The 72,089-nt window shown below is 31.4% G+C and overlaps 1 protein-coding gene across 1 annotated transcript; it reads left to right on the top strand.

The window, feature by feature from the left end:
- Positions 1-12,839: 12,839 nt before the first annotated feature.
- On the top strand, positions 12,840-64,144 carry LOC132742853 (glutamate-rich protein 6-like). The gene is made up of 19 exons (XM_060731344.1): positions 12,840-12,966; positions 14,883-15,030; positions 15,478-15,516; positions 17,647-17,791; positions 19,312-19,439; positions 20,196-20,246; positions 21,037-21,155; positions 24,874-24,957; positions 28,747-28,933; positions 29,355-29,532; positions 30,095-30,162; positions 33,508-33,582; positions 43,092-43,352; positions 45,212-45,369; positions 57,657-57,742; positions 60,426-60,578; positions 61,796-62,024; positions 62,588-62,667; positions 63,796-64,144. Exons 2-19 carry the CDS (start codon positions 14,952-14,954, stop codon positions 63,983-63,985), a joined length of 2,310 nt encoding a protein of 769 aa, XP_060587327.1. The 5' UTR covers positions 12,840-12,966; positions 14,883-14,951; the 3' UTR covers positions 63,986-64,144.
- The last annotated feature ends 7,945 nt before the right edge of the window (positions 64,145-72,089 follow it).

The raw sequence follows: 72,089 nt of genomic DNA, 5'->3' as shown, positions 1-72,089 counted from the left end.
TGCGAAATATTTAACGGTTATAAACAGGATCGCTTAAACTAGATTTTTTTCCGTCTTCACGTACTTTTTTGTTATCTAAACACCGTGTCTATGCCAGCAATGATATAGGGAATCTAAATTCGTATTCAAACCAATATGTGCATTGATCTATTGTGAATGCCTATTCATCCATCGAATACCTGCAAACATCATTTTTTACTAACAGAGCTTCTGTAATAGAAGTATAAATATTTGGTTTACTCTGCAGTAAAGTCCATGTAAAATAAACGTTTATCGCATCACTTCCATTTAGGATTTGGAAACTGTATTGATATATAACAGTACATTTCTTATCACTTGATTCATATAGGTAAAAACTCGATTGATATATAACAGTTGAGTTTTTTTTACACCTGCTAAAACTAGGTTTTTACGGAGGTTCACGGGGGCAAAGGGTCAAAGAGTGCATGGGATAACACATTCAAAATACAGAAAAAATAATAGAAAGATATATCTCTTGTAGATTCAGAGTTATGTTCCGGACAAAGTTCACAGTGTAAAAGTGTGCAAAGGGCAATAAATTAGCCAAGGAATAGTAACGTTTCCTTTGCAAAGCACATCTATATACTCAATGAGATATATCTATCTACAAAGTCGATAGCTCTTCAGAGTATGTCCCGAACAAAGTTCAAAGTGTAAAAGTGAACAAAGGGCAATAACTCAAAGTTATAGTGTCAGGAGAATGACTGATTGATGATATTTAATCTAAGGAAAGATTTAGCAATAGATACTAGAACCAAAAATATCTACAGTGAAACTGTACGATTATTCTGACAATCGCATGGTTTCGAACGTTTGTTCTTTCTAACCCACTTTAACTCAGTACACTCTCAATGAGCATTTGAAAACTTTATGATATATATGGCAGTTTTTTCATTGATTCATATAGGAAAAAACCTCAACTGCTATATAGCAGTTGTGTTTTTCTTTGCACCTTGTATATATCTGTGTAGTTCCAATGGAACATTCCCGGAGGCAATAATAATAATAATAATAATAAAAATAATAATAATAAATAATAATCATAATTATAATAATAAATAAATAAATAAAAAAATTAATATAAACAAAGATAATTAATGAAATAAAATTTATTCTAATATAATCAAAATGTACATCCGCCAAATAAATTATTTCCACTGAAAAAAGCCCTTAAATCTTGAATCAAAATTACTCCTTACAATCTGTCTCTAACATTGGATGTCTTTAAGTTTTCAAGGGTTGTATATTTGTTTTTTTTGGTTTTTTTTGTGTTTTTTTTTTTTGCGGCAGCGAAAACAACCGCCTTATAATAAATAGCTGTGAGGTAGCTTACGTTTTATTTATTTCCCTGATTTCTGTTACAAAAAACAACAACAACGAAAAAAACAACATTATGACATTGCGATAAAACAGTTATAGTATATAAAACTCGTTTGTTACGGGGATATAACACTGGCTTGGCGGCATCTCGGGATGTTTCTGCAAAAGATTGTCTCGGCCGGACGGCCTCGCCATTTTTTTTAGCAGAAACCTCCCTTGATGTCACCCCAGTCAGTGTTATATCCTCGTAACTAATTCGTTTCATATACTTTAACTATTACATTAGGCTAGGCAAAGTTACGATTTTTTTTGCACTGCACATCTACCCAGTGAGATCTATATACCTACAAAGTTTCTTGTTATATCTGTTATAGTTAAAGAGTTTTGTTTGTTTGTTTGTTGTTTGTTTCATTTTACGCCTCTTCCTTACAGTATTTCAGTCATATAGGCGGGAGGTTTCCTAACCATCGTTCCTGGAGAGTTACATCAGTACTAGACTACCTTCCTCCGCGCTAAACTACAAAAGCATCTCCCGGGAATCGAACCCACGCCAGAGAGGTAACTGGATTAGAGGTCATCGACTCAAACTCTTCGACCACGGAGTCGGTAGTAAAAAGAGTTATGTTCAATTTGCCACTGTGATCTTTGTCCGAGTTAAAGTGTTATGACCCGGACAAAGATCACAGTGGCAAATTGAACAACGGGCAATAACTCCAAAATTCGGCAAGGCAGAGTTACGTCATTTTGTACTGCACTTCTACCAAATTAGTTCTATCTACCATACAAAGTTTCTTGTTGATACCACTCTTGTTGTTTCAAAGTTTATTGTTCTTTTTTTGCAACAGCGAAAACAACTATTAAATGACTTATCCTAGGTTCTATGCAAGCAATAGGAAAATATTAAAAAATATATCTGAAAGACAATTTTAAGATGATTTTCAGTTTGCAATGTAAATTAAACAGGTGTCTTTTAACAAACACACAAAAAACCCTTTACTTTTCAGGAATGTGAAATTGAAATTGATAGATTATGTGTAATTATGTTCATTGACTTTTATCAGTAGTTAAACAATGCGCGAGAGTTTGATACGAATTTCGTGACTTATCGCCGATTTTGGGTATTTCGTTTCTTGCGGGAAGCATGTTAACTTTGGCATTTTTACAGATACGTTCGGTAATTTCTCGAATTCAGTGTCATTGGTCAAACCCATAGGAGGGCTTTTTGACACTTACGAAATTCATTCTGATATTTATTAAATATGTCAGAACCTTTTTGATAAAACGACTGTCAGTAAAGCGTTGGCTTATTTCAATTCATCAAACTTAGGTCTTGTATTAATTAGGTACAAAACAAACAAGTGTATGCATAGTTTGACAAGACAGTTGCCAGTCGGGCATACTTCCTGATTGGGAAACAAGGGGATTTCCCTTCAAGGCTTTCCGATCAGGCTGAAAACATCACGGGATTTTTTTTGTCTTATTTACGTAGTGCAGGAAAAAAAGGCCAGTGCATAACAGTTATTTTTAACCCACTTCAATTTTAATATCACCCTTTAGTGCAGAAAAGATACAACTTGAATCTTACCGAGTCATTTTCTTTTCAAATGTCTAAAATTAAAATATCCTGAAAATGAACTTAAGCAAAGTTTTTATATTTTACTTAAAACTAGCAACTTCCCGTTTTGGAAACGTTGCTTCCTGTTCAGGCATCTAGTAGAATAATCACCATTAAAATTTCAATTTGGGATACATTGCTTCCCAATCTGGAAGTACATTATAGTTTTAGTAGTACCTTGTTTGCAAAAATTTCTGTTTTCTAAAACTTAAGCCACTTTTAATTAAAAGAATCTGTAGAAAAATAAACGGGAAATAAAAAGCAAAATAAATAAATAAAACAAGAAATGTTTAACGAGATACATGCCATCCCTTTTCTAGCCTGACTCATATTATTGATAATTTTGTTATAGAAACATGCCATAAATATGTACATGAAGGTGTTCAGTTATGGAAAAATAAAAATAATGACCAATATATGACATGAAATGGAATGAATGCTGTCATTAGTAAGTTATACAAGTTAGAGGGTAGCAGAAATAAATATATATTATCATATAAATGTAACTATGAGCATCTTCTTTGACCTAAGCCAGTTCAATTGGTTAGAGCGCGAGACTTGTATTCTCGTCATTGTGGGTTCGATTCACGGGCTGGCCAACTAAAATTACTAATCAGTCTTTTGGATGAGACTTTAAATCGAGGTCCCATGTATGAGTGCTTAAACACTTGGCAAGTAAAAGAACCAGGAGAAGCTTCTGGAATTGGGGCATCTTTTTGTATCTGTATCTTGCACTATCCTCCAAAAATCTAAAATATGGGCAACCGGTGGCGAGTATAAATAAACTCAAATAAAAAAAACAATTCTTTGACCTTTTATCATTCAAGGAAATTGTGACATTGACCTTTGACCTAGTGACCTCAAATTCGATAGGGGTCATCTACTAGCCAATTTAAATATGAAACAAAAAACAAGTAGTTTTGAAGATAATGAGTGGAAACCATTTGACATTTAAGGTTCCTTTGATCCTGACCTTGGACCTAAAGACCCAAAAATTGATAGGGGTCATCTACTAGTAATAACCAATTAATATGTTAAATGTAAAGACTGATTGTTAAAAAATCTTTAAGATAATGAACGGAAACCATTCTGACATTTAAGGCCTTAACCTTTAAACTTGTGACCCAAGAATCAATAGGGGTCTTCTACTAGTGATGATCAGTTCAAATGTGAAACACAAAAACTTGATAACAGGAAGTTTTGAAGATAATGATGGGAAACTATTTGACATTTAAAGTCCCTGAGACCTTGACCCTTGACCTAAAGACCCCAAATTCGATAGGGATCATCTACTAGTTATAACCAATCAATACGTAAAATATAAAAACTGTGATAGTTTTCAAGATAATGAACTGAAACCATTCTGACATCTTAGGCCTTAACCTTTAAACTAGTGACCCCAAATCAATAGGCGTCATCTACTACATATGACTAATCAACATATGACTTTTTGATAAATTGTTTTTAAGATAATCAGCGGAAACAATGTGGTCTTCCGACGAACAGACAGACACAAAGACATATTTAAGGTCCCTCTGACCTTGACCTTTAACTCAAAAGACCTTAAAATGGACAGAGGTCATCTACTTATTATAACCAATCAATTTGTGAAAAATAAAGACTAATTAAGTGAAAAATATTTTTCAAGATAAAGAGATGAAACCATTCTGAGAATTAAGGTCCCTGTGACCTTGACCTTTACACTAGTGACACCATACTCAATGGGGATCATCTACTACATATGACAAATCAATATGTGAAAGATAAATACTTTGTGATAAACAGTTTTCAAGATAATGAGCGGAAATCATTCTGATATTTAAGGCCCTGTGACCTTGACCTTTCACCTAGTGACCTTAAAATCATTAGGTATCATCAAATAGTTAATTAGTTATGACCAATCAGTATGTGTAATATGAAGACTTTGTGATAAACAGTTTTTGCGATAATCAGCGGAAACCATGTGGTCTACTCGGAATAGAACGCACTAAGATAAAGAAAAAAATCAAACGGGAAACATTTAATGGTGAATATATTGCTAGATGCCTGATCAGAAAGCAGTTATTCCAAAACTGGAAGCAGCTACCTCTTAATAAAATCTTAAGACTTTATTTAGACTCACTTTCAGATTATAATAATTGTGGACATTCTAAAAGAAAATGACTCGGTAGGATTTTAGATGTATTTTTTCTGCACTATAGGGTGATATGCAACTTGAAGTGGAATGTTTGTATCATTTATCTTCATTAAAAGCATTAAACTATCGCGTTTTTCAATAATGGAAAGGGATAGAACTATTGCGTACTAAGGGTAAACAAATATGCCTTAATTCAGACAATGCAATTAATCATTCTATTTAAAAGGGCCATAATACTGTTGGGGTCGTATATATTGACAAGAATGGTAGCATTGCATTTGGAACGTCAACAGGTAGAATAACCAACAAGAGGCCTGGCAGAGTCGGAGATAGCCCGTTAGTTGGTATGTTCATAATGAAAACACTGGTTGATTGAACTTAAGCATATTGCCGGATGCAACAGATAAAAAAATCACCTGATACACAATTGACTTTATTTATTGTGTTAATTTAGAACTGCGTGTATTTTTAAAACAAATTACAATTAAAGAATTTTAAGTGAAATAGATAAAAGTTAACTTTATTTGTTGTCAGATTAATTACACAACACATGCTCATACGCATTTCAAACATGATAACAAACATCAACAAGGCAGATCGGCATTCAAACGAAGTCCAAACGCTCCATTTACACAAAACCACTGTACATGTGTCCAGTATATATATAGCTAGGGCACCAAGCAAAAACAAATATAGAGCTCATAGGGCTAGACATTTCAGGGCGTATACTTCATTATTGAAGTAATTAACAAAACAACTCGTCAATTTAATATTATGAACCTAAAAGAATGGAATTAGTTGTTGTATTAGAAACTATTACAATAATGATTACTCAATTTGTCGTCTGGTTACTGGTAAATACGGAATATTATGTTGTAGTAGCTTTCTGAGGGTTTGTATTTTGCTACGAGCAGCGTTGGAAAATTGATATTTCGCGAGACCGAAGGTAGAGTGAGATATCAATTTTCCAACGTTGCAAGTAGCTAGCAAAATACAAAACTATAGAAAGCTGCTACAACATAATTTTCCTTTTATTATATACCTTATTGTTTTATGTAAAAAGGAGTGTCAATAAACTTCACTTCTGTTATCAAGAAATCAATTCATGAATGACGGATGAATACGTAATTTTTGCCTTTAATAATTTTGGTTCCCGTTTTCAAATGCTACGTTATTCGTAACCAACGTCAAAAATAGTCCGGCACTTCCATATATGGTACCGTATTTGTCACTAACACAATACGAAAAATTCTATCTGTTGAAGCGTATTCGTGTTTCAAGATTTGGTTGTATTTTAGGGTGAAAAATTAGAGGTATATGTGCTGACAAATAATGTTGCTGGTATGTCCTGCACCGGTCACGTGGTGTCAATAACGAGAGTGGCTTTGGCACATATAATCTCATTAATGAAATACAGTAATACCTTTCTTTACTTTGTTATTGTTTTTAATGCATATAGTTCAGATTATTTTACTAGTCATAAAGACTTTGACAGGTAATATGGCTCTATGTAAACGGTTGTTTATTTAAAGGGCCGCTGGGCGAGGGTAATATTGCAAACAATTGTGTAGAATAATGAAAAATGTATACAATAAGGAAGTGCATTGTTCTTGTGTGACGTCTTTTAATTATTGGATTGAAAAAAAAAATAATATTACAAATTTTCAAAAATGTCTTTTAGATATATAGTAAAATAGTTAATACAAAAGATAAGTAACAGAAGGTGGATTACATCTAAGAATTTGATATGTAAATGCTAGCTATAAAACATACATTTTGAATTATCAATACTTTTGAACAGATGGAAAGACTCTTAAAGACGCTGCAGATGAGGCTCTTGACAAAATGAGTGAGAAACTTGGCAAAACTAAGAATAATTTCTCGGCCGGTATCATCTATTAGGCATTGGAAAGGATGGTATTCCGGTATTCTCTTTTAAAACTAAACAATTGGCGTGGGCCTGGGCCAAAGATTTGAAGCTGCACAATAGTGTCAATCTTGTGACGATGATGTATATAATGATTGTTGAGATTAAGACAACTCTAACAAAGGTTACTAACTATTTATCAGTGCCAAGTTCAAGATTGTTATTTATGTATTCTTTTAAGTTTGCTGCAACTAATACAAGGTTCAAACACGAAATTCTTAACCTTACATTTCCAAAGACCTATACGGACGATGAAACCTGTATAAAGTTAAAATAGCTCGACCCCAACCCTAGGTATTTTGTGTTCGAGCCCTACTTGTTTTCATGACAATGTTTCCTCAAATGGCATGATTACTGACTAGTTCCAAGGACCGAACTCGATAGGGGTTTAATGAAGCTTGAAGTTTTCATCATGAATGACCTAAAAATAAAGCTTCTGACTAACTTGGCTGTAGTCGCTTTTCAAAATTTGATTAAATAATCCTTTCATTCGATAAATAATTAAAGATATACTATGCTCCAATTTGATCTTAAAACATATTGATGATTGCTACACAGACTCTTTATAGACACAAAGGTTAAAGTTCTTCACACTATAGGTAGTCACAATATGAATTCATAGTGTCATTAAAAATATTACAGTTTCATTTGAAGAAAAGACCAAATAACTGAACCTTCAATAGGGAAAGACAGCTTCCCAAACACAGTTTATTCACTCTTTTATTCAAATTAGACATATCCAGGACGAATTTCATAGATTTCAACAAATTTCTGTTATAAAAATATTGAACTCAAGGATGAGCATAATATATCTGGAAAACATAAAACCCAGCAATAAAGTTATTGGGACCAATTATTGAGGTGCGTCAAGAAAATGTCGATTTATTGTTTTCATTCAAATCTTATTGAACGTTTTAAGGGTTTTGTCTTTTTCTTAAATCTCTAAAAGAATTACTAAATGGTAAAATGAAAGGCATGTCACTGTTTCCTATATATATATATGCTTTAGAAAAGATTGACCGTAAACATGTGTCTGTTCACTTACTTATCTATTTATGCACGTATACGATACGAGTACTAATAAAATTATCATTTTTATAATGAAATTTGTGTTTACCCACTTAGCACGTACACTTGGTTAAATATAAGCGACATTCTTTTAAAGCATTGACCTTTTTCACGCACGTACATTTTTACAAGAACTATAAAAAAGTTCGTGTTTTTTATTTCTAATAATCTAAAGTGACTAGTTAAAAGTCAAATGTATTACTTTCTTATTATTTCAGGATGAGTGAATACCAGTAAAACATTGACGGGTGTGTACTGAAATGAACAGAAGAATACAGATATAAACAATATATTGTGCCAATTTGAAGTGTAACTAGATTTTTATTGTGTTACTTACTAAAAAATACGCAGCACCGCCATGTATTTGTAAATAGAAAATAGTAATAAGTCATAGTAATAATGTATTAGAAGTAAAAATATCATGTGTGGTACACAAATGTATTTATTGTATGTATATACGTACGTATGTAAGCACGCGACACGTGCGTACGTAAGTACGTACTGATATGTCTCAGACATTCTTTTGTATTAGATATTTTGAAATGTAAGGGAAGTAATTACGAAACAAAAGCATTTAAAGCTTGTAAGAGTAGTGTATCCTGTTTTTTGCATCTTACTTTTTTTTTACAAATATTTTGTTTACTTTATTGACAGATTTATTGTTGACTAATGCCAATATTAATTCAAAAGTGTATATACCAAAATGTGACTATGAGCTATAATGGCTTTGTCAATTGTGTATTGTGAGATTAATGAAAGAATAAAGCTTCTTCTTCTTACTATTCATTATTCTCTTTTTTCATTTTTGCACAATTCACTCCATTTTACTGCATAGTTAACTCTAGTTGAACCAGGCTTTTAACATTTATTATCAGAATTTATTCATTTTTGTTTGAAAAGCGTAAAAAAGGTGAAAATAAATACATTTACATTGTTTACATGTCAACCAATTAATTAATTCATCATTTGATTGTTGTTTTTTTTTCATGCAATATTCATATACTTTTATTTCTTCTTTCTGTGATGTGGCATGCTGTGATTTTTGTATTATTTATTATTTGAGAATGGTATGATATGATATGTGATACGATACGCTAAATACAATACAATACAATACGTTTTAAACAACACAAGAAACAACACAATTTTGTTTTGTAATATTTTTAAACTTAGATGTTATCTATGTTCAAAGCTGTGTTTCACATGGTCGTATGATGCACCTTTAGTAAATTTTGTTTTACAAATTTATTGATATAGTTTAAATATTTCATGCAATATTTTCACTAAATTCAAACGAAATATGTGAAGGATGACATTTGATTGATTACACATATTGTACTTACATTTTCTTTTTGTTTACTAGAAATGAGCCGTGTGTTGTGAATTACACGAATAGTTTTGTACAAAATTAACACCTTTAGACAGTAAGATATTTTCTGTTTTACTTTTTGGAATTTCTTTTCCTATGTGAAATAGAATTAGGTACTCAATCCAATTGTAACATTGCTGAAGAAAATAAAAAGAAATAAACAGAAACCTGACCGAGTTAATTTAACAACTATCCCTGGCCTTAACCAATTTGCTGAAAAAAAAGAAAATGTAGGTTTACTTATTCACTAAGTCCACAAGAATTGTAAACACAGTTGTATAAGTTGACAAAGTCATGATATTTTGTTCCTGTTAGAAAGACATGTAAGTAAGAATTTCATTAATTCGTTGAGACTATTTGTTAAAGTTGAATAATATTCAACTAGCTTCTACAGGTTTGAACGTTACACTGGCACTGTTCCAGCAAACCCTTTTTGGCTACAAGTACTAGTCCAGCGATAGCTTGGTGTATTCTTTAATATTCTTTAATAATTCTGTAAACATTAAGAGAAGATTAAATTTATGCCGTGTAAGTTATATATTAACATTTTATGGAACTGCAAAAGTCAATGTTCTTCTTAACGCTGCGACTCTCAAACTAATAAAGTCTTTAAGGACATAAATGTTGATACGCCACTGGTCCGAAAACCACATAGGATTATAATTATTCGTATATGCATACAGTACTGTCTAACTAAAACTCCACTGGTTGGGGACCCCAAATCCGGACAACCACCAAACCTGGACGGCCCCGAAAAATGCTTATATTTAGGTTTTTTCTTTGTTCAGTGGTTGTTGATCTGTCATTCAGTTTTTTTTATCAACAATAAATGCATGTTTCTTCTATAATTAAGTAATTAGATTTATTTCAACTTCCGTAAACGGTAATATTTAATGTCTATTTCAAGAACGCTGACGTTGAAAATTTGGGCGTCAAGACCTCATATACAGCTATAATCATTTGCAAAGTAATCAATAGAATATCCAAAACTTCAGTATTTGCTGCTGAAATATTGTATATCATGTTAAAAATAAAAAAATAAAACCACCCGAGCTTTAATCTGAATTAACATATCTATCCGGACACATGGTACTGTAGTGTAGACAATTTAGGTAATTTTGATACCCTCCTTGACGAGCCTCAGATATAAGTGTCAATATAATAAAAAATAACGACTTAATTTGTTAGTTAGGAGAAGAACCTAGCTGTACTGTGTCAAATTTTCAGGTCTCTAGGTTTGAAATTATGAAATCTGTATGGAAAAATGTTCAAACGAGTCCGGCTTATGGTCCCCGACCAGTAGGGGTTCCAAATAAAATTACTATTTGAGTCTTTCCGATGAAAATGTAAACAGAAGCCCCGTCCATGGCGGTCAATTCTTAGATGAAAAATATCTGTATATTTGTTTTGGTCAAGCAATGTATAATCTGACTACAATCCCTCTGACAACGGTAAATTAACATTTATTTTGTGCCAACCAGATTTTAGCGTTGAAATAAAAATCAGATCACTCAAAGCTTTGGAAAGCTTTGTATATTTTCGTAAATTTACGAATTTACATACAAATTAATTGTAAAAATACACATAATAGATCTATAACCACCAAACATAGTGCTGAATACCTAGTACGTTTCAAGTCTCAAGTCTCTTGAAACCCCGGATGAAAATGCAGGATTCAGACTGTATGTTCACAACAGCTTAGTCTTATTTCACATGAGTTCGCTATGCGGCTAGAATACGGAAGGTCTTTGGGTGTCCTTGTTGATAGTTTGTACGAGAAATGGTGCACAGGGTCTGAGGGTCTGGGTTCTGTCCGACCAGTGCAACTTGTCAATTGTCTATGAAAATGTGATACTGGCGTAATAAAACGGCAATTATTAAGGCTTTGAACGAAACGTTACAGCTTTTAAAATCCTGACAAAAATTTATTTTACTAAAATTGACTCGCCTGGCTTATCATTTTTCAAAGCAAATCAAGCTCTACTTTAACCAACTACAAGTCCTCTTGAGAAATATCAAAATGGTGTAAAAATGTTATAAAATGATAAAAATTAGAGCTGACCCTTCACTGGCTAGCTGATGCTATTAATTTAAGAGCTCAAAATGACTTTCAAATGTTCATCTTTACATTTTTATTTGATAAATATTGACTATATAAAATGGTATCTATTTTTTCTAACAATCCTTTAAATTCGCCAACATGAAAAATGAAAATGTGTCTGCCAATGAAAACAACAGCTTTTTCTTAAAATACCATTTGATTGGCGGCAAGGCCAAGTAGTTGACGCCTCGAGCAAGCAATCAAAGGGTTTATGTGTCAACGCCTGTTAAGGGTAATTCGTTGTTTCCGTGAGCAAGAAACTTACTACTGGTTGTTTCCAGGAACATATTCGAAAATCTTTCAGTTACGCTCCCTTCGCAGCTCATTGAATACACGTTACTTCAAACATAAGGAAGTGAGCGATAGTGAAATATTCGACTGATGTGCAGGAGAGAGTATCTTTCAGTAAGCTTTACCTTCTAAAAACAATCAAACTAAAATAAATTCGTATTTATAAACTAAAAAAAACGATGTAAATATAAGGTACATGTATATAAAAAAATAACTTGCATATTTCAGAGGAGGGTCTGAAAGCAGTACTTAGTAAACGGCAAATATTTAACGGTTATGAACAGTGCAGCTTAAACTAGAAATTTCTTTCCGTCTATATGTACGTTTCGTTATCTAAACACTGTGTTGGGGTCCGGCCTATGTCAGCATAGATCTAGGAAATCTAAATTTTCATTCTAACCAATATATGCAAATAAGTCCATTGTGTAGGCCTATTCATGCATCGAATAAATGCGAACGTCGTCTGTCTGTATACTAACAGAGCTTCTGTAATGCATGTATAAGTCTCTGATTTTAATACTCTTACAGTATAGCCCATGTAATAGATTTATAGACGTTTTTCACACACCACTTTTGTCGCTTTTGCGACTTCTTATAAATAGGACATATATTTTGACGTGACATCATTTGCGTTATACAAACATAGCGTAAATGTTAGAGTTATACTATACAGAAGGCGCGTTAATGAAAAATGGTTCTTTTTCACTTCAAACGGTCTTTATTTTGGTTTGTGATAAATATAATATTGAATTCGTGTACGATCATTACTGAATTATTTAACTCTTTGAATAATTAAACTAATATTATGATCGCCAGAAGCTCGCATAATATGTTTTTTATATTTATATTTTGTTCAACTCGTTAAATAAATTCATTATTAAATATCCTCTACTGTATTCATCTTGATTTTCCCCATTCATTTCGCTTTTCATTTCCTTAAAATTCGTTAAACAGTGACACTTTCGTTAATTATTTTGTTATCCAATCATATTCTACATATAATGATATCACGTGACTATCACCAATGTAAACTATCATGGCGGATTAAGGTGGAATGTAACCATGAAAAAGATGTGAAATTTAAACGACTTTGCGGTTAATTTAACTACTTTACACGGTAGGAAGTCTTTCTCTCATTGTTTAAAAAGTATTTATCGCGTTACTTTGTCTTTTTCTTGTTCTACAAAGCATGCATTAACAACAAAATGAGTTGATAAAATTTAAAAAGCAGTTAGCAGTCTTGTCAACAACAGAGGACAACACTAAGTCTTTTTTGTTTTAAATATATTCTTCGAATTATTTTATTTTCGAAGCAAAAGTAAATTAACATGCTGATTTATAAAACACACAAATTTGAAAAAATGTTGTATGAAAAGTGAATGCTCCTAGTCCTATTTCAAATCATTATCACAACAATCAGATTCACTACTGTATTGTCTTTTCATTTTTGGAAATTATATCATAATGTTGGTATCAGCTGTGTAACTGTTTATCAGCTATTTAACACAAGTTTGGAGTTTTGCTGCCTAGGAATTGACCATAAAGGCCATTGGCCTGAGGGGTTAATTTTATTGCATCCAAACAACAAAACCGGAGTTATTCTTGCGCTTCTATGGATGAGTTCCAACTTGCATACTTATGCAGCTTATGAATTGGTGCATATTTTTCTAATACAGGGAAGTCAAAGGCCGGGTCTTTGAAGCGGGCCTGGGCTTCGCCTTGCCTGGCTATAGACTACAAGTGTATATTTAAAAGGAAATCAAATAAAAACAATTAAGAATTATATAGAATTCTATACCTTATTAGATTTTCAGTGTCAGTTCTAATTGGGCGCCAACATTTTCAATGTACAGTAACTCAATGATAATAGGCGATGTATTCCAATTACGGACAATCGCAACTTTTCAGATTAATAATCATTTCAAGTGTTCCGAGTGAAAACAGAAGCAGTGCATAAAATACCGAATTACACCTTGAACCAGACTTCCCGAAATACGTCGGTCCGACGGACATGTCCGATAAATTTTGATCAGGTCCAACGAGTTTTTATTCCGGATCGGTCCGACTGTCCGGCTTTTATCCAAGCCGCATGTTTACAAAATGGCGTCGCTAAAAGTGCCAAACCTTGGGAAAATAAAAAATCTACGTCAGAGGAACAGGCAGAACAGCAGTAAAAGGATAAAAAGAATAGACCTTAGACAAAATTTAATGAAAATTAGAAGCAAGACAGTGAATCGTTGGTGTATGATAGGGAGGAGATGAAAATGTGCTGTAAGGAATGTGCCGATTTTTACGGCGAAAAAAAATAAAAACAAAAAGTGTCTTAGAAATACAAACACAAGTTATTCTTTGATTTTGATCAATTTTATTTGGTCCGACAGATTTCGTTTCGGTCCGACAGATTTTCATGGTTTGTCAGACCGAATGTCTGACATTTTTTTTCAACTTTCAGGAAGTCTGCCTTGAACACGGAAATTTTTTTTTTTTTAAATTAACTTCCCCGTAGATAGGTTTTGCCTAATTTTATATTATAAATTAGAACAGGAAAAATATCAATAGAAATTCATTATTATTGTTTCCTTACAGGTTTTATTTAACACGTGGCTGCTTCCCCTCATTTTTTGGGAAATAATAATTAAATATGTTATTTTTATAAAAGGGGAAGAAAAAACTTTATGTCAATTTAATGTTTGGGGAAAAACTGCATTATTAAATAATAATTTTAAAGATTTTTTTTTTAGGAATGCCCAGATATTACAAGTAATACTTACATAAGGAATTTCTTTTGTATGCAAGTGTTTTTCACATTAATTACATAAAAATTATGGCATGTTTTGAACAAAATTAAAAGTTTTGATAACCCTATTCACATAAATGTTTTTAAGCTTAAAAACCAGTAGTATTGATAACGATTTGGACCAAAAATGACATTTAAATGTGTGTGCAAATGTGCAAATGCTTTTAGAAATAACACCATTCCCAGTTTTAGTTTGATCAATTCCATTTAAGTATGTCTGAATTATTTTATTTCAGAATTAAGAAGAATGGATTTATAAGATTATGATAAAAGAGGTAAAACTGTTTTGAAAAAAAAGATAAACAATGGAAGATAATATTGACAAATCAAAAGCAACAGCCAGATCAGCAGAATTTTCTGCTAGTAAACCTCTTCCACCCATTGGTAAGTCACATTTTAATAAGTTGTCACCTTAGTGCAGCAACAGGTTAACTCATAATATAATTTCATAAAAGTTAACCCGTTACTTCACTAAGGTGATAAAATTCTAAATTAAAAAATTTCTATGACAACGTCACAAGCAAGATGGAAATATCAGCTCAAAGAAAAAAGTGTTTGTTTCAATTTTGATGATTTTCAGAAAAAAAAAATGATTAAGATAAATGCTTATACTTACTGTTACATGTAAAAATAAGAAAGTTTCATATTTCATATTTTATTTTGCTGTTTGTTTGTCAAAAGCTATTCATAGCTTTTGTTAAATAGTTTAACTTTATATTTATATTCACACAATTAAGTTTGAATCAATAAATAATCATTGACATGACCCATTTTATTTCATCATCTCACCAATATAAAGCATAATATTAAAAAAAACTCCAAATTTTTCAGGTTCAAATAATGACCAAGACGATGATGCTAAATCAAATGGTATGTACTTAATATCTTTTAATTACAAATTTAACTTACAGGCCTCTCTATATACTTTTTTGTGTAAAAAGTCTCTTTAACAAGATACTTTGGCATCCATGTAAAAACTGATTATCTCCCATCGTTTAGTTTTCTGTAAATGTTTACCTCCCCTGAATTTATATATTTGTTAATGAGAGTACAGTGTTACCTCCCTTTGTATTATTATTTTTTTGGTTTGGTGGCTGTGGTGAATATAAGTTTTTGTTTTCGGGGGTATATGTATGATATAGTTATAAATTTTCTGAAAAAATGGTTTGAAATTCAATGCTAAAGCAGTTTTTTAATATTCTCTATGATTTATCATATATTAATTTAACTTTTATCAGGTGAGGATGAAAATTTTGAATATTTAAAGAAGATTTGTAAAAAATAAATGATAACCTTATTTTGACTTTACCATTATGTATCTAATTACATAATATGAATTGTGATGGCATAACATCATTTTGGACATCACAACGTCATTTATGACGTCACAACGTCATTTATGACATCAGAACGTCATTCATGACGTCATAATACCTCTCCTTTGCAACAACAATGTCATGTTTGTAATTGTTTTCTTCTAAGGAGAACACCGTTTAATAGCAGTGTAAAGTTATTAATTAAGATATGATTTAGACAATTAGGCATTATGGAGAAAATGGGTACTGAAAACAAGGACACAACAGAAATAGGGTTTCCTCCCTGGATGTACATATGTAGGTCTAATAATTATTTCTTATTCATTAGTTCTGTAAATTGTAAGTGCAATAGGAATAAAGAATAAAGAAAAATTAATTATTTAATTTTAAACATGAAATATGATGCTGTTTCAGTCAAATTTATTCCAACGGATATATTTGTTAAAAACAAATATGAACTTGTCTTATTGTATAAAAGTTGGCAGAGGCAAAACTCGTATAAATTTTTAAGGACTTCTTTCGCGGATGCTTTTCTCTGACATTAAGCAGCTTCAATTGTTTATATTTCATTATCTCCAATTATCATAATAATTCTGGTATTATGTTTTCTTATGACAATTAAATATGGTGTTCATAACAATAGAACTGCATTGTGCCCCTATATGTATTATCTTTTATATTTATTTTTTTGTATATAATCAATATATTACTGTGCACTGTACATTTGCAACTGTTACGTCAACAATTTTTAATTGTTTTTTCTCGATGGTAAAATGTGATATAAAAGTTATTTTTCTATGTAAAAAAGTAGAATATATTTTCACTGAACAATGATAAAATTTCATATATTTCACAAGTCTGGTTTGTGAAAATATATGGACTTTAATCATGTTTCCTGAAAATATATTTTATATTTCACTCAAATAAAAAAAATCCTCTGAATAATATTGATTTAAACTTTTTTAAGCTGTAATGTAATATTAAGATTTCATTGGGAAAAAAAATGTTTTGTACATTTTTTGTATAAATATCTTAAAGGAACTGCTATAAGGCTTGTATAACATACATACCTTGTATTATTCAAGGTTTTCGTTCCGAGACTCTGTCAGATATCATTTTTAAATATTTATAAGAGAAGTCTTTAATTGGTTGAATGTTAGTAACATGATAAAAATCATACCAAAGTATTTTATTTTGAAAGAATAATGGTTTTAATGCTATTTTGAGTGCTCACCTTGTCTGTCAGTTTTGTTTCCTTTTAAAGTTAGAAATGCATTTATTTTTGCTTAAAAAATGTTGTAACAAAATAAAAGTAAATTTTTGACGCATGCTCGGCGCCCCCCTCCGTCCTCTGGTAAAAAAGTTTTCCAATGTTGGCGATATGCAGGTTTTAAAAAAATTGTTAGAGAATCATAAACTGAGGTGGTCGCTCTCGGGAACCCCCGGGTTTTTGAATTAATGTTTCCCCCCCCTAAGTGAAAAAAATTTAACCTGGAGTTAGGCCCCGGGGGTAAAAGAACAAGGGGGCTCTTCAATAAGATCAAGGGACTTGTTTCCGGATTCCCATGTATCTAATAGCTGTCTCTGAAGTGACTAGTCTGTCTATAGTCATGTCTACATCCCCGCGACGGGTTTGACATTAATGGAAGATATATAGACTAATATGTTTGTATGTTATTTTCAGCGTCTTCAGCAGCCTTTGATCATCCAGGTGAAGGTAGCGCAAGGCCTCGCATTGTACGAGGTTTTCGACCTGAGGTTCTGTCAGATGATGCAATGGAGAAGGAACAACAACAACAAATTGGAAGAACTGTCTCATTCTCTAATGGGTAATGATTTTGTTTCTGATTTTGATATTGAAATTTGTTGGTTTTTTTTTAAATAGATAGAGGACATTAATTTACAAATGGACAAGTTGAATTGAACTACATGTATGTTACTGTATGTGAGCCTATAATATTCTGTTTATCAGTTATAAATATTTTCTCATTGTCAAATTCATTTTAATTTACATTTTCATCAAACATTTTAAAGTGCCATGTTTATAAAATTAATAATGTACAAAAAATAAATAAGAAACATAATTTGTCAGACTTAATTTTTGTGACTTTAATAATTGCTGCTGGAATATCAATGAATTGATTGTATTATATTGCACTGACTGACATTTTAAGGTATTAGCACCCTAATGCATTACCTCCGCTTTGAAGAGTATTCAAATAGGCTAGAACTACTGTTAACTACATTGGAAATGAGGGCTATGGGCTCAATCCCCAGAAGGGTCAACTTTTTTTTTTCTTTCTTTTTTTCTTTTAACATTATTTATGTATCTCTCATGCCCCATATGGAAAGAAAAAAGTGTTTAATTTTGAATTTTTAATTTATATAGGTATTTATTGGCTAAATAATGCTAAATCTAGTAATAAATATGGTACCTGATATTTTCAAAGTGTAATATAATCAAAACTAGATGGTAAAAGTATTTCATATTTTACAAGATCAACCAATATATTTTTTTAAAAAATTAGGGAAACTTTGAAAAAAGGCACTCATTTGGGTAAATTTTAAGAACTTTTTGAATAAGGCTCCCTAAGTAGAAAAATGGTCAGACATGTGGTAAAAATGGGTGGGGTAGGGTAACATTTTTATACAGATTTCATAAATTTTAAGTAGAAACCATAATTTTGCTTATGTGGATTGTTAGCTGAATGGTACTATTTGTTTCTTACCAAAAATTCATGGGAAAACATTTTTCATTAGAATGTTATTGCAGATCATTTTAAGGTTCCTCATTTCTAAAAAGGGGCCCTCATAACATCCTAGCTTGAGTTAAGAAAAGTGGCCATAACTTGTTTTCCGTACGGTAAACTTTGTTTAAATTTTGCATACAAGTGTACTTAATGGTATACATCTGACCTATGATGTCAATTCTTTAGTTCCTGATAGTGCCCATTAGGGTCCTAATACCTTAATTAGAAAATTGATGTAATATTTCTAGTATGGAATTTATGAATATATAAAATAAATTGAAACTTTCATATGAGCCGCGTCATGACAAAACCAACATAATGGGTTTGCGACCAGCATGGATCCAGGCCAGCCTGCGCATCTGCCCAGTCTGATCAGGATCCATGCTGTTTGCTGAAAACCTTATAACAAGTAGAGAAACTGATAGCGAACAGCATGGGTCCTGATCAGACTGCGCAGATGTGCAGGCTGGTCTGGATCCATGCTGGTCGCAAACCCATTATGTTGGTTTTGTCATGACACATCTCATATAGATTTTAATACTTTTTTTGTTGACGGAGAACTAGTGACATTGTTTTATTTACATTTTATTTGTTAACAGCCGTGAAGTTACATCAAAACGTCGTACATATGATGGTAGAGAAATCACGTTTGTCACGTTAAATACCCAGACTGACTGGGACTGGGTGGAGGAAGTAGAGGCGACTGGTACCGCTAGAACCATCGGAGGTAAACATTCAATGTAGACATTATTGTCCTATTACCAGGGGCTAAAGAAGTTTCCATTCCCAATCCAAAATATTCTTTTTTGTCTGTTTCCAAAAAAACCCAAACATGACAGCTGTCAATGTTTAAACTTTTTCAACTTCTGAGGAAAAATGTGCATTATTTGCTTGATACTTAAGAAAGGCGTTACTCATTATGACCATTCAGTGGAATGAATAAATTTCAAAGTCATACATGTACATACAGTTATGAGTAGGTTTCAACTTTTAAAAATATCTAAAAAAAAAAAATTCAAAATGTTATTTTTTTCCCCAAAATTAAGCTAGGTGCCCTTTCACAAAATAGCAGGGACAAGACCCTGTTAAGGACTCTACATTTGTAAAAATAAGATATAAATCAAATACACTTTAAATATTTGTTTTTTTTTTCAACTTGATTGAGTAGAACTCTTGACCTTCCATGACTAGCTGGTTAGCTTTTGCATATATGATTGTAAAAGGAATCCAAAGTTCCCTAAATGGTTAAAGACCCGCATCAGTGTCTAGTGAGGGATAGTGTTGTTAAGTTACCATTCTTAACTACTCGTGTATGGTAGCCCTATTTTATTTTAAAGATATTCAAATATATTAATTGTAAGCTCTTTTATTGTATGAAGTATTCAGTAAGATATTTTATATAAAAATTAGACCATTTTTGTTTATGCATTTTGTTCTGTAATAATGTATGAGTCATAATGTATGAGAAATGTTATATTTTCAGAAACAGGAAGTATCGGCGGTAAAGAGAAAGGGGAAATATCACCAAGGTCAGGTAAGTGTCATGTGATATTCTAGATTTTCTATCTACTGTAATATATATTTGAAACATCATTTTGCATGGCATGGACAAGATGTTAATAGAATTCGTAAATATGGTTGCAGCAAATTTATAAATAAAGATAGTCTTACTGCGATGCTACTGCGCCAAATATTTTCTAACATCAGCCAATATCATAATAAATCGTTCATTTCAAGAACATTATTTTTCACAGTCTTTGGTATTCAATAATTTTTAAACATATACCCAGATTTTAGTTCAAACCGATAAGGAAAGAGTGATTGATTTTGAAAAAATAATGTTCAGGAAAAAACCAATTTGCTGTGATAATTGGCTCATGTTAGATTTTTTTTGGCTTGAAAGCATTTCAGGAAGAGTACTTTAATTCATATTTTAACTGGGTAACTGATTTTAGCCATGGGACCAGACCAAAATCAGCAAGGACTTCTGTGCTGTCTGACCATGGCTTACACTAATTGCTATTCAGTCTGTGAACATTTTGAAAAATTCCCTAAAAATGATGGCCGTTTTTTGTCCAGATTGAAAGATTGGTCTGATATGTGATATTTTGTGTGGTAAGTGATAAAGTTGAAAAGTTGCTATATTTGACCTTGAGGCTTGACTACCACCCAGTTCTTCCCTCATCCGACATCTACCCCCGCCCCCCACTCAACACTTGACCCACCAAGGGAAAATATAAGAAGATAAACAAAATATTATAGCTGAAGATAAACAAAATATTATAGCTGACAGACAAATCTAATTATCACATGTTTGTTTCAAGCCTCCAGTAAACCAGAGCCGTCAGAAGATAAACCGACCCCGGATGTGTCACAGTTCCAAATGCCATATAGTGACGAGTACGGGATTCCAATCCTAGATCTCAGTAGCGACACGGATGACGTAAGTCTTGAAATTTAACATTTTTCTGTTTTTAGATATCTTCAATCATTTTAGATTGTGCCATCTTGATTTAATTAAATTTTAATTTAAGCTTGAATACAGAAATCAACTCCGGATTCGGTATTGATTTAGTAAGATATAATTAACATGCTATTACTTGCAATATTTACCGTCACCTTAGTGCAATAACTGGTTAAATTAACTCTGTTTAAATTTAGAAGGACTTAACCTGTTACTTCACTAAGGTGACAATATATATTCTTTATTTTTATGAACATATGAGTTTTAATATCCATAGAACTTTAAATGATATAAAAAAATGTTACTCATGTTAATTTTACTCATTCCTTAATTGATATTAGATTCAATAAATACACAAACTGTAATAGGATTAAAACTAAGTGTTAAGTCAAAGAGAAAAATAATGTATATTTGTATAAGCTCATTTAATACATGTAGGTATTCATATTATTTGTTTATTAAATTCATTTCAACAGGTTTAAAATGAAATTAGATTGAAATAACTGTACGTTTTTCTTTTCATGAATTGCAAACATATAAAATTTATGTGAAATTAAATAAAATGAAAATCCACCAGTCTGTATTTCAGGTTATTAAATTTGAGTTTTAAGTATTTAAACAAAAAATAATCTCATTATTAATGTATTTTTTTCGTTGTCAGTTTTAACATAGTATTGGTTGAAGCTTAGTGAATGAATTTCATATGATATCCAGTGATATTTTTACAATATTTAAAAACAACCTGTGGCTTTCTGAAGGGGAAAATAAAGCATGATGAATCAGAAATGGGGTGGGGGAACCTGAAATCAAATTACTACAACTGAGAATGAAATTTACTCATACATTTATAAAATTGTCAGTTTCATTTCAATATAACATGCATGGTGTTCAATATAACATGCATGGTGTTCAATATAACATGCATGATGTTCAATATAACATGCATGATGTTCAATATAACAAGCATGGTACATAGCAGAGGCTATAAATAGGGACATCTTTCTGTCCTTCAGTCATTTAGAATTTAACAACCAGCTGATATATATTAGTCAGCTGTAAGTTCATGGTTCTGGTGAAGAATGTGCACACAGCATGACCGGTGAAAATACATAATTTCTAGGGGAAAATATACCTATTTTGGGCTAGGGATAACTGCCTTTACTCAGCTTTAAAATGTAGGCAAAATGTCACTGATTTAATGACAACTTCTGTATCATAGAAAAAGAGAAAAGCAATGACAGTAAGAAAGAAAAAGGAGAGTCCTAAAGCAAAACAAAATGTGCAAAAAAAGTTAAAATCTAGAAAACAAAAAATTGCACCAAAAAGTGCAAGAAAAGAAAAAAAATTGCAAAAACTTGTTGAACAGGTAAATCAACTGTTGATTGTTGAACAAAGTTATAGTTTACATTTATGTTGAGTTTTCAAACATTTGTTGTTTTTTATGTTTCTTTTCCCTAGTTTTAAGAGCTTTTATTAACAACAGCTAATTTGTTCTAACTGGAAATAAAAAGTAAATTCTGTACAGATTTCAAATGTTTTCAAATATTTATAGTGGTAGCCATATATGATTTGAATCAGTAAAATGATGAAATGGATCTTTCATTAAGTGACTGTCATGAAATATCTAACTTGATAATAAGACCACCCTGCAATTAAGACCATTTTAACTAAGAACAGGTTGTGGTCTTAATACAGAGGTTTTACCGTATTTGTTCAAATGAGCCGCGACACGACAAAACCAACATAATGGGTTTGCCACCAGCATGGATCCAGACCAGCCTGCGCATCCGCGCAGTCTGATCAGGATCCATGCTGTTCGCTTACAAACTCTATAACAAGTAGAGAAACTGATAGCGAACAGCATGGATCCTGATCAGACTGCGCGGATGCGCAGGCTGGTCTGGATCAATGCTGGTCGCAAACCCATTATGTTGGTTTTGTCATGACGCGGCTCAAATGCTAGCTGTCTCAAAGATCATATTCATATTTGACATATTGACTTGATATAATGATTTCTTTTTTATCTTTATTAAATACTTATAAATATTGAGAAATAATGACGAAATAAAATGTGTATTTTCATTTTCCGTACTTTGGATGTAAAAATCATTTCTTTTATTTCATGCTTTCCAGTGTTTTACTGTAATACATCAGGTGATTATATTCTGATAAACCACCAGTGAAATTTATTATCAGATATAATTTTCACTGTAGCCGAACTTATTATTTTATTATTATTATATTAGAGTGCGAATGAAAAGAATATCATAACTACCGTATAAGTGGTTTTTTCTGCGGTGACTTTATTTCTGCGTTTTCTGAGGTCAGTTTCAGCACCGCAGAAATAAAAACCGCAGAATATTTCTCCACGTTTTGTTTTTTTAAAAGAAATGAGTCCTACATTATGACCTGTTTCCTTTAAAGGAATAAAGACTAACGGATTATAACGGTTAGCGGGTCATCGAGTTATATAAAATTGATTTCGGCTAAATATGCAATATGTGCATGTAAAGATGTAATTGTTGTTAATTATGCCAATTTATGAACAAAGAAATTCAAACATCATAGTGTTTGCCTGTACGCTAAAGGGTTTGTTTACCACTAAATCATTAAAACCATTTAAACCCTTATACTGCTAAATAATCGTCGTATACATTAATTGTTGTCTGATTTACGATAAACTTCTATCAATTTTATAAAATTAAAGATACTACCGTGGTATATTTTTCACACGTCATTTCACTGATTTAAAGATGCAAACTGTCTATTGATGCACATTATATTTATTTGCAAGCAAACAATATAATTGTTTGTAATTACTATATAATATAGTTCTGCGGTGACGACGGTAAACAAAATTTTAATGCAAATGTGTACATGCAAATAAAATAGGTAAAGTAATGTGACTTAGACTTTGATAAGATGAGCCGCAGTATTTAAATCACATTTTGTCCAAAGAATGTGCCGCAGAAATTAAGTCAGCAGAAATAAAAACATGCCAAAATTTTGAAAAACCGCAGAATTTGGAGCCCGCAGAAAAAAATACTTATACGGTAAATGGAATAACAGGCAAAAATAAATGCTGTCAAGCGTAAATTTTGCTTCTTCAAAAAATGAAAGTCGATGTCACCATAAATCATGTTGAAAATGTAACAAAATAAGAGAAATTTAACGGAAATATATTTTAAAATTGATGATGTGACGTCATGACATGATGACGTCATAAAGGAGAATGTGCGACGTTATGCGGCAAAATCAGTACTCGTGAAAATATTACATCTGGTGTTCACTCAGTGAAATATATTTCAATCTTACATGCAAAACAAACCAATATCCTCTATTTAGATTCGACCAATACACAAAACTTAAGGGGAAGTCTATCAAATTTTAATGTCACAAAAGAGAAAATATATATTATATAATAAACAGAAAGTACAGGATTTATTTTCATCTTGTGGTATGAAAATTATCACCACATGAAATTTTTATTTTCATACCACTCAATGAAAATAATTCCTGTACTCATGTGTTTATAGAAAAAACTTAAATATCCTCTATGCATTATATTTCTACCAGTTAGAAACAAAGACTGTTGTTTATAGCTCTTAAAGTTACGTTTATCTTAAGGATTAATTTACATTTGATTTTGTAAAAAAAAGTTACCTATGATTAAATTATTTTTATGACTTGCAACCAGAGCTCCGATGATGAGGTATCACATAGGAAAGTTAAAGATGACCGAACATTTATGCCGAGCGTCGGTCCACCGAATATTTTACAGGTATTTCACATGCATGTTGTCACTGTGTAACCCTGCTGCTGCCTGGATACTAACATTTTACTGCTTTTCTTTTTCTCTAGATGACTAATTGCTTAACTATAAACCTATAGCTAGAGTAGAATTAAACCAATCTGGGTGGAATAGTATAAAACCAGATTTTATAGGGTGGAATAGAATAAGACCAGATTTGAAGAGCTGTTATATAGAATAAGACCAGATTTGATCAGGTAGAATAGAACAAAACCAGATTTTATTAGATGAAATAGAATAAACCAAAATTTAAACAAATGGCATATCATCACCTTAATGCAATAACAGGTGAACTCATTTACAGTTTTAGTAGAAGTTAACCAAAAGTGACAATGCAATAAAAACATATCTTATTGATTAAAATAAAACCTGATTTGACTTCATGGAGTAGAACTAAATCTGATTTTAAATGGTAATTTCAATGCATTTGGTTAAAGTGCATTGTAGAATATGATATTTAACATAAGAATTATTTATGTTTCTTAGGTAATATGAAATGTCTGTTTTTAAAAAGGGGATGATAAATTTATGTAGAAATATAATTTTCATGTTTAATAGTTCGAACTTTTCATCAAAATCTACATGTATAAAGGAAACTTTGGCATATTTTTAATTTTTCAGATGTTTTTCAAATGTTAAGTTTTCATCATCTTTAGTAAAGCTAGCTTTTTATCTTTCTGCTGTTGTGTTTTTTTTATTGATTTCTTAGTAGCCTAAAAATTATGTTTTGAAAATGATTTTATGTTGAGTCACAACTTAATTTATTTCTGTCCATTTGGGTTTTGGCAGCTTAATTTAGAAAGATTTGATTTGTGAAGCTAATTCAATTTGGAAATTTACTGCAGTGTTACTCTAGCATAATTTTGGAAAGTACAGAATTTGTAGCAATGGAGAAAATTTTAAAATGTCTAATTTAGGAAAAAAAGGAGACAAATAAGACAAATAACTATTATAGTAGTAATTTGCTTGGTAAACAAACTGTTTGCAGTTATTTCAACTAACCATACTATATATTTTATTTGTTTTAACTTATCTTCATACTATCTAGGTTATATTCCTGAGTTAAATGTGTGAAAAATTATTAGCAGTGTGATTCACTTTATACTTGTATGTTGCTGACTAAGGTAGCCTACTTGTGTTTTTTTCTTCCTGTTTTGATGTTGGTTTGTTTGGAACAGTACATAATCAGGATTTTCATTATCAGATCTGTATTTTCTCTCTATCTCTAACTAGTTGTTAGTTGGTGGTAGTGTGAAAGCTAGTTTGAAAAAATCTTAGATACATGTAGGTAGGTACATGTCGTCGTCATCATCATCATCATCATCATCATCATCATCACCCTCATTGTCATCACCATCATCATCATCATCATCACCCTCATTTTCATCATCATCATTGTCATGTCCACCATCATCATCATCATCATTACCTTCATCATTGTCATTGCCATCACCATCATCATCATTATCAATCATCACCATTATCAGTCATCAAAATCTTCAACACGATTCTTCTTAATGTTTAAACTTTTTGTGAGATCCTATGCATGATATTTATACATCAACAAAGAGCTACTGTATTAAGTGTTCAACTTTGTCTCTTTAATTTAATCTGTGTTTTCTTGTCATCATCATCACCATCATCATCATCATCATCACTACTATCATCATCATCACCACCATCATCATCATTATCATCATCAGCAACATCATCATCATTAATGTATGAAAAGAAAGCTTATTCTTATGTTTTTCATCATCAAATAACATATGAACGGTCTTATGTCTCCATTATTTACTGTTTACTTGATCATGTTTTTTAAATTAAATGTAATGTTTTGATTTATTAATAGGAAGTTATATACAAAACAAAATGATAGGTATATATGTAAAAATTGTTGTGAAAATGTTTGATCACCTGTTTGCATGTCTAACAGTCACAACTGTAATTTGATGCCAGTTTTTAGCTCGACTTTTCTATGAAAAGGGGAGCTATCCTACTCGCCCCGGCGTCGGCGTCGGCGTTGGCGTCGGCGTCGGCGTTGGCGTCACACCTTGGTTAAGTTTTTCGTACCACCCCACTTTATTTCAGAAGTATTACAAGTATGGCTTTGAAACTTACCATACTTGTTCACCATCATAACCTCCATCTACAGACAAGAGTACATAACTCTGTCAAGGTTTTTGACAGAATTATGGCCCTTTTTTGACTTAGAAAGTGTATTGAGCTTGGTTAAGTTTTTTGTACCACCTCACTTTATTTCAAAACCATTGGAGGTATTGCTTTGAAACTGACCATACTTGTTTACCATCACGACCTTCATCAACAGACAAGAGGACATAACTCTGTCAAGGTTTTTTGACAGAATTATGCCCCTTTTTGACTTAGAAAATACATTGAATATGGGTAAAATCCACTTATTGCCTTAACCCTTTGAGATATTGCTTTGAAACTTTTAATGCTATTTCACATCATTACCCCCATCTGTACGCAAGAGAAGGTAACTCTGTCAAGGATTTGTTTTAAAAATTAAGGCCTTTTATCGACTTAGAATCTTGGTTAAGTTTTTAGTACCAGTCCACTTTTTGACTGAACTGTTTGAGATATTAATTTGAAAGTTGGAATACTTGTTTTACAATCATGATTCCCAAACATGTCCAGGAGAAGGTAATTCTGTCAAAGATTTTATTTGAATTATGGCCCTTAACTGTCAATGTTTTGTATTATAGGCAAGCACTAAAAAACTTAAAAAATCTAAAAAAATTCATTCCTATCCACTTGTTCACTTTACCATAAATTATGTCATATAAACATTGCTGTAATATTCAAGGGTATCAAACAACTAGTTCACTTTAAAAATACAGAGATTCTTGTATTGCCTTTTACTGCAAAAACTTTTTTTATTGGCAAGCAATAAAAAAGTCGAGCGCGCTGTCTTACGGACAGCTCTTGTTCTTACATATTGTGCCAACATTCTTCCAATTGTCTTTGGTCATGGTGAAGTTTTGGCAATTGTGGTATATGTGTTTATAAATAGAAAAGTTATAAATTTAGAAATGCCATACATTAAAATGATATATGTAATATAGTATTTTGATGATATATGTAATATAGTATTTTGATGGTACTGTTTTATTGATGGAGTTGATTACAGTAAGTTATTGAACCACATTCACTGTTTTAGTGTCATATTTGTATATTCTCTTGTTTTATATTCACTAACAGTTGTTAAATTGATACAAATTATATCTATATATATTAACCATCATAATTTCAGTATAATAATAGACTATTTTTAGACTTGTCAAATAATTTCTATGTAATTTATTTACATCATTCTGTTTGATTTAATGGGTTTTTTTAAACATCAAAGAAGATTTGTCTGGATATAAATTTAAATATATAAACTATCATTTATTTAACAACTTAACATTGGGAACATATTTTTTGTGTACTGTTTTTTGGGTTTCCAAAACCTTTAAAGACCATTTTGTCTTAATTTAATGATTATATTTTTGTGTGGTCCCGTCATGTGTCCACAAACTTTTTAATGTCTTTTTAATAAAGTTTGTTAGATTTAACTTATTTCATAGATTTCGTTTGAAATTACTTGTAAAACTGAAAAATAGATAAATTTTAAATATTTCTTGTGACATAATTGGCATAATATCCTATCAATTTTACATTTTAATGTTTGTTAAGTAATTTAATATAATGATATTATTTTCATTTATTTTTATATATATTTTGTTTATTTAGTATCAAAGGGAATCAGAAAAGCATGATATTCCAGTAGAAGATCCAGAAGCCCGCGCTGAAGGCCCTGATTATGATAAAGATGAGTCGGGTGTTACCCATGGGATGTTTTCCGGAAATTGTGAATTCTGTCATACACCCATTAAACCTTTCCCTACTGTTGAAACAGCAGACGAAGGTAAAAATAAACTTAATACATGTATAATCCCTTTCATTGGCATGGTTGCATAGTTACATTCCAGTAAGTCTCTTTTATTGGCATGCTTGCATATATATGCAAGTGAATCCCCTTTCATTGGCATGGTTGCATAGTTATATTCCAGTAAGTCCCTTGGATTGGCATGGTTGCTAATTATATTCAAGTGAATTCCTTTCATTGGCATGGTTGCATATATTTAAGTAAATTCCTTTTTATTGGCATGGTTGCATTTTTTATAGCAAGTTCTTTTTTTTCTTTTAAACTTGGTTTAATTCAAGGGACACAATTCCTAATAAAGAAATGTTATAAAGAGTTCATTGAAAGTTCTCTATTACTTTACACATGTTCTTTTAATTCAAGGGACACAACTCTTTTAGGGAAGTTATTAAGAGTTACATTTCTTTGCAGTTTGCTCCTGAGGTGCTATATTGCTGCAATGAATACAGGGAGTTTGTTGAGTTTGTTCTCAGCACGTCCACTGAGATGGAAGAAGAGCAGACGAAGAAGAATAAACTGATTGATATTAAACCTCATGAGCATGTTGGCTCGAAACAGGAACGTAACGCGGCTAAAGAGAAAGCTGTGCAAAGGTTTGAGCTATTTTCATTACACGAGCCTAAACATTATTGAAACATCAGTTATACATGTACAAATTGAGTTTAACTTAGTGCGATCGTGATATGTAATAAAGCTAAGGTAAGACTAAAAATGTGTCAGACTTTAGAACAATAGTGGGACAGATAAAGGCAAGTCTTTATCACCCTGCCCCCCTCATTCATATGTCATAAAACTAAAAAAAGTCTTGTAAAACAGAAAAAAAAACCAGCAACCAAAACAAACTACTAACAAAACAATAAAAACTGATCTTTACTATTAGGGGTAGTGGTTGCTACTTAAATAATTGTTGTCACTGCTTCCAAACTATTTTCATAACATGATCATGGTAATAAATTTAAAAATCTATTAAATTACTAAAAGAGGACAAATTTGTAAAAAGTGATTTTTTTTCTATCATGGGAATGGGTTGTTAGTTTGATGTAAGCCTCTGAGGAAATACATGTAATGGTTTGAATCTCAGTGGGAGCCACAACTATGTTTAATGAGTACTAAGTAGATAAAAGTACTGATTGAGTTTTAAATAAATGATTACAGAATGAGGGAACGTGAGCTGCAAAGAAGACAACAAGAGGCCAGTGGACTACAACAAAACTTCTTTGCATGTAAGTACCTACCATCCTTTGAGTATTATCTCATTTTCAATAGTCTCTTTCATTTCAGGCTTTTAAAGAACACAAAAAAAACTGTGCACACTATTTCTTTTTTTGTGGTTACTGTAAATCTTAATAACATTGTCATTTGTGATGGAGTCCCCCAAGTTTGTTTTGTTTTTCTATATATTTCCCACCTATTTTTTTTAAATGGACTTGCCCATTTTTCAATTTGGAAGTGTCCAATGTTAATTTTCAGGGATTTCAGGAATAAAACACAAAAAATGAGCAGACGTCAGTTTGGTCATAACGCAGGGAAGGTGAAGGTCGGGCCTGGCTCTATACTGCTACCATAGGTTAGTCCAGTGTGCTGTTACCGCTCAAAGAGTAAAGCCACTATATACACCCCCCAAAAAATAAAAAAATAAAAATAAAAAAAAAAATGACAAAAATATAGATTTACAGAAACAAAACTTGCATTTAGTTGCTGAACTCGAAAAAATACGACGCCTCTTTAATTTGCCATCTTTTCTCTGTCTTTTATTTTTGATGCAGCTTACTTTTGGTGTGGATTTTTGGATTTTTCTTTTTTTTTAAGTTTTTCTCTTACTTGTTAATTGTTTATTTCCATTAATTATTATAGTAAATAATTTGACATTGTTATCTAACAGTATGGTGAAGGTATATTATAATGTAACTGATATTGAAATTTACCTTACCATATATTCCCTACAACTGTAAAATCATTATTATTTAGGGGGAACTAATTTTTTGTGGTTTTCGTGAAAAATAAACAGTCCACGAATTTAAGAACCCACAAAAATGTTCTTTGTGACAAAACTATGAAATTTTATGCACATGAAATTTAGTGAATTCACAGAAACTATTTTTTTTTCGGTGAGGGAGGTGGGGGTGGGGTGCTGGCAAAACCGACCAGTCCTGGTATTTTTAATTAGTAAATTAAAAGAATAAGCTTTGAGTTTACATAAGATGTTTTCTTTTTTTTTCGGAAATATTTTTTTTACAAATTGATAATACTGATATGGGAATATATGGTATAATATTAATGACCAATAAATAGATATTAAAGGTGTATTAATATAAATAGTGGTTGCTATTATTGACAAAAGCAAGTATATTTGTTGACACCTGGCAATGAACTATTTATATTTTAATGTCACATGATCGTTTCTCATGTGTATTGACCAGGTACTTTATCCTTGAATATATATTTTCAACAATGTTACTAAATTTGACACAAAGAAATGAAAGTCTTCTTTTTCTTGTAAAACATATATAGCTTTGCTGCTTGAGTGAAAAATTTTAACAGAATTAACTAGTAAATAAAAATTGTGGATTAATTCTTAACTATTTTCATTAAAAGATTTCTGTCTACCATCTTACTACTACAATACACTTTTAATTGATGTCTGAAATTTCCTTTGCTAACAGAAGAGTTTTATAATTATCTTGTTTGTTTGAAGTACATGTACTTAACATTGTGACCTTATTAATACTCTGACTTGGTTATAAGTTTTGTTTTGCCAGGGCTTTTTCTGGTTCCATCTAATTGGTAATTAATTAATTATGCAAATGTTAAATCTACAACTTATGCTTCACTAAGTTAAAAGGCAAGTGTGAGTAAAAGTAGATTAATTCTCTATATATTGTAATATGTGAAGGGTCTAAATAGGCCATGCTAAGTTACTGTTAATGAGTGTATCAATAGCACAAGTTGTAGATTTAACATTTGCATAATTATTAATTACCAAGTTCTACAAACTATTCAATACAATTATAATCAACATTAAACTTTTAAGAATGAAATGTCTATAGAACAATACATGTTTAATAATTTATCATTAAACTTTAAAATAAGTTTAAATCTAAGTTAAAGTTTACGGCCTCAATATTTCTTCAAAAATATATATGAAGATTATATATGCTTTACTTCTTGGGTAATGTTATGCAATGTTATGTAATAATTATATAACCTGTTGTAAATGGAATCCAACTTTACAACATATTTATTAGCAAAACTATTATAATAATTTTATATGAAAAATATCTACCGGTTTCCCACCTTTAAAGGGATCTTTAATAAAAATGTTAAAATTACTCTTTTTTATGAAGAGGAAAATTAAATCAGAGTTACTGCACACTTCTGTATCAGTCATGTGATTCACGTCTTATGTTGCTTTCAAATTAATTTGGTCACTTTGGGCTCAATTTCAAAACTTGTATTGAAAATTAACCAGAAAAAGCCCTGCTAGATCTATTGATATTTTTCTCATGACAGCTTAATCTATATCTTTCTGGCTTGTAAACTATTATGAATAAAAGTTCAAATACTTGTTCATATTAGAAATAAGGCTATTGGGGTACTTGTAAATAATAACCAAGAGGTGCTTATTTGTCTAAAACCAAGTGTTTTTCTTTTTAAAAATATTTTATTTTTGAATTTTTTTTTTAAAGCAAACATGCCAAATGAGCCAAAATATTTCGAGAAAAGAAAATGATTTTCAAAAAAGTAAAAATTTTCAAGATTTAATTCATAATTTACATGTTATGCGCGATTAATGACTGATTTTGCGGTATTTATTACCACATTTTTAGTTCATGACTAATGCAGTAATTGTTGAAGGGCTATATTTTGCACATTTTTACCTCTGTTTGGTAATTTATGTGGATTGTGTAGCAGTGTGTAAATTTAACTTTAATATCATTTTCAAAGTTTTCATGAAAATTTTGCATAAAATTGCATGAATCTGAAGGCATGCTGCTTAAAAGGAAAAAAATTAACAAACAGAAAGAAAATCAAAACCCAAACAATTATAGAAAATGGAAAAGAATTTCCAAAACAAAGCAAAGAGAAATATCATGAAGAAAGTTTAGTATTTGTGACAGAAAGAAATAGATTTAACCACATAATGACTAATAGTTTGTGAACCATCTGTACAGTATGGTACTTGCAGAACACTGTCATACAAAAAGCCCCCCCCCCCCCCCAAAAAAAAAAAAAAAAAAACAAAAAAACAATAACAAAACAAATATTACAAAGAAAACAAGAACAGCATAAAACCACAAACCAAACTAGCATATAATACTTAATATGAAAAAAGATACCATTTATATTTATTTGACCTTCTTTGACAAAGATCTTTGTATTTTGTTCTCTTTACCAGCAGATGTATGACAGTTTTCTGCTGAATTCATAGTGTACTTTATAACACTGTTATTATAATTATGGTAATTTTGACACTAATTTTGAGTTTTATCTATGTTTCTTTCTTCTTTTCTCTCTCTGTTTCTTTGTCTTTTTTCACTTTTCTCTCATTTCTGTCTCACACACTGCAGCTGCTCCCGGTGGTAAACAAAGTTTAATGAAAATTCCCGCAGGCCTTGGTAACCTTACTATGAAGGACATGTACGGTATGTATGACAACAAACAAAAACAATAAAAAATAATGCACCCTTTGCTTTAATTGCATGTCCATAGCAACCGTTGCCTAGCAACTGTGACCTTAGTTATCATTGTAAAATAAGGAATGTAAAAACTTGCACCCTTGCTTTCATTGCATGATTTTGCATGTCAATAGCAACTGTTGCCAAGCAACTTGACCTTAGCAAAAAAGAAATTATACATCTTGCACCCTTGCTTTCCTGCATGCCCATAGCAACTGTTACCTAGCAACATTGAAATATATATATGTGTAAACTATAAGTACATTTTTTAATATTCATAAGTGTAGCAATGATTATTATGTAAAAAATTAGAAACCACACCATTATATCCATGTTACTCAATATTTTTTCCTTGAATCATAAAATATATATTATTTATTGAAACTTATTTTTAGCTCACCTGTCACAAAGTGACAGGGTGAGCTTTTGTGATCACTTTTCATCCGGCGTCCATCTGTCGTCCATCCGTCGTCCTTCCGTAAACTTTTACTTTAAATTACATCTCCTCATAAACCACTAAGCCAATTTCATCCAAACTTCACAGGAATGCTCCTTTGGTGGTCACCTTTAAAAATTGTTCAAAGAATTTAATTCCATGCAGAACTCTGGTTGCCATGGCAACCGAAAGAAAAAACTTTAAATATCTTCCTTTAAAAAACCCAAAGAGCTAGAGCTTAGATGTTTAGCATGAAACATCTTCTTATGGGTGTCTGCCAAGTTTGTTCAAATAAAAGCCCTTGGGTTAAATTTGGCCCTGCCAGCGGGGGGGGGGGGGGGGGGGGGGAAGGAGAGATCAATGTTTTTCATTATATGTCTGTAGACTAAAAACTTAACATCATGAAACCTATATACAGGTGAGCGACCTCAGGGCCATAATGGCCCTCTTGTTTGTTTCACCCATTAGCCATTACATAAATGTATATTCCCCTTGTTTTTGTGTTTATGTGCTACTTAGCGACCTTGTCCTTAGCAACCATTGTGGATGAGCATTAAAACCATTGCTGTGTTGCAGAGATTCCAAACTGATGTGTGACTTTAAAGACATTTTATGTTTCCATAGCAACTGACCACATTTTATGCATTTTTCCAGGCTTATTATTTGTTGTTTATAATTTATATTCTATATATTATGATGTTATAGAGGTATGAAAGATAAATTTTACAACTAAATATGCAAATAAGTTAGCTATTGTTTGTAGTGATGAGCATTTTTGTAGGAATATATAGTGGGAAAGTACATCAAATTTTGAGGGGAAAAAAACCAAACTAAATAAGATATAAATCAACATACATCTGTATAAATTTGCATCATGATCAGGGTTTTTATTATTAACAGATTGGCAGTCCCTATCATTGGTTGAAATGCTGTTAAAATTGGTTGTATTTCCAGCTTGTAGATTAAAATCATTATTAATAGATTGGCGGTCCATATCATTGGTTGAAATGATGTTAAAATTAGTTGTATTTTCAGCCTGTAGATTTATAAAATATTCCCCTTTGACCAAAGTGGTTGTTTTCATTGGCACATATAAATTTTCTGTTGCCTCAGATCAAAATTAAAACCTTGCAGGATATTCCATGCTTGTGATATAGAACATGTTTGACTATTAAAGCATGTATTTGTACACAGTAATCCAGTGTTATGTATCATTTATTTACAAGACTAGACTAGTATACAGCACTGACGAGTTCTTTCAAGCCAAGGAGTTTGAAATTATAAAATAACAAAGTTATACATTAAAAAAATGACACTTATATATTTAAAAGACTCCACCAAACTCCTGTTTAAAAATTGTGACTTTCTTTTTTTCTTAAACCTGACTTTTCTAAGAAGCTTTAGTTGAATATTAATTTCTAAAGCAAATAATGTTAATTGACTTACAGCAATGAAAAAAAAACACCTCTGTATTCAGACTCTTTGGTTGATGAAACAACTGAAAGAAGTTGGTGCTAGAAAAATTATTGCATGATGAAACAGTATCCCAGAGCTCAAACATAGAAAATTGATGACATATTTAATAGAGTCTTACAATATTTGATCATTCTTTGTATATTTGAAGTTTTCTTTCTTTATTTATTGGTATAATTTACTCTGAAACTATAAAAAGTAAAATAATTAGAACATCACAGTTCTTCATCGTAACTAAAAGTACATACATGGGTCACACTAATATATAAAGTACCATACATACAAGGGTCTTTGTGACTCAAGCATTTTGAGCATAAAATATTAAATATAGTGTAGTAGAAAAGAACCATAATATTATAGTAACATTTTATGTTTTAGAAATTGAAATATTGGTTAATATAAAGAATGCAACCTATAACCTGTAACCTATGACTGAGATATAAATGGATAACTTTCACCTGAAAATTAAAACATAGAAATTTTCACTATAGTTTGAGCTCTGGATGTTAGTAACTTATGTATGTAATGACTAAGGAAATTGTAATAATCTAATTGCATGATAATTATCTGGAACTATTTTTTGTTTGTTTTAATCCTGGTAGCTGCTGCAAGGAATTGAAGGTACAGAATATATAGTGTCTGTCTGTCTGTCTGTGTGTGTGTGTGCCTGTCTGAATGGCTAGATAACATTGTGGCCATGATTTTATATTGTGATTTTATATTGTGGAATGCTGATTTTGATTAATATTTATTGCATGAATGTATAATAATCTTTTTTTCCGGCATATATTTAATATATACATATGTATATAAATATTTTTATCATAGATTTATATGCTTTGTATATTGTCTGCTTTAAGGTTCATATTTTAAAGGGGCAAAAACAAAACATAAAGAAAATATATAATTGATCAATTAAATTTATTTTGCTTTAGAAGTTTTTTATGCTTTTAGAAAATGTTATTTTAATATAAAGGGAGGTAATTTATTTAAATGAATAGACTGAGGATTTTTTTGAGTTATTTCCCATATAGCAATGTTAATAATAGACAAATTTAATACAATTTTTATGACAATTTATTTCTTAAATGCACAATTGATTCATAAATACATATTGTGTTTATTTTTTAATGTTAAAAATATTATTTTGGCTAACTCTAAGCACATACATGTATCCATTAAGAAAATGACAACATTTTATTAATAGAAATTTCAAATCTGAATATTTTACAGTCAGAATATTTGAATTGTCTGAATTATAATACAGTCATCAGAAACATAGTCTGGATTTTGTATGATTACTTACATATGTCAAACATTTGTCAAACATTTCTTAAATTAAAAAAAAAATCTTTGCAAAACATGTTTGTAAAGTGTTATGGCAAACAATTTTTGCTCGCTGAAGTTGTAATACTAGTACTGTATGAACTGTTTGGTTTTCATATTGTTTTGTTGTTTTTGAAAAATTGCAGTATATTAACAGCATATTTTATATAAAAAAGTCAAAGGAATAATATAGTTAAGGTTTAAATACAGCTAGAAAACTGCCATTTGCTGCTTCATGTATAATAAATAAAGAGCCGTCTGTGGCTGATCGGTTAAAGTTTGTTGACTTTAAACCACTTGTCCATCACCGCTGTGGGTTCAAATCCCTACAGGGACTCTGCATTCTTTCACATGAGTAAGCTTAGTCTATAATCCAGCTTAAGCTTATGGAATGTCGGTGGTTCTACTGCCTGGTGTGCTCATTTATGCCTGAAAGGATGCATGGAAGGGCACCTGAGGAACATCTTCATCCACCATTAAAAGCTGGATTGTCACCAATTATGACCTATACTGTTACTGTGTGACATAAAACACAATTAAACAAACAAACAAATTATCCATAAGGCTGTATTTCATGCCTCAGTAGACTTTCACCACTGTTGACTCAAATCCTGTCAGGAAGCTCACCAGAGAGGTAGCTTAGTACGGAAGGTGGATGGTTCTACTGGATTGCCTGCTGACATACTTGAAGTAATGTATACATGAGCCTTCGGCTTCACCTCAGTAAAGCTGGAAACGTAAGAAAATACTGGGTGTTAAAGATAGTCTGCTAAAAGATTTTAAGCCTGTAAACAAAATGTATTATTCCTTTGCCTGATTGATCTTTTGATTGAAATCTTTTATTTGACAAACTTATACTTTGATTTTGTATAATAATACAGTTGATTAATTTGTAGGAAACCCTCCAGCAGTTGCAAGTGCTAGAGCACCTGTGGCTCACAGTGGTAACATTGGCACATGTCAGTGCTCAAACCTGTACATTCTGCATGGTTCTTGATAGCAATTAAGAAACAATAGCATGGATGGTCCAGTACCCTTTAAATTTAGCGACCTCCAGATTTTATTTTCTGATGGAAAAACAATTCTGTGTTGTTTCAAACTTAAAGTAAATTTTCAGTAATATTATCTTGGAAAAGTACAGCATCAGCCTTCTTCAAAACAGCATATAGATATTTGAGGATCTGAAGCAAATATGACCACCCATGCTATTGATAAGAAAAGAATGAACTTTAATGTGTAGTTTATGTTTAGAACTGTTTTTTTTTTTCATGTGCTATGTAAGGGGCTATAACTCTGGAATGAGCTTTAATAGCAAGGTGCAATTTATTTGACCCATAGAAACATAATGTATGTAGAACATTTTAATATGTTATTCCTAAACCTGCTGAATTTGTGTAAATGGATTTGCCCTGCTTTGAATTTGGAACAGTCCATTTAAACTTTAAGGGATTTAATTAGTATCAAAATACAAAAGTTGAGCTACCATCAGCTAGTATAGAGTTTCTGGTCAGACAGTATCATTTAATGCAGACTCACTGACAGTGGCCTGGCTCTATACTGGTGGCAAAGACTAATATTTTTAAATTCCAACAGGTTAAGGAAAATACTGTGTTTTAAAGTGACATTTTGCTTATTTTTTCTACTGTTAAGTTGGGCTGCATTGACTACATAATTATTTCAAGAGATTGGCCGTTATAATGGTGTTTGTCTTGCTGTGGATATTTGAAAATTTTTAGGATTATAATAATTCTATAATATCTGCGTAAAATATAAAAAGACTGCCTCACTCTTTTTATAAATTGAACACTACCAAAAGATTCGAAATGATATTTATAGAAATGTCCATGGGTCACATGGATTATTGATTATTTTTGCATTGTAACAAAATATAAAATTAAACACAATGAATTATGGCAAAATGTAAAGTTATTTTAACTTTGACCACAGAGCACTCACCATTTAAACTTGGATAGGCATAATGTCACTTTAATAGTGACATAAGTGTCACATTAAAACACAGTTTCATATTGAAGAATACTCGTATTAGATGTTACAAGATAAATTAATACTGCATCTTTTATAGAATATTCAATGAATGTGTAGATAATATTGTAATTATGTTGTTTTTGTTCTCATATGTGTAGCATTAGTGATAATTGATAAAACATTGTGTAACTTACTCGGTGATTTTATCATGTATTTTACTATGTTTATAATAAATTATGCATTAATGTGTAGAGAATATTATGTGTTGAAATAGTGATCAATATTTTTGATATAAACATATTATATATTATGTGTACTTTCATTTCTAAAACTAGACTTTCTTGTCATAAAACACACATGGGCGTGCAAACTTTATTTTCATTTCGTTTTTAGACGTCTAACATTTGTAACATAAGTATTTGGGTTACTATTCATTATCAGTACTAAACCAACTATAAAAGTTAAGTATTTTCTGAAGTATAAGATATACCATGTGTGTTATTATATTATTGATGTATGGTTAAAGGTGCATGCCTCCAGATGAGCCAAAATATTTCAAGAAAATTAAACTTGAGAATTATGTATACTAAGATTTTAAGAAAAATAAAAAGATTTAAGAAATAGTTTACATGTTATATGTGATTAAGGTCAGTTTTTGCAGTATTTATAACCATATTTCCGCTACATTACTAATGCAGTAAGGGCTGTTTAGGTCTTATTTTGACCTCTGTTTGGTAATTCATGTGGATGCAAGTGCTGTGTGCAATGTGTAAATTATTTTCTTTGTTCAATTGTCAATATTTAACTTTCAAAAACTTTTTAAAAATTTATTTTGAAAATAAGCATGAATCTGGAGGCATGCTGCTTTAAAGCTGTAAAATATAGCCTATAATAGTTAATGTCAATGTGTAGCATTTATTGTTATATTTTTAGTATTTATTTATATGTTGTTTGTATTTTGAAGCGGGTGGTTCTCCCCGGAGATTTCTAGAAAGTGGTGGAGCATGTAATTGTCTTATATTGACCTTAGATATGTTATCCCTTGTTGACCCCCTCCCCAACTTCCCAGCATGCATTTGAAATATTGGAATGGTATTTGCTTAGAAATTATTTAAATTAAAAAAAAAAATCTAACTAAAAACTTAAGGTATTATAAAATAGATTATTTAATAATCTGACACCAATAACATTTTGATAAGCAATTTAAGGCCCTGCTTTTAAGTGTCACCCTTGGCTACAAAACTATTTTTTATCAGTAGAACTATTTATAATTGAAATATAATTAGCTATAATGTCTGAAAAGCATTATATGTATTGTCCTATATTAAATGCGTGCTGGGCTAACTTTATGACTATGATTAGTGAATAAGATCAGCTGTTGAGAAGTCACTTACTTGAGCAGAATTAATTAAGCCATAAACCGGCTTCAAAGCAAGTATTTGTATATTGAACTGTCAATATAAAAATATCGGAAAATCGAGAAGTACAATATATAATATAAAAGTACAAGATATTATCTTTGCAAGAGAATATATGAGTAAACATATTTAATTTTACCTCAATATTGCTTGAACCTAGTTCTTAAGGTACAATAGTTCAATATCCTAGTAACTTGCTGGCCGGATTGTTGTTTTTGAAAATCTAGTGCTCACATCACTTCCACTGTTGTTGAATGAACTTCACTTTTACAAAAATTAATGTACAGTTACAGTTTTCAGCATGAACCCCATCTACCCATCTCTTCTATAAATGGATATACTCCAGAACTCTGCAAATATGGGGTTTTACCATCAAGCCCAGGGACTGAGGGTACAAACATACTTTAACTGGTAAATGTATTGATAAGCAATAATGCATTAATTACAGTCTTTTGTGATCAGGAGTGCACAGTGATAAAAAAAGAAAAACATACAACTGTCTTTTGATATCAGGCGAGGCTGATAAGGTCTGGAATGGGCAAGGCTTGCCGTGACTTCATAAATTTGGTAATTTTCTATTTGCCATCTAATTTGTGCGAAATTGCAAACAAAATAGAAATAACAGATATTACATTTTGATTCAAGACTTGCAATTAAGGATGTGAGGTGAAAATGTAGAAATCTGTGAAAACCTGATGGGTTAAAATGAGAATATAAGCTATTGAAAACAGTCTGTTGAAATAGGCAGGGCTTATTTTTATCAGGTTACTAACCTGATATCAAAAATATCAAGCAAGTGTATTCGGGCAGTTGCCAATGGGCAGATGCCTGATTAAAACCTTTGTTTGTACCTGGGGATTAGAATAAAATATTCCACATTTGCAGAGTTCCAGGTAACATCTATAAAGTAGGGTTATTATAAGATTATCTTGATTTGGAACATTTAATTAATGTGGTAAAAAGAGAATTTATATTGGGTCATATTTGAGCCGCGTCACGACAAAACCAAGATAATGGGTTTGCGACCAGCATTGATCCAGATCAGCCTGTGCATCTGCACAGTCTGATCAAGATCCATGCTGTTCGCTTACCAACCCTATTACAAGTAGAGAAACTGATAAGGAACAGCATGGATCCTGATCAGACTGCGCGGATGCGCAGGCTGGTCTGGATCCATGCTGGTCGCAAACCCATTATGTTGGTTTTGTCATGACGTGGCTCATTTATGCATGTCATACATGCAGTAAATTTACCCAAATATGTGCAGGTATTTAGTAAACTGCATGATAACATGTGATTTTAACACCTTTGAAGTTTTGTTCACCTAACGTTTTCAATATGTGATGAGCAACCAGTTTTTTTTTTACAGTGCATGTCCAATCATTTGAAATTTGGAGTTTGTGTTGATTTCATGTAAAACTTGAAATGTTAAGATAGTTTGCTGCCAGTATAGCATGTATAGGCATCTGCTTTGTATTTTTTGATTGAATGACAAATTTTTGTTAGTTTTAAAACCATTATGTATTGTATCTGATACTACCATATGTTTAAGTCGATTCTTAGAGATGAAGATCTTAAATGTTTAAAAGAGTTCCACTGATGTGGACGTTGAGTATTATGGTGTCAGTCTTTCTAATTATTCAGCAAGTAACAGTTGCTTTAATGTAAGGAATTATTAAATACATTTAAGTGTTAATTTAAAACATTATGATTCCTCATAATTCACATTTAGTTAACATGGCTACATTGGCAGAGTGGTCATGGTCAAGGGTGCTGACATGCTGAATTAAATTGACCTTTACAAATGTAGATTTAAATCCTGCTAATTATGGCAGTTAATTGAATGCTCAATGCTTTTATGGAAACTTTTAAGCTTTATTTAAAAAGATTGGTGTTCCTACCCTAGATGACACAAATTAGTGTCTGAAGTCATACTTGATGATAAAGCATAAGGCTGTTTCTGTAAGAGAGTACATAATTTGAATTAAAACCCAAATAATAATTATGACAACGAAAATGTGTTAAATAATTATGAAAAAAATCTCACCACTTGCCTGTCCTTGTGTACATGATTTGTATGTATATAATTATATTCAATGTGATATGTAAAGTACAGCAGTGCTGTATAAAAGGTTGAAGGAAACCTAATACAAGAAATATAAGCATTACCATACTAAAAATGATTACACATCTTATCCTAGTTGAATATTTAGTGCTGTCCAAAAAATTTTCATAAAGTATTTTATAAGTTGCATGTTTGTATTAAAAAACCTTCCGTCAAACATACTGTTTCCTATAGCAACTGATAATATCTTGCCTATTTTGATATGTTGACTGGAAACTTCCATTATAGGGTTCTACTCATGGAATAGGTATGACGTCCTTTGGGTCAAGGTTACACCTATGCTACAATGCCTATGTTTAATACTTTTAATTATTTGTATTTATTTTGGTCAAAGCTTTCTCATGGAGCATACATTAAGCCTGAACATGCTGAATATTTTAAATGGACTTGTCCCACTTCCATTTTTGGGACTGTCCATTATCAATTTTAGGGATATCAATTTGAATATTTAAAATTAGTTAGCCAACAGTATAGAGCCTGGTCAGACTGCACGGATGTGCAGGCTGGCCTGGCTCTATACTGGTGGCAAAGACTTAATGCTTTTGGGTCCAGCACTTAAAGGGTTAAGCAGTTATTCTTGTTTTCAATGTTATTTTGATGACTTTTCCCTTGTAAGTAAATCAATATGACATCCTACGTGATTTTGTCTGGCAAAAATTTATGTTGCATTAATAATTTTAGAGACTATAATACGTATTTTTTTCTTATTTAGAGGCAAATTTAGAGCCTTCAAATATAATCCTCGACTGTTTGGACACGTGTCCATCGAGGTCTAAGTGCAGGCATTCGCCTGCTGTAGCAGCAGAAGAAAAAAAGGGGCTTACAAATCTGCAGGAAGGGGGTGAAATTAAAGGTGGGGAGGTGGTTGTTAGGAAGAGATTGATAAGTAAAGGTCACACAGTTGCCTGCGAGGCTTATCAGGTCTGCCAGATAGCAAGTGAATATCTACAGGCATTAAGGATGAACAGCGACGGTATGGGGGAGCATTTAGTTTTCATTGTTTTGTATTCATATCATTTTTTTATTATTATATTTTTTTTTGTTTAAATTTATTGTTTGTTTCACTTTGAGTTCACATCGATTAATGAGTTTGAAATGATGGTAAATATTGTAGGCTGATTTGTATTGAAGTTAAAAATTAAGATATAAAATGTATTTAATGACACATAATTAATGTGATATGACACACAGAGTAAAATGTCACATAATTCATGCATGAATACATTACATGTATAAAAGCTGATACAAGCTGAATTTTCATTTAATTTATGTAACCATCGTATAAACTTTTATTTCAGCAGTCAGTAAAACGTCAACATTTGTATCGATCATGGAATTATATAAAAATTCTTTTTTTTTCACAGCATAGAAAATTGAACATTGTATAAATTGATAAAGAGTCAAATCTACAAATTTGTCACATCATTGCAAGGCTGTTTATAAAAAATGCATTTTTATTCATTGTAACTTCTCATCCACTTAACATTTTATGATATCTGCTAAATTTTATGATATCCACTAAAACGATTTTTATTATCTTAATTTTGTTATTTACCTTAATGCAGTAACAGGTTAACTGCTTATATAATTTAATAGGAGTTGACCCATTACTGCACTAAGGTGACAATATAAGGTATTCTTTGGGTTTGTTCAAGTTAATTATAAAGTCTTGCACTTTTGTGACAAAATGTTTATCAACATTTCAGTATTGTTTTTTTTCCCTCAATTTTTTAAATATTTTTTTTTATATTCAGATGTGTTTAAAATTGATGTTTGCTGATTTGATGCAACATGTTTCATTTACTGGACATTAATTTTTAATATACCTGCTTTTATATAATACATATATAAATTACTGATCAAAAGTCAATATTTTTACAGGCAATAAACCCTTTTGGAACTACGTGTCCATTAATCAATTTTTATGATTTCAAGATGAGTTAGCCAATATTACTGGTCCTTAAGAGAGAGGAGTCTTTACAAAAGTTTAGACTAGCCTAGGTCAATACTGAAGTGGCTAAGGTTAACCATGATCAAGGCTAGCCTTAATAATGTCTAAACTATTGGCCAAGGCTAGCCTAGGTCTAAACTATTGGCTAGACATATTTCAAGCTCCAGCCGGCTAAGGGTTAATGTTTAGAACATGTATGTTATAAGACTAATTGACTTAGTGTAAGTCATTAATATAACCAAAGCTTTAATAATTCAGCTAACATATAGACGAGGTTATAATTATGAATTCTGCTTATTATATATTTTATTCTAGTAATATAAATTTCCCACATCATACAATATATATTACATGTATTTAATTATACTTTTTAATTTTTTGTTCTAGCAATATTGTTTTCATATAATCTAAAGAACAAATTCATTTAAAATGTAAGAAATAAGTGATTTTAATGTTTAGATATGTATATTAATACCAATTTTTGTGTGTGATTAAAACTGCTATAACCATGTTATTAATAACTTCTTTTACAGACCTGAACAAGATGTTTAATCCAATTTTTATTGTCATACTATTGCACACATACTATTAAAGTCTGATGTTAAACATGTAAATTATCATCATATTAAATTTCATCACCATATCAAATTATCATCATATTCATTTATCACCATATTTTGCATGACTTGGTACTTTCTTAACCACAGGAACTAAAATGATACAATTACTTTATAAATAATTACTTAAAATGTATGATTTTCTTATAAATAGCACATTCCTATTCTTTATAAAGGGGTATTTGGTAAAAAGTCAGACAGGCTATTATCAAATAAGATTTCACGTTCTTGTTGTTTAAACTATGACGTTTGAATGATTTACAGTTGCCCGTCAGATGAAGACTATAAACTACCAGCTGTCGTCACAGAAATGTCTCGAGGAAGGTTGGACGTTGCGGGCCCCGTCACCTCTCATGGAGGATGCAGGAGACGACGTGTTTACACCTGAACCACTACATCCGGAAATGTTAGCAGACGGCAAGGTATGGCGTATTGTTAATAATGTTATATATTATGGTTTTTATTACAGTTCTGTTTCAACACTGCCATTGAGTAATGACAATTTAGCGTTAAACCTACAAAAAGGAAATAAATGTGTTTTTATCACAATTCTACATTAGAGTCACTTCAAACCACTTTCCCCTCACCGCTGTGGGTTGCAATCCCGACAGGGATTTTGGATTCTTTCATGATAGGAAGCTATCCAGCTAGCTTACGGAACGCCGGTGGTTCTACTCGGGTGCCCGTTCGTGCCTGAAATAATGCACGGAAGGGCACCTGAGGTCTTCCTCCACCAGTAAAGCTGGAATGTCGCCAAATGACCTATACTGTGTCGATGGGACTAAAAACCCAATCAAACAAACATTAGAGTCAGTCATTGAGTGATGACAATTTAGTGTTAAAAATCTTAAAAATGGGAAAATATTGATAATTGTTTTTATTATGTTTCTGTAAACTTCAATTTAAGGCGGTTTTTCGAGAGTTTTCATATAGATATATAGGCAATATCAAAACTGTGCAATAGAATTTCTTTTAACTTGGGCATGTTGTTAGAATATGATGAAATTATTTTGATCGGAATTAAAATTGGGTGTCAGTGATCTCACTTTTGAGTTTTCTGCCTATATGTCCATATGAAAACTCACAAAATTGTCTTTATTAGTATCTTATGTCCATGCTGTAGTATTTTATATGATGAGGATATTGAAGTAATACCAAAATATAATAAGAATGCTCGGCCAGCTGCTGGTCTTTTTTTATTGGTCATTATTATTGCAAAGCCATAGTGGCATTATATTTATATAGGTGTGTAGATCACATAGATTAATAATTACATAATTGAGAAAAAAAAAATCAAATAGAATTAAATGTAATACTGGTGTTCATTCTGTTGAAATAATGCTCTGATATTATAAAATAAGGAATAAATATTTAAGAGTTTCTAGAAACAATTTTGATTTTGTATTGTGAAACTTTTGGACATCTAGTCATTTAATGTAGTTTAATAAAATTTGAATTATGTCTTAAATTGTATCGTAAGGGGATTACCAATGTAAAATGTACCAATTTCCATTTTATTTGAAAACCTGCATTCTTTACCTGTGCCTTTATCTATTTCTTTGCCATTACTAACATATTTTTCAAAATATTTTGTGAATTTTTTTGTTATTTCTTCTAAAGACGGAGTCAAGTCTTTCAAGAAGTTCAGAGGTCATTTCTGACAGTATATATGTAAGGACTGTATATGATTTGTATAGATATACTGTAATATATAAATAATGTGTGGATATAACATGTTTAAAAAAAATCTATGTTTAGAATATTGTAACATTAATTTACACTGCATGCTGAAATTTGTTTTTCATCATAATTTTCTGACAATGTGGTAGTATGTGTTTGATTGTTAACAGAGGATCATTATACAGAGGAATAAGATGCTCTAAGAATAGAACATTTTCCTATCTAGACCCACAATCCTTTGCGCAAGATTCGTTTGCCCTTGAAGTTGGTCATTTTCTGCCATCTTGTTTTATGTAGTCAAATAATGTGTTTACATTTTCATCTATTACCGTTGATAATTTACATCTTTCTATCTTTATGCTTTTTAATAATTTTCAACTTCTTTTTCTGTACTTCTTTTAATCCGGTAACATATGTCAAACATATCAGAAAAATTACAAAAGATACAGTGGGACAAGGTCTTGGAAAATCTCATAAAAAATATGAACTTGCTAGATAATAAATAGCAGATACAGATTATAAGTGTATGACAACATAGCCTCCTGTCCATTTAAAAACAGGACTGAATTAATAAGGCTATAGTGATAACAGTATATTTTATTATGGAATATGTTGGTATGAAACTGATGTGATCATAATTGTGATATTTTTTGAATGAGAATATACAAGACAATGATGGGATTCAATCAGGCTGCTAAATTAATGATTCAACACAGTTATAACTTGCTCTTGTTCTTTGGTTTACTCATCAGTGGTTCTTTCAAAGCATTGAACATAGTTACACATTTTCACCATCTTAAATTGGCTTTAAAGATATAAGTTTGTATAAAATAATCAGTGTCTTGTCTTCTTGTAGAGTAAGTTCTGGTTTTTCAGCAAGTTAAGGGTGTGGCAGTATTGGATTGGTATATTTGGCATTCAATGATAAGATGTACAGACTAAAGGACTCTCTAGTGAGAAAGAGGTCTTGGAATAGAAAGATATAACATTTGCTGATTTGCTGTCATAAACCAGTGAATGTTTATTTACCATGCTCAATCTTATAGCATTACACCAATAACAAACCCACCATGTCAACTGACAACAACATTATAAACAACACTACCACCCCCACCTCCACCAACAACAAAAAAACCATCACTACCACCAACACCACCACCAACAACAACAATAACAAAAATGACACTACAACCAACAACAACAAAATGACACTGCCACCACCACCACCAACAAAAACAACGAAAATGACACTACCACCACCACAAACAACAACAACGAAAATGACACTACCACCAACACCACCAACAACAACAAAAATAACACTACCGCCACCACCAACAACAACAACAAAAATGTCACTACCACCACCACCACCACCAACAACAACAACAAAAATGTCACTACCACAACCACCACCACCAACAACAAAAATGACACCACCACCAACAACAACAACAAAACAACACCACCACCACCACCACCACCAACAACAAGTTTTTTTCCCAGGATTTTGTTATCATAGTACATTGAAGTGTTTATATTTTTCTATGTAAGAGATTGATATTAGAATACAGATATTTATGTTGTATAATTATTTTGAGTTATGTTTGGTAGCCAAATAAACAAGTGCGAGCTCATCTATGGCAGTCACCTCATATTGATGTAAGATATCTTATATTCACTACTACCTGTAAACTTGTTTAAAAACCTCATAATGATATAAGATATTTTATATATTCACTACTACCTTTAAACTTATTTAAAAAATTATCAGTAAACAATCAGAATTATCATTAAGAAACATATTTTTTATTAAAAAAAATACATTCAGTATTATCATTGGATTATGATAATCAAAAGCTTAAATTTCAAGTAATGTCCTTTTTGATACAAAAACTTTCAATCAATTATTGATTTACTGATTCAGAGAATTTTTTCTTCTGCAGTTATTTAATGGTTTAAACATTGTTTTATAGCAAGCAGATCATCACTTCACATTTAGACCAGTCACAAGTGAAAGAAGTGTAAGGGTCCTATAAATGTTTGTCCTTTATTGTTTGTCTGTCTGTCTGTCTGTCTGTGAGGGGAAGTGGAATTGGAGAACATTTCTTTTGATTGACTTGTAACTTTTGTTTTCTTGTTGGTTTATTTGCCATTAGGGCAAAGAATAATTGATACTTTTATTGTTATTTGATTGTGAACAGAGTGGTAGTAAATTGATATTAGAGACTGTTGATTATACATGTAATTTGTTTGTATGTGTGTGATCAGAGGGGAATTGATATTGTGATATGTCATTGTTTACAGAGTGATGGGAATTTCATTGATTTACATGTACAAAGTCATGTGATTGTGAATTGGACAATGATGTTTAAACCTTAACTGTGATTGTAATGAGGGTGATTAGAATCTAATGATAGAAATTGTTTTTGATATCAATGTGTACATGTATGTATATGACCAAAGTGATTGACGTTTAAATCTGTGCAATCTCTCATAGGACTTGACTTTTGTTAACCTAGGGGCCTAAGGAATATTTCTTCTATAAAACTTCTATGTACATGTTGTATAATGGAAAGATTAAACGAGACTTACCTTCGTAGAGGGGAAGTTGAAGTTTGATCAATATTTTATCAACCACAAGCCTCTTTTGGGATCACACAGAGATCGCATAGCTTGACCAGCGAGCTTACTCATCAGTCTTTAGAGTGTATTTAGATCATAATGGTTATATGATCTAAATATGGTAAAATGGCAAAGAAGCAAGATATATAATATAATCAAGGGTTGGGCTGGGTGGGTGTGTGATCCCAAAAGAGGCTTGTGGTTGATAAAATATTGATCAAACTTCAACTTCCCCTCTACGAAGGTAAGTCTCGTTTAATCTTTCCATTTTATCAACCACATAGCCCTTTTGTGGACCCCACAGAGATTTTAGAGTTGCTTCTTTACCATATATGTATAATTGAAAAATAACAATATAAACTTTGAATTGCTTGTACTAATATAGAACTTGAAATTAACAAACTGTTGTTAAACTGATACAATATTTACATGAATTAATAATAATTCTAAGGATAAAAAACAGACAACTTTAACATCTTTTATGAATTTTGTTGTCTGTTAAGTAAAGCTGTCTGCACTGTTGCATTTGACAAGTCATTGTCTTTATCATAAACTTTGCAAATGTGGCTGAATTTTTCCTGTCAGCAGTTTTCACTATTGTTTGTAAAAAAACACTGCCAAGTTTTGCTGCTGATGTTGTTGCAGGTCTGGTGCTATGCACACCATATTTTGTATTAATGCCTGATTTTATCATAACATTCTTTACCCATCTAGACACAGTTTGTTGAGATACAGATTTATGAGGTTTCTGTGTGCTTATAAGCAATTTCTTTTCAGTTCCTCGCAAGAATTTTGTTCTTTGAATATATTCCTTAAACGTTCTAACTATACACAGATTTGGATTTTGATGATATGTTTTTAATGTTATTTTCTCTAGGTGATGACCAGGTTTAGTTTGTTTTAAAATATGATTAGGATAGATAATGCAGAACTCTGGTTGTAATTCTATGTCATTAATTTCTATTAAATGAAGTGTCTGACATCTTTGAGCAGTCAAAAGTAAAAACAACATACACAGTTTACAGGAAAGTTGAATTAATGTAGTATCTTCCATTTTTCCTAAATGGGAGAGAACAATGTTAGTATCCCAAATTTCATTATATTTTGGTAAATTTGGTCTTAAAGTGAAAATGCCCGAAAGGAACCTTTTCATCAACTGATTATCACTAAAGTTATTTCCTCCACATAACGCAGTAAGATTGTTTATAGCTGCTCTAGCAGTCTGGAAAACACTAAATTTTCTACCTTTTCTATAAAGGACCACAAAAAATGCCAAAATCTGATTTACAGAGGGCTTAAAAGGATTGTACTTTTTCCCACAGAAAGATATCCAACTTTTGATATAGGATGCATATTGTTTTTTGGTAGATTTTCGCCATGATTGCATGATGATATCAATTGCTGTCGTTGGTACACCCTGCCTTTGGAGAGATTTCCTGATAATCTCAAGACAGCAAGTCTCATCTTTTTTAACGGATGCCTTCTTTCTGGTTTGTGCGGTAAGTATAATGCTGTCTGTGGGTTCTGGATCAAAAAACATGGGCCGCTGATGAGGGGAAGGATTGATGCCCACCAAGTTTGTGTCGTCCAAAGCGGACATATCAACACAGCTTCTGTCTCGTCTTCTTCTATTTTTTGTAGAATTTTGGCCATTAAGCTGAAAGGAGCAAAGATATAATACAGTTCATGATTCCAGTGCAATGTAAATGCATCAACAGCAAAGGCCATGGGGTCTGGAAGATATGTTACATATTTAGATAGTTTTGAATTTATTCGAGATGCAAATAGATCCATTGACATATCTGGAAATATTTTTAATATCTTTTCGAAAATTTGTTGTCTCAATGCCCATTCAGTATCTTCATTAAATTTCCTAGATAGCTTATCAGCTTCATCATTTTTAACACCAGGGATATGGGCTGCAGATAAATGAATTTTTCTTTCTAAGCACCATTGCCATATTTCTCTGGCTAAACTGTTTAGTTCTGATTTTTTTGCCTCCAAATTTGTTAACATATGAACAGCTGGTGGTGTTATCCATATATATACGAACATGACAGTTGGATACATTTTTACATAAAGACATTAATGCTAGCTGACAAGCTTTAAGTTCTAAAATATTTATATGATTTTGTTGTTCTGATGAAGACCACTGACCATTTGTTCTATTATTGTTTGTTTTGTCTACTGCCCCCCATCCTTTCTTTGAAGCATCTGAAAATATTATCAATTTTGGTTGTCCTTGAGAAATTAATTTTTTGCTGTCTGAGATGTTGTCAATCCACCATTTAATATGATGTTTTATGTTTGCATGAATGTACATGAATTTGTTGAAATCCCCTCTCGATTTTCGTAAATACTTTTCTTTAGTTTGTTCAAGAGGTTTATAAAAAAGTGGTGCATACTGTACTCCTGATTCTGCTGCCACCATCTTGCCGATGAGTCTTGCAAATTGCCTAATAGTTACTCTTGATTTCTTTATAATTTCTTGACACAATTTTTTAAGTTCCTGTATTCTTTCCGGGGTTAGTCTCACTGACATAGTTTCAGAACATAATAAAAAACCTAAGAATTGAACTTGTTTGCTTGGAGTTAAAGCTGATTTTGAAGGATGTATTGTTAGTCCTAGACTATCCATAAGCCTTACAGTTTCTAAAACATTCTGTTTGCAGTCATTAAATGTTGCCCCTTGTAAGCAAGAATCATCAATGTATGCAGTGCTTATGAAACCTTTGGCACGAAGTGATGCGAATACTGGTTTCATTAATTTAGTGAATACTCTTGGGGATGTAGTAAGTCCCATTACTAGTGCAGTAAATTGATATTTAGTTCCGTTAAACAAAAATCTAAAATATTTTCTATCATCCTTTCTTATTGGAATAGAGTAGAATGCTTCTGATAAGTCTACAGAAGCGAAATAACAGTCTTTGCGCATTGCTTCTGTTGCAGATTTCAGTGTTTCCATTTTGAAATGTATGTTTTCCATACATTCTAAATTAAATTTTTTCAGATTTAATATAATTCTTACTCTGCCATCCTTCTTGGGTCTAGTAAATATGTTAGAAATATATTCATTTTCTTCCTTCATACTATCATCCACTATTTCAATAATATTTGTGTTCAAAAATCTTTGTATTTCACAACTGATTAAAACTTCTTCTTCATCACTATATCTCAGAGGTGTTGGTATTGTAGTTTGTTTCGGAGTTGTCTGCAATTCTACTTCATAACCAGATATAGTTTTCAAAATCCATTGATCACTTGTTATTTTTGTCCAGTTATGAAAATGATATTTGGTTTTTCCCGCAATGAAGTTATCAGTGGTATTCCTCAGAACAATTTTATGATTTTTACTTACATTTATTTTCGTTGGATCTGTTGATCTTTCTTTTGAAAGTGTTGACTTTTGTGAGGAAGTTGTGGTCGGCTGTGTTTGTAAAATGGTTTCTGCTGACTGTATCCACTGTTGTATGGTTTCCGATAATGCTGTTTGGTCTTGCTGGAGTGCCCCCCTCCTCTTTTCCCTAAAAAAGGATTTTTTGGACCCTGTGTCATCTGTGGTGCTCTTTCCGAAAAAGCTTTTGCCTCTTCTTTCAGGTTGTCGCCAAATAATTGTGTGGCAGATGGCACAGACTTTTGACATATGCTTTTATATGTAGGATGGACCTCTTGAATTATTTTATCCCTTCGAGCTTTATTTGTGGATGTGATGCTGTGGACCATCATATTGAATGTGTCACTTAACAGGTCTTTCATCAATTCTCTGTCAACTGTCTTCGATACTCGGACATGGTCCAAAGCTTTAATAACTGGGACCAGACAGTCTGACAGTTGATGTACAGACTTCTGTAGCTTTGCGTCGATCAATTTTGTTGTCAGTTTTAATTCCCTCCACAAGAACGTCTCAACTTGAGGAGTTTGAAGGTTTGGTAGATTTTCTGGTCTTTTATGCTTTTCTCTAAGTTGTTTCATTACTTGTTCCTGTGGATCAGCCCGCAGACCCCTGTTTGTAAAGCCAGCAATTTTTTCTGACACCTTGTCTCCCGTTTCCAGTCTTTCTTTGAATTGGTTATCCAGTTCTTGGAGGAAATCATCATTTTCTTCTTCTCCATCATTGTCAGACTGTCTATCAGAAAATATATCAGCTACGTCTGCTGCATTATTTGTGTCATTTATATTTTCGTCATCATCGTCGTCCGAAGATGTGTCACTGTCAGACGTTTTTCGTTTTTTCGACGTACTCTCTTTGTTTGATTCATGTTTTCTCTTCATTGCTTTTAGATCAGCCTGAAGCTTTTCTACCGTTTCAGCAACTGCCGATAACTTTTTGCCATGATGGGACATCTCTTGCAACGTATTCGTCGTGTTAACGAAAATTTTTTCTCCTTTGCTAACGAATTCGCTAATTTTATCCCGTGAGGTGCCTCCCTCCTCGCGCGCAGCTTCAGTCTCACTTCCGCCCACGAGTGTTTCCATTTTTACACTGTAAACAGAAATCGGGATTCCCTCAAAATTACAATTTATTTGAACCCTATTTTTTAAAACATCATGCATAGATAAATTCTTAATTTCAAGGTGTTCAAATTTGAACAATTATTTATAATTTTTTACAGCAGTAGATGATAAATTAATTAATGTTTTATCGTTCGACACGATGCATAAATCACTGTTATGAATATGACCCGCGTAAGGGTCAGTTTATGGTTGCCGCTATTTTTAATGATAAAGCGGAAAATTGTTTGTACGTATAGCATGATATAGCTTATTGTAAATAAATTTATGGATTTCCAAATAAGAATATATTTGTATCTATATTTGTGCCTCCGTAAGAGGTTCGGGCTCATTTTTCCATGTTATGTAAGATCTCCGTAAGAGAATAATATTTTTTACCTCCGTAAGAGGCTAGGGTAATAATATCTCCGTAAGAGAATAATATTTTTTACCTCCGTAAGAGGCTAGGGTAATAATATCTCCGTAAGAGAATAATATTTTTTACCTCCGTAAGAGGCTAGGGTAATATTTTTTACCTCCGTAAGAGGCTAGGGTAATAATATCTCCGTAAGAGAATAATATTTTTACCTCCGTAAGAGGTTATGGTAATAATATCTCCGTAAGAGAATAATATTTTTTACCTCCGTAAGAGGTTATGCTATCACATGTCTGTACGACACTGTTTCAATAGCAAATTTTTTGTCAGTTTGCTACGTTTCCTTTACGGAAATGAGTAGACATCTTGTCTAAACGACAGAACAAAGGATTCTTATAATTATCGGTTATGTACTGAATTCTGAAAAAAGATATGAAATCACAACTTACCAGTTGGAGAATTTGTTCCAAAGTAAATTATTTCCCAAATAAAAATCTTAATTATCGTTGTAAAAAACACAAATTATCAATAAAGTTTAAACCGTAAAAATTCTTTGACTGACTTTGGCTGCTGATAAGCCTTGCACTGATGAGTAAGCTCGCTGGTCAAGCTATGCGATCTCTGTGGGGTCCACAAAAGGGGCTATGTGGTTGATAAAAGATAAATTGCCTTAAATTATGGAGTGGCAGCCACATTACAAAAGTGGTGTGTAGTGTGGTTTTTAATGTCTAAAATTGTATCATATGAATTAAGTTTGAAAAACTTGTTTCCAGATCAAGCTATATGTTTAGAGTTAGGGTAAAAAGTGTTTACTTTCACTTTAATAGATATTTATATATGTTTTATTATATAATTACACAGTATGATTTAGCCCAGGCCTACAGACCTGACTCTGAGGGGTACCGGCGTCATGTAAGATTACTGTAGTAAACGGACTCCAAGTGGTTTTTTTATATATTTTACACAAAGATGCTTCATTACACATATATACACAATATGATTTTTTTTCATGTTTTTAGCTTGGAAGAACAGAGTAGAAAGCTTTTAAATGCATGTATTTTTGCCTTTGTTTATTGTCCTGGATAAAGATTAGGATCCAATGTATAACATCCCATTTTGCCAATTGCAAAGTTTCATAAAATAAACAAAATTATATATTTCCCTGGCTTTTAATGTTTTTACATGTATAATTGTTTTAATTAAAAGCATGTTAAAACCCAGATGTAAACCCTAGATTTACCTTGCAAAGAAACCCAGGTTGAGAAAAGTTGTCTGCCAGAAAGTGTTTGCATTATTTAAATGAAAATTGGAAGACTAAGTCTTACTGTCTTCTTTGTGAAAACAAAGTATTGTTTTTTAATCAGATTTTTTTTTTTAGTACATGTTTTAAAATGCTTATATTAACACTGAAGAAAAACTTCTTTAACAAAATACAAGTAGTTTAGCTTTATTAATTGACAAACATATTTTGGCTTTCTTACATGACTCAGGCATTGGCACGTGCATAATGCACTTGGTTCAGCTTTTTCAGCCATGTAGCTTATTTACACCAATCAAGGAATTGAATTGAACATAACATAGGTATAAATAATAATAATAATAATTGGTCTTGACCAAGACGAGCCTTAACTCTTGCATGGATTTTAACTTTTGATTATTCTCCTTGGTAATTGACAGAGAAATTCCTGTTTTAAGCTTCATGTGAATTCTCTCTCTACAAGCACTATAAGTATTCATTGAAATGTTGACATATGCCTTCATTGGTTAAAGACCATGCCCCCTAACTTAGGCATGGATTTTGACTGAAATATTGCCCTTTGTGACCTAAAAATGTTCTGGTGTTTTCAAAGTTTTATGTTGCTGTTGAGAGCATAGATTTGTCAAAAGCCATTGTGACTTTCCTACTGATACAAAAACAGAATTAACAAAAACAGAATTAACTTCACTTGATGACAAAAGTATACAGCAGTGCATCTTGCACATTCTTATTTGAGGTGACTTTATTTGACAATGTCAAAAATATACAATTGTAAATCTTGTACATTCTTATCCAAAATGACTTTTTTTACATCAATACTTTGAAATTTAGATTGTTCACCATAGATGTATAACAATTATGGCATTATCAGGGATTTACGTTGTATTGAATGATTCAGATGTTGTTAATAGTGATTATAATACAAACAAATGTTTTTCATGCAGATATCCTACCCCCTTATTCTTGCAAGCCTGGAGGTAAAATATCATAAACAAAAATGTTACTTTTGTTTCCAGTTTTTTATACAGTTTTGTTAGTATTTGTTCTTGTTCCATAGAATATTACCTCAGTACAGGACACAGTTTATAATTATGTACCACTCCATCATAGGCTTAATAAGTTGTCAAAAGATTATATGTTACAGATTGATGTTGTTTTTTTATTTTCTTTAAAAATAGATCTTCTTATATTAGAATGGTTTCATATTTAAAGATGCTATTTGAAATGTGAAGTACATTTAAAGTATCTTATTATCTATAAGTTTAGAGTTCTAATTATGCCAAATTGAAAGTTAGATCTAATTATGCCAAATTGAAAGTTAGTTCTAATTAGGCCAACCGGAAAGTTAGTTCTAATTAGACCAAATTGAAAGTTAGTTCTAATTATGCCACATTGAAAGTTAGTTCTAATTATATGCCAAATTGAAAGTTAGGTCTAATTATGCCACATTGAAAGTTTTATTGGAATATAAGTATTAAGATTCTTAACATGTTTTATGAAAATAGAAATTTACTATTTAGAAACAGAAAGAAGCTTCTAATAATTAGATACACTAGTTAATTGGTTATGCTTATTAATACATTGATTTAAGTTTAGATGTTGAAAGTTTTATTTATTTTGTTTATGCATGGAAATATATTTTGATTGAATTTTCTTAATTATAGCATTATACTGTTTATTAATAATGTATTTTGCTATTTCCATTGTTATATCAATATGAAAACATTTCTTCAAATATGTACTTTTTTTGTAAAATAAAACAAAACAAAACAAAGAAAAAAAATGTTTAAAAAACTTTTATATTTTGAAAAAAGCAAGAAGTCAGTATTTATTGAATAATGTCAATTTACATTTTCACCAAATAAGTTATTTCATTTTCAAATTATTTTGTTTTATATCTTTGGCATTGTAAATTAAAAAAACAACCTTATTAGGCAGATTCATGTATGGATTTTGACTGTTACATGTATAAACAAAATCTGCTCTGATAAAAGCATTGAAAACATAATGATTTTACCCAATAAATATAGAGTATTTTTTTAATTCTTTTTGCAAATCTGTTTTGGAAACATTGTTATAAATTGGTTTACAAAATACTTTACTGTTTCAAACACTGTCATGTTTTATAAAAATGACAGATATTTGATGGCAACTTAGAATTTCTTTGGTTCAAGATTGTAATTTAACCGCAGTAAATATTAACTTTTGTATTAGTTACAGCTTTTGTGGTAACATATGAATGACATGTTTGTTTTAATGATTTTTTTTTTCAATTATAGTTGCGAGATCGACCTTTGATCGAGAAGTTTTACGAGAATGGAAAGAAATTTTTAACCATGTTCCCGGACGGAACTGGCAACGTGTTGTATCCTTTTTATTTCCTATAAAAGATTAAAAAAAATACAATTAATTGTATAATATGAAGCCTTGTTTTATAAAAAAGAAATTATAAGCTGCTAATTAAGTGTTATACTCTTTCATCTGCTGAATTTGTGTATTTGATTAACCCCTCTTAGTTCCAGCAAGTTAAGGGTCAAGATTTACCCTACTTTAAAGTGGCAATAAGCTTTTTTTCAAAGGTTAAATATGTTATTTTTAGATTATAAATTGTTTCATACAATGGTCAAATGAAAAGGATTAAGGTGGAAAATGAAATTTGCCATTGTTAAAAAACAAAAAATAAGGAAACATCTTGAAACCTAGATAATCTACTGCTCTCTATGTGTAAAGAAGTAATGTGGACAATTTGTTTCCCAATCTTCTATTTCTAGAAACGAACATTGCTGTCGCGTAATAAATAGCTCTTGGGCTGCTGTGTTGAAAAAGGCCGAACAGTGATAATTGATGCACTTTTCCGATTTAAAGTTTCTGAAATACTTAGTTTGAAACAACACAGAATTGTTTATCCAACAAAAAATTGAAAACTAAAGGCCACTTTAAATTAAGGACAGACCATTTGAAAAGTAAGTGATTTCAATAACAGAATACAACAAATGGAGCTACAAATAGTATAGATGTGCATGTTTATTTTGGCTTTATACTGATCACTGCGATGATCACGTGACCAAAATCGTACAATGGGCTCATAAAATGGCGGCTTAAACGCTCGGTAAAAGCATTGAAATTGAGGTAAGTTTTCAGTTAACTTTACATTTACATGTAAAACTAGGCTGCACAGAACCTCTGTATAAAAACCACGTACACACGTACACACGTGTACATCAGCTTAAAAGTATTTACAATACAAAAATGAAATACAAACGTACATTATATAGAATTTATTTCACCAGCAAAATATTTGTTTCATTTACATACATAAAATGTCATACCATTTTGACAATTATTTTGGAAATAAAGTCAGTTGTTGTTTTTTTTTTGTATTTCAGACGCAGAAAAAAGTGTTCCTTTAAATGAAAAGCATGTTTACGTATATCTATGGAATATATACATGTATAGTATATTTTAAATTTTGATATTGTGCTTATATTATCGTTAAATACTTAATACATCACACCACATTTAGTAATTCAATATCTTTACATGAATCGGAAATTCTGATGTGTTTGTTTGCCGCATTATTGCAAATCGTATAGAACACGATCAGCTTCATGTCGTCACGAGCAGGTACACAAGGGGAAGGTACCCCATAAATGTTGTGGGACATGGTTCCTGTGTTTCGGCAAATGCAAAGATATAGGTTTTTATTTCATGCTTTCCAGTGTTTTATTGTAATATATCAGATGATTATATTCTGATAAACCACTAGTGAAATTTATAACAAAAACAAAAAAACCCTGACTATTTCCAAAATAATTGACAATTTAATGTATGTAATTGAAACATATATTTTGTTGGTGAAATAAATTCTATATAATGTACAATTTTTTGTTTGTATTTTATTTTTGCATTGTAAATACTTTTAAGCTGATGTACACGTGTGTTATCAAAGCATAATACTATTTAGATGAGAATGTATAGCAAGCAAACTGAATTCATTTAATTTAATACTTCGATCTTCCTACTTTTCACTTTCAAATATCATATTTGTTTGATTTCAAAGACAGGAAGCGAGAAACAAGCATAAGTCGATAAAAAAAAAATAGACGAAATAGGACAGGCAATAAAATCATTCGGCCATTGTACTCCGACCATTGTATTTGTTTTTCGTTAAGCAAGTTTACAAACGGTGGAAATTGTTCTTGACGGGCAAACTTGCAATTGTGCACAAGATGTCATTGCTGATTTTGCTCAAAATGCTTTTCTTTTACAGAAAACAATGCATTTTAGTACCTGTTCGGCCATTGTACTCATCACCCAAAACAACTTTTTCGACTTTCTAGCCTAAACAGGGAGAGCTACAAAGTAATCAACAGAACAGTACGTGGTTTTTATACAGGGGTTTCATGCGACCTAGTTCTACAGATAAATGTAACTTTAAATGTATGCTTACCTCAATTTCACTGCTTTTACCGAGCGTTTAAGTGGCCATTTTATGAGCCCATTGCACGATTTTGGTCTCATGACCATCCGCAGTGACTGATGGCAAAGGCTCAGTTAGTTTTACTGTATGTTCCAGCAAGTTAAGAGCCTCGATGTTTTTAAACTAGCTCACTTGAAATTTAACAATGCCAGAAAAAAATAATTTTTATACTGTAAAAATAATTGTATATCATCATAATCAGAAAGAGACAAGTTGCTGCTGGAAAAAATATCTTTTTTTATACATACAGTGTAAAAGAACTTGCACAGAAATGTCTCCCTAACAGGCTTCTAATGGCTGAGGGGTTGCCTTTAAGGGTAAATGCATCAGAATTGCAGCCACTGTTTATCCATGCTTGATCAAAAAATGCCAATAAATGAGTTAAAATTACTGGAGTCTATGCATATCTGAGGTGGTTTTCACCCCTGGTGTTGCTTTAAGTTTATAACACATGAGGTTTGCCGAAAATCATCTTTCTTGTTTCGGCACCATGTGAACTTAATTGTGTTGGTGCACCATAAAACCTAACGAAACAAACAAAACAAAGTATCCTTAACAGAGTAATTAGTTATCCATCTGGAAATCTTGCCATCCTGCTGTCATCTGTAAAGCTAGGTCAGTATAACTACACGATACATCCAGATTCACAGAGGTCAGGTGTGGCCGCAGCATTTGAACCAAACGGTCTTGGATACTGCTACTTTCCTAATGGCGATATCAGGTAGGGAAAGTCTAAATTCTTTAAAGGATTTACCTGACATCCCTATTTAAATTAATCAAATAACTATAATAATTGGCAATTATGGCAATTAAATTTTATCAGTAGGATAACTTATCAGTTTTCTATCATGGTCAGACTAAATAAATTTCTATGGTAAGCTAATGTTGAAAATTATGAAAATTAGAATTAAATATCAAAATGATTATTAATTTATGTTGTATTTCATTAAAAGCCTTTGATCTTGAGATTTCTAAGGTAATTATGCTTTTCTGTGAAATTAGGCCATTAGGCTGAAAAAATGGCTTCTTTCAATATACTAGTGGCAAGGATCATAGCCAAAATTGAAATTTCATTTCTTTGTTTTGACCTTAATTAAAATTCATTTATCTTATTTTGATTTATTGAAGCTAAGACTGTTTTGAATGCAATGTAACATTTCTGATTGATGCACGGTCATAATGGACCTGTTGTTGTAATTAAATGTTGTTCAGGTTAAAATCTATGTTGTTTAACTATACAAGTCCTAGGTTCTGCTCTCATAATTATCATTAATGAGTTGATAAAATTGCTGATTGTTAGATCAGTAATAAACAAGCTGATAAAACATGACATAGCAAAAAAAATTTTCCTGACCCACTTTTAAGACAATTTTTGGTTAAAGATTTTATAAAACTTAAATGTGGCGCTACATTTGTACTATTGAATAAAAAAAGATATGTTTTTAAATGGATTAATGCTTTGTTTGCTTCATGGCATTTACATCTTTGAAAAATTATTTAAACTTGACAACTTTTTTTTGAGTTTAGCTTTGAAATTGAGTTATGTCCCTTGCACTGCTTAACAATTTGCCTCACTACAAAAATATAAAACTTCCTGTTAAGTTATCATAAAGATTAAAAATTTTGAGCATCCTGTGTTACGGTCAATTTAAACTATACAGGTGTATAATTGTTATGTACTGATGATTTAGTGGTGTCATTGCCAATATTAATGTTGGCCACCAACAGTTGCACTATTGAAATAATATTCAGTATTTTGAGAGATGTGCTTTGTTAATTAAAGTGTCCTGAAGTGATTTGAAATTCTAAACACATCTAGCTTTATATTCTATAGTTACTTACTTTGTATTTATTTATATGAAGGTCAAATAAATTATTTTCTTTTCTTTTGAAAAGTTGAACCTGCATATAATTTTAATAACTTGCTTCTATTGTAAGGTTATATATAGATCAGTATGGGGGAATAGAGCTTGATAACTTTGGTGCCAGACGTCGTAAATGGAGCTGGAAAGATCAGGTCACCCACGTACATGCCCCTCCCTTCCAGCCTATATGTATAGGTATAAATAGACATATGGGAATACGTGTTATGAGCCAGGATAATATATCCCTGACATTCAGCGCTAGTAAGAGAAGTTGTAGATTTAACATGGGATCTAGACTTAAGGTATGTAATGTGTATCATGATTCATATAGTACTTGATAAGCAATGAATGAGTGTGTTATTATTGTTGAAACTTGTATTTACATAATTGTAGTGATCAGTGTATGAAATTATCTTAATTTTTAAGGAAAAACTTTGATTTTTGGTAAGTTGTTTTACTGCCTGAAAGGGTGTATTTGCCTAAGTTGCTAGCTGAATAAAATAAGATAATGCACCACTACACTTGCAAACTCTGGTGCATTTACATAGTCTGGCACAATTACAACAAAAAATCAAATTCTAGTACAATACAAATGGCACAATTTCCAATTCAAATTCTTGAACAATTCTAGGTCTGGTACATTTACAAATTAAACTTCTTGTACTACTGTATACAAAATCTGGCGCAATTCTTGTTCAAAACAAATTCTTGCACAATTAAAAAATTGAAGTACAGCTCTTTTGAAGATTTTGCTTGATAATAATTTAATTTACTACTACCAAACATTGTAAAAATTGTCTAAACATGTTTATTCAATATTGATATAAAGATAATTTAATATTATTCAAATGATTGTTTATTGTAGTTGGTGGCTCCAGAGAATGCTCCACTTAAAGAGGTGGAGGAGGAATATATTTTCCTAGAGGAGAAGAAAAATCATGTGGAGTAAGTGATAACACTTATTATTGTGGAACTTTTAAAATTATTTTTATTCCTCATATTGGCCCCTTTTAGTTCTTATCATTTTACTTATTGGGTGTTCCTTCCCTCCTTTCGCTGCCCTTGTGTTTTCACCCAGTTTTGATTGGTGTCTCCTGGGTGCCCTGCTGTGGTGGTTGGATCTTGTCTGGGGCTGCATCCTGTGAACTGAGATGATTGCCTTTGCCTTGTTGGTCTTTTTGTATACATTATTGATAACATATTTGTCTATCTTACATGTGATGATGGTTCAATTTATTTGGTTAGTTTGAACCAGTTTGAAATGATAACCATCTAAGTACATAAATGAAGCTTGTTATCTTGTGAAAGTTTATTTGGTATAATTTTATTTATGATGGTTATAAACTGTATCAGTCCCCTATTGATGAATTACTGCAGCTATGAAGTTTTGGATTCAGTTATGTTATCTCTTTAAAATATCCTACCAGATATCTGGTATAATATTTATTTGTTTTTGTGTGAAATCAGTTGATAAAAAAGACCAACTAAAATTATCTTTGATACTTAAAAAGGTACATACCTACCAAATAATTCGATATTGAAATGCTCAAACTAAGGTATAAACTGTGACCACTGTTCTATTTCACTTATATAAAGGTCTTATAAAAACAGATTTTATTTTTTTTGAAATTGCTGATATATTTAATGGGTTTATATATGTTGTTAAAAATGAAGGCCATGTGTAGCCTTAATCAATCATTAATTATGTACATTTACATTTATAAAATTGTTCCTGGTTAATATGTTTCTTTGCTTATTTTTACTGGATTGAGACATCATTGAGTAACGGTTAGACAATAATAAGAAAGAATTAGGGGAGAAGCGTATTCTTATTATTGTCTAAAACCGTGACATTTAACTCTCACTAGTAAAGTCATAGTCTTACACATATCTCTCTAAATGTAAATATGCAAAATCCGCAAAAACGGTATAGAATTGAAAATAATTTATTAGTTAATATATGGGAAATGAACAGTCAGAAAGTTTCAAATTTAGGCTTCCTCATTGGACAGAAAAGGTCAAAAATGAAATTGTCATGATATTTTTTATAAAGTTGTTTTTTGTTATTTCCAGTGCTTTATTGAATAAGGTGGCTAACTTGCTAAAATTCCCGAACAACCCAAAACTGGAGAAGATGTTGCCACCTCTGCATATAACGTCCAAACAGACGAAGACTGAGAAGATGAAGAAAGATCGTCAACTGTACCTGGCGCAACAATCTGCTCGGGAAAAGAAACAGCCGTCCATTACTGTAACTTCATAAGGAATTTGTTACATAGGAATATTTACATTTTATATTTACATATACATATATTTTGACATATATTTTGACACAAATGCTTGTTCGATTGTAAATAATTCAATTCTTGTTAATTTGTTGGGACCTGTTCATTGTTATGGAACAATAAAATCATTGATTTTGTTTTTAGTTTATTTATTATTTTTGAGTTTTCCATTTTATTTTGTATTAAGACAATGCAGCAATAAAATATCTGCCAACGAGTTTTAGATAGAAAATATGTGTTTTATATTTTTTTGTTAAAAATTATTATGGTTTCTTTAGCATATATCCAGGTTTGTGTTTTTTTTTAAAAACTTGTCAAATTAGTGAAAATTGTTGTCAAGTGTAAAAATTAAATGGTATAATAGAACATACATTTTTCAAGATTTAATCTTATTAACTATAGACTGAAACTTAATTTTAGAATTGATTTTGTTTTTCTAAAAATGTGCTCAAAATGAGAGGACCTGCAAAGTATTGTTGCATGAATATTCCTTAATTCTTTTTTAGGCCAAGTTTTTATTTAGGTATACAATGTATCTTGTATATGTAAAATTGTCCTGTAATCTTGTAGTACATGTAGTAAATGCACCTTTTGTTAGATATAAACCAGTATTATTAGAGTTATTTGAGATTTCATATTGTTTATAAGTATGTGTAGGCTGTATTTGCAAACTTTGAATTTTCTTCTCATTTTTCATGCCATGTTACTTTATTTCCATGGATTGCATGGAAATTTTGGAAAAGGATTGTTCAAGTAATAAGTGATTTGCTTCAAGACTTTAACTTTGAAGTTCATTGACAGTTTTCATTAACTTTGACATAATAGATTTGCTAAATTATTATTATAATTATTATTATTATTATTGTTATTATTATTATTATTATTATTGAATGCTGGAAAATTTTATAAAACATTTAGAATATTGTTGTTGCTATGACCAGGCCAATCGCTGTCTGTTGCCATATATATTTTCAAAATAAATGTGAAATGGACACTTTAACTTTAAGCCTTTCCTAAAGCTAACTAAATTTGTTTTAACATTTTAATTGTGTGTAACTTTTCGTCGGTATTATAAAACAGGGTTTTCTTTGCTTAAATTTTTGTTGCATAATTTATAGAGAAAATATCGGTATTTTCTGTGGAGAAAACATCGGTATTTTCTGTGGAGAAAATACATTTTTTTTCTTTGTAAAATTGTGTACAAATATGTACACCCCCTATCTTAATCTTTGTTATTCTTATTATTATTACATTCGTTTTTTTTATCTTTGTTGAAACTGCCGTTATAATATACTAATGATCATCACTCATAATAGCAAATTAATTAGCGCAGACAGACAGATTTCGTTTTGTTCTAAGATGTAACATCCAGAAAAATTTAAGCAAAATTTTGCAAATGAACGCTGATAGAAAGAGTATTTTCTCCCAAGATGTAACAGTCAAAAAAAGTTTTTTTAAAAGTAATTTGCAATTGATTTATGTTTATGAAAAAGGTCATTCAGTAGTGACTTCTAGTTAATTCTAACCAACTCTCAAAATCCTTAATTCATGTATAAGATTTGCTCTGCCGTGATTTAAGAACATTCCATCAGACTTTTGTACCAAATTAAGTAAGCATCTAGCTGTATATAGCATTGTTGGTCTATTTTGAACATGTTGACTTCCCTGGCTCTTTACTGTTGACATAAGTGAGACATCATTACTGACCGAAATTTTAGATTTTTTTTACATGCAGGAATCAACAGTTGACACATATGTACAAATCTTAAGTAAAGATTACCTTTACTGCAACTTGCTATATTTGAAAATAGAGAAAATGTTTTGTTTTATTTGAAAGATGATCATTTATATATTATGTAATGTAAAGATATATGTTTGCTTCTTCCTATTATTAAATATTTAAATTTTATATACTTGACTGTGATATTTGATTCATTGCAATTCAATGTAGTTTTTGTTTGTAATTGTTTATCTGGGTATATGTTTTGCATTTATTCTATACAGTAATTGTGCTACTGGGGTTTGTAGTTTATTTTGATAACTGTTTTCTTGTAACGAATGGCATCAGATATTTATATCACAGGGCTATATTTCATCACCTTAGTGCAACAACTGGTTAACTCCTATTAAATTTAAAAGGACTTAATCCGTTACTGCACTAAGGTGACGATATTTTCATTGGTAATCATAAAAGAATGAGGAGAAGTTGTTAAATAAGAAAGTTGGTGCACTTTAATTAGAGTATTATTGTTGTGGTAGCTTTATTTATTATTACTGTATGAACCGGATGTACATGTCGCATGTATGCTCTTTTTTTTACTTTGCAAAATACATACCAAGCAACATTGAGTTTTAAATCAGAAATACAAGTGTAGGCATATATTGTTCCAAACTCGATATCACTTTGATGTTTTTCATTCTATCAATAAGGACACAGCTATTCAACTGGTGTATAGATCCTCATGTTAAGAGAAGAAGTTAAAATATTTTGTTGAAGTGAAAATTTGAATTCATCCACTGTATCACAGTTTAAACGTTGTCACAATATGTACACAGTCATTTCTTTTTGCTCCCCTTATACTCTAGCTGACAATTGTCACTAAATTTGATTAAAACATTAAAATTTAAATAATATTACTTAAAAGTTAATTTCTTTTTCTTGCCAAAATAAATTAAAAACAAAACAACAACTTCACCTGTTTATCATGACGTAAAATACGTATCAATTTCTTAAATGATTATGCCTAAATATGGTTATATTATAACTATTTCATTGAATAAGTATATCTATATTTCTATGTTTGAACTTATGGGCTATTACTCTGGCAAAATAGTTTTCCAGTAATTCTATATAAATTATGATCAGTCATTAACTAAGATTTTAGATGTTATTTTGATCAGTTAAAAGTAATAACTGATGGACTTTTTTCTAGTTATAACTTTTCCTTCTTAATAAATAACTTCACATTTCTGATTGATCGTTATTTGCTTACCTCACTTTGTTAGAGGTCAATTGAACGTAAAATGTACAAATTAGGAAAGAACATTTCAACCAACTTTGAACGTACATTAAAAAATGGAAGTACTTGCTATTTAAAAAAAATATGTTTGTTTGTGAATGATTTGTGTATTTGACTGCATTTATCTTTACAGTATATAACTGAGAAAGTAAACAATTCTTTCACTCATATTTTTTGTTGTTGTCATTTACTCATTTGTAAGCTTATGCTGAGTCAGAGATACCAAGTTCGTAACTGATCTTTGGTTATGTTTTTAGGCGAAAGTCCCCAACATGAAAAGTTTTGTCTGGAGTACGGCTAAATGAATAGATGATAAGCCTTTGATCTAGAAACAAGAAAAATAAACTCAATAATCTAATCTTTGCTATTCTTTGCCCATAGTACAGCTAAATTATGTTTTCTTTTCCCATAATTCTTAATTAATCAATTTAATCTACAATTTGAACTGACAGGTTTCAAGCATGTACGTTTTTGTTTTTACTTTAAAGACGCCCGCTTTGTTCAATATGTGAACATTGGATAAATATTCCAGGGGTCGCTAGTTTAATCCTCGAATGATGCGTATTTTGTCTAGGACATTGGATCTACTGGTCATTTGTTCAGAAATTATGTGGAATTAGTACTCGATGTAGTAGTCGGTCACTTGTGGAGACAGGTCGTTACTTGTTAATTATCCTGGAAAGCCGATTATGTGGGCCGATCGCCGAGTTATGACCAAAAACATATGTCATAACTTATTACCGATGTAAAACCAGAAAAAAACCCACACAGTTAGAGCAAATAAGAGTTGATAATAGGAAAAAGGGTTTATTTAGGTTTCATAAGATATAAATAAAAGTTCAACATCTCTCGCACCCCGTACCACCCCTTTAGTGATAATCGGCACTAATTAACGGTATGGGAAGTGATGACCCCCAGATGATAACAAAAAACAACAACGCACATTTAAATAACAACCATAAGCCTTGTTAAAAGATCGTAACGATGAGAAGAGGTTTGACTTGATAAATGAGAAATAAAATACGTCTATAGATATTAGGCAGTAATCTTACAGTCTAACCACATGTTTCTCATAATTACTCTTTACATATATTGCCTGATTTCAGACTCTTTCGTATATGAAAAGAATAAATATAAACGCTACAATGACGATATATTTTTATCAATGTTAAGTGTGTGGTGTGATAATTCGGCCGAGAGTATTTGTTATCATCTTTCACGAGGTTTGTCAAGCGGTTTGTTATCATGAAATACTTGTAGCTTGTCAGTTTTTCCTCTTAACATGTCGTGATAGAAAAATACCAACTTTGTAAGCTTAAAATAGAGAATTTTAGGTCATGTTTTCAGTTTTCACGCATGCTATCAATATAATCGATACTTGTATGTGTCAACCGGTTTCTTCTATAGCAAGAGAGATCAAACTTTATAGAATAGCACAATAACCACCAGTCTAGAAGTGCTATTTTACCCAGCTGGATCATAGTTGTTTTTGTTGTTGCATTATATTTGGTTGTTTGGTTGTGTCTGTTTGGTAAGATATTGTTACGCTACGGTCCAGCTATATGGTACTGGTCAGGCCCCTTTAATCCTCTTAAAAATGTGGTAACGTGCTCAAGACTTGGTGACCAATAATCGTACTGGACTGTAGAAAACGATATTGTATTTACGAACAATGAAACGATCACAAATATAACAATGTTCTATATAAAATAGAAATTGTTAGGGTTAGAGGGACTGATGATACTAGTTTCGAATGACTGTCAAAGTCTATAGATCCATTTAGCTGAAATATGCTATAATGACGTCTGCCAATAGTGGTCTACTCTGTATAACTCTGTATGGCTAGGACACTGTACTCCACAGTACTTGATAATACTTCCTTACTTCTGGAGGTATGCCAGTTTAAGATAAAATTTGAGTCACAAAAAAGAAAGACTGTTCACAGTTTACTAATTTTAATTAGTGGTAAACTGTAATAAATTCAATTGTCAAATATTCAAATAACAGTATTGTAAATAACATCAACACATGTATATAATTGCTTTGTGTGATTTTAACTCGTACTTTATTATCTGTTAGCAGTGTTAGCACTGTTAGCAACCCTTTCGGTGCCTCTTTGTTAGCATTTTGTTAGAAACTCACAAGTTTCAAATATTTGTTAGCAAACCGTTAGCAAACTGTTAGCAATACGTATATAAAAGGCAGATTTTTGTTAGCAGCGAGGACTCCGCAACTGAGAACCTCAGTATTTCATTAGAGTAGAATATTATTTTGCATTGAAAAGTAACTTTATTTTATTTTTTTCTTTACAAAATTTATACTTAAGGAAGCTTTAACAAGAAATTTAATAATTATTTTATTTTTACATTAGAACTATTGTCAGAAATAAAAACTTAAGTCAATATTCTATGCCGGAAAAGTTTTGCAATAGTAATTAGCGTATATTTTTCTAGGTGAATTAGTATCTATATTAAAAGAGAGTTAAATTAATTCTATTTTGTTTAACATTTTCCATTTTTTTTAAAAGTTTAAGTATTAATATATCTAAAACTGTTGATTTATTGTTTATAACACAAGCGCCAGCCCCGATCTGAGTCATATCTTAACGTTAATTTTGTAAGCACGATCGTATATTGAAATTCGAGATATTTCATATTATTGTTGTCGGATTTTACAAATGCGCAAGGTTGATTGTTAAGGGCTTACATAAATAAATTTAAATAGTTAAACTTGAACATTCTTACGTTATTTGTTTATTTTACTTATAATTTTATGAAGTTATTTAATTTACTGCGGAGTCCAAAATGTGTCGTCTGATGTCCGTCAGTCCGTTTTTCTGAGTCGCATAAAAGCTGAAAGTTGCTTAATTGGTACCAGCAAATGAGTCTTGTATAGGCTTATTAATTTTAAGTGCTTTATTTATAAGCATTTGTTTGTGATCGCATCCTGTCTGTAAGTGTCTGATTATCAAGCATTATTCAAAGTAGGCATATTTAAATAATGCATATATGTAGTGGGGGGTTCTTAGTAAAACAACAGTATGTAGTGTTTACTAGATTTATTCAGGTTGTAGAAGAAACCTATAACAAAATAAAAAGACTATAATACAAATAACAAAGAGAAATATTATACAATAGAAAATTCATGAATTACATATTTCATAATTACAATAATTACAATATATACATTATAAACATTTCACAATTACAATTAAAATAAATATATACATACCAGGCTTTAAATAGATGAGATCTTCAAAATAATAATTGTATGAATAATGATAAACTTATCAATATTTCTATAAAGAAATAGTAGATCTTTAGAATGTCAGAGATGTTATTGCCTTGAATGCAATGAAAGGAGTGGTCAGTTACCAAGAAATATTAGCTATCCCAGAACCAAATCATCTAAAAATAACTTGCATACCAAAACCAATCATCCATCACTCAACTTGCAAAACCAGTTCAATCACTCATAACAAAAGGAACAAAGACAAACATGAACACATAACACCACAATAGATTTGGTTTGGCCTTTAAGGGAAATAACTACCGTATTTATTATAAAAAGTGAACTTGGCTTAATTTAACCTTATCTACACACTCCCCCCTCTAGTTAAAAATGACACCGGCATTTTCTTAAACAATTATTAATGAAACCTGGATTTATGAAAAAAATAACATTATGATCAATTCGAAAAACAAAATGCAATTCACTGTATATTCATATGACGACATAAATATATCATATTATTTAAGATATACTGCCCTCCTATAACTATTTTGCAATAGTTAAACAGTAAAATATAAAGAAATAATGCAATACAGTAGAGTTGTCAATTCTACTTGAAAATAATAAATACATAGTATATACCTCCATACATAGGACCTAAATGAAATTTAAAAGGACTGCATAAAAAAATGATACAACATTATACAACACTTAAACCCATTCTCCATACCTATCTGGTGGATGTATTACACGTCTAGGGCGTGGAATAGGGCGTGAAGATGAAACGGGCGTATGTACTGGAATGACTGGAATAGTCACTGGAGTAACTGGTCTACTCACTGGAGTAACTGGTACACTTACTGGAGTAACTGGAACACTTACTGGAGTAACTGGAACATTTACTGGAGTAACTGGGATAGTTACCGGAGTAACTGGAACACTTACTGGAGTAACTGGAATACTTACTGGAGTAACTGGTACACTCACTGGAGTAACTGGGACATTGTCTGGGGAATACGTCGCAGGATTGGGGTGAATCCTGGGAACAAATGAAGGGATAGAAATAGAAGGAGCCTGAGAAGAATGTCCATAATCAACACGAGTATTGCGACTGCGAGTAACTGGAAATCTCCTCTGTGGTATGATGTATACACCAGATGATGATTCAGAAGAGCTAGAATCAGCATCATACTCTTTCTGTATAGGAACACGTCTAGGTTTTGGTTTAGGCTTATTTTCAACAGGTAAATCTGTATCTTCTTCAGGTATAGAAATAAATGGAAGAAGCATATTTCTGTGAAGGGTTCTGACAGGACCTTTTCGAGACTCAAGTTGTACTTTATATACAGGTTGGTCAGGAAATGGTATGTCAATGATAACAAAAGGGTCCTTCTCCCACTTATCTGCCAGCTTCTGTCGCCCTTGAAGATTGACTTTTCGGACCAAAACAATATCGCCTACAACCAATTTGTTCTCGCGAACTCTACGGTCATATTGCTTCTTGTTTTGATCAGCCCGCTTCTTGGCAACATCACCAGCTAACCGATAAGCATATTGAAGGCGTTCCTTCAAACGAGAAACATAAGTAGTAGGAGAAAGATGTTCAGAGTTAGAAGGAAAAGTACCAAGATAGGCATCAACAGAAAGACGGGGATGCCATCCAAACATAAGAAAGTGAGGAGAAAAACCTGTAGAAGAGTTCTTGGTGGCGTTATAAGCCTGAACAAGAGAAGGAACAAAATCTGCCCACTTAGATTTATGATCTTCTGCCAGAGTACCTAACATTCTGAGAAGGGTCCGATTAAATCGCTCCGCTGATGGATTTCCCATA

Source organism: Ruditapes philippinarum, unplaced genomic scaffold, assembly GCF_026571515.1.
Source record: "Ruditapes philippinarum isolate M1 unplaced genomic scaffold, ASM2657151v2 ctg1334_1_1_1_1, whole genome shotgun sequence".
Classification (NCBI taxonomy): domain Eukaryota; kingdom Metazoa; phylum Mollusca; class Bivalvia; order Venerida; family Veneridae; genus Ruditapes; species Ruditapes philippinarum.
The sequence above is the reverse complement of the archived record's forward strand: the minus strand, read 5'-3'. Positions and strand labels throughout refer to the sequence as shown.

What these genes read in the sequence shown, in the direction of transcription:
- LOC132742853 (XM_060731344.1), top strand. Translation starts at nt 14,952, where the DNA reads ATGGAAGATAATATTGACAAATCAAAAGCAACAGCCAGATCAGCAGAA. An exon ending in AGACGAAGGTAAAAATAAAC is followed by an intron (nt 28,934 to 29,354) that starts TTAATACATGTA and finishes CTTTGCAGTTTG; the next exon opens with CTCCTGAGGTGCTATATTGC. An exon ending in TACTATGAAGGACATGTACG is followed by an intron (nt 33,583 to 43,091) that starts GTATGTATGACA and finishes TTTCTTATTTAG; the next exon opens with AGGCAAATTTAGAGCCTTCA.